This window comes from Neovison vison, chromosome 7, assembly GCF_020171115.1.
Source record: "Neovison vison isolate M4711 chromosome 7, ASM_NN_V1, whole genome shotgun sequence".
Lineage (NCBI taxonomy): Eukaryota > Metazoa > Chordata > Mammalia > Carnivora > Mustelidae > Neogale > Neogale vison.
Genome location: NC_058097.1, coordinates 57,610,098 through 57,680,457, shown reverse-complemented (window position 1 = coordinate 57,680,457; position 70,360 = coordinate 57,610,098). Strand labels below are relative to the sequence as shown.

Here is a 70,360-nt window from a genome sequence, read left to right as displayed (position 1 = left end):
GAAGCAGGCAGAGAGAAAGGAGGAAGCAGGCTCCCCGCTGAGCAGAGAGCCCTACTCAGGGCTTGATCCGAGGACCTTGGGATCATGACCTGAGCCGAAGGCAGAGGCTTTAACCCACTGAGCCACCCAGGTGCCCCCAGGGCTTGGATCTTAAGACCCTGAGATCAAAAACCTGAGCCAAAACCAAGAGTCAGATGCTTAACTAACTCTACCACCCAGGTACCTCAAGAAACATATTTTTAAAAAAAAAGATTTTATTTATTTATTTGACAGAGATCACAAGTAGGTAGAGAGGCAAGCAGAGAGCAGGGGCAGGGAAGCAGTCTCCCTGCTGAGCAGAGAGCCCAATGTGGGGCTCGATCCCAGAATCCTGGGATCATGACCTGAGCTGAAGGCAAAGGCGTTAGCCCACTGAGCCACCCAGGCGCCCCAAGAAACATATTTTTTAGTAGTTTCTTAGAAATGAAATTTCTGTCTATATTGACTATATTTTCTTATTTTCTGTATTTTTAAGGCATTTTATTTTTAAGTAATCTCTGCATCCAACGTGGGGCTCGAACTCACAATCCTGAGACCAAGAGTTGCACACTCCACCGACTGAGCCAGGCTTTCCTATTTTCTGTATTTTTGATGTTTTCACATCTGAGGTTTTGCTCCTGGACAGACCGTCCCTCCCAGGGTTAGCTATTTCCTAAAGTTCATGGAAACCTCCCCTCTGAGCATGCCTTTGATATAAACCAATCAATCCAGAGCCCACAGCTCCAACTGCCTCTCACACAACAAGCCAATGTTTCCCCTACCCTAAATATTCCCAGGGCCAGGTACTGGACAACTAGAAACCACTCCTATAGCCCAGAGCCCACCGAAATCATTCCAATTATCCACTACTCTGTGTCCCTACCTCGCTTCACTCTTTCTTTCCCATGAAAACACCAATAAGGACTCTGAGCCATGCTCCTCCCTCTTGCCCTGCTTCTAGGAATCTGTGAATATAATGTTCTTCCATCATGAACAATCATTTATGTGTCTATATGTCTTATCATACCTGATTAAAATAAATCCCAGGCATATTTCAGTACTCTGGGCCAAAAAGTAAATACATTATTTTTGTATTTATAAGGATTGCCAATTGCCCTCTGTAGAAGTTGCACTCTTTCCTTGCCTACACACAAGATATGAGATTATATACACTTGAAGCTAATAGGATGTTATACATTCATTATACTTCAGTTTTTAAAAATGTTAGATTGGGGTACCTGGGTGGCTCAGTCGTTTAAGAGTCCGACTCTTTTTTTTTTTTTTTTAAGATTTTATTTATTTATTTGACAGACAGAGATCACAAGTAGGCAGAGAGGCAGCCAGAGAGGGAGAGGGGAAAGCAGGCTCCCCGCCTAGCAGAGAGCCCTGTGCGGGGCTCGATCCCAGGAGCCTGGGATCATGACCTGAGCCAAAGGCAGAGGCTTACCCCACTGAGCCACCCAGGTGCCCCAAGAGTCCGACTCTTGATTTCGGCGCAGGTCTCGATCTCAGGGTGTGAACTGAAGCCCTGTGTTGGGCTCCACACTGGGTGTGAAGCCTACTTTAAAAAAAAAGAAGCAAGAGATTATATTTCCCAACTCTTTTGCCAGTTTTCTTAATGAAACATTTGTCCACTCTCAACATGATAGCTGAAAATTGGAATGAGTATTTCCCTTATTATGAGTTAGGCATCTTTTCATATAACCAAGAGCTAAGGGTTACAGAGAAAATTGGGAATCTTCCAATGATCTAAAACAATTCTGTTCTCTATCTCCATATTGGAACCTGCACTTGGGACCCAAAGCTTGGACGCAACAGAGGTCTCAGCAAACCTCTAGTATAAGCTCATAACACCAGTTAGTTTCAAAGTAAAGATTAAAATGCAGGTCTCCTGATACCTTGGCAAGAATTCAGTCTCTGGGCTTTGGCAGTAGGAGGATGAACAGGCAGGTGAGGTATTCATAGCTGAGCTTTAGAAAAGTTCCTGATGTGTTTGGGAGGACTGCTGTATTGTTTTTTGTTTGTTGGTTTGTTTTAAAGATTTTCTTTATTTATTTGACAGAAAGAAATCACAAGTAGGCAGAGAGGCAGGCAGAGAGAGAGGAGGAAGCAGGCTCCCTGCTGAGCAGAGAGCCCGATGTGGGACTTGATCCCAGGACCCTGAGATCATGACCTGAGCCGAAGGCAGAGGCTCAACCCACTGAGCCACCCAGGCGCCCGGACTGCTGTATTGTTTTTAAGATTTTCTGTATTTAGGGCCAGCTGGGTGGCTCAGTCATTAAGCATATGCCTTCAGCTCAGGTCATGATCCCTAGGTCCTGGGATCAAGCCCCAGGTCAGGCTCCCTGCTTGGCGGGAGGCCTACTTCTCCCTCTTCCACTCAGCCTGCTTGTGTTCCCTATCTCGCTGTCTCTCTCTCTCTCTCTCTGTCAATTAAATAAATAAATAAAATGTATTTTTAAAAAGTCTGTATTTCCTGATGCTTGGACATCTGTGCTATTTTCTAATCCGTTCTGAGTGGCATCATAACTAAACCAACCATCCACAGGGCACTCCTTTTTCTGATTTGCAGAAAGGGCTGTTCAGATTAGTGATGACCACTGTGGGGCGCCCTCTGGAGCCATATACCACAGCAGCTCTGGGAATGTTCCTGAATCCCAGGCACCATCCCAGATCCCTTGACTTACCATTACGCCCTGTGAATTGCTTGGGCATAATAGGTCTTGGAGCTAGAAAGCCATTCAAAGGGATCAGAGAGAAGAGACAAGTTTAAGACAGATTTAGGAAAATAAAAAAATAACTTGGTATTAGACAAGGGGACCTAATAGCTAAGAAGGTAAATACTGTTAATAACTTTAATATAATGCCTCAAAGAAATATGTGGCTTAATCTGCAATTTGTTCTGTTTCTATCCAGCATTTCCTTTCATGAATATGGGGGGGTTAAGAACATAATGCATTTGCTTTCTGATCTGTTTTTGCAGTCACATGAGCTGGTTGAGGACCTGACAGATTTGAAGGGATCTGTGTTATCATCGGAAGGTCAGAGAGCCAGGGCCAGGGAGGGCCCCATGGCAATATCCTTTCCTCCTACAGAATTACAAGCTATTATATTGTGCAGATAGCATTTCCCTTGTACAGAATAGAAGTTGTTTATAAGTACCATGTCTCTTCACAAAGAGTTACTGCCTGGTTCACCAATTGTCAGGGTCATTTTCTCTGTTTTGAGATAAATAGAGTTTTAGGACTTAAAATGCAAAGCATAAAAGACAGATATCTAATTATAGGGCGCCTGGGTGGCTCAGTGGGTTAAGCCGCTGCCTTTGGCTCAGGTCATGATCTCAGGGTCCTGGGATCGAGTCCCGCATCAGGCTCCCTGCTCAGCAGGGAGCCTGCTTCCTCCTCTCTCTCTCTCTGCCTGCCTCTCTGCCTATTTGTGATCTCTCTCTGTCAAATAAATAAATAAAAAATATTTTAAAAAAGACAGATAATTATAAAGAACATTTTATGCTTGCTGTATCTGGATTCCTATGGTCTACCACCAGAATGTGCCCCCACATTACAATTAAAGCCATACAGACACATTCAAATGATCCTGAGGCAGGCAAAGTTTCTGTGTGTGATGAGTGAAATGAAAGAGAGGCACAGTAATCCCTGAAAAGAAAGCACAGCTTACCAAGAGAGAATAATACCGGACTAATTTTCAAGCAATGCTTATCTAATTATATTACTGTATGGCGCATGCTCCTAGCAAATACATAAGACAAGACACAGTCATACAGTGAATAGGATGACCCCACACTATGGTTCCTATTTCACCCAATGAGTAATACAATGACTTACCTCTGAGTCTTGAGAAAACACCTTCCTGCTTAGTGACATTTGTGGATGTTTGTGACTGTTTGTAGCCTTGAAAAGAAAACTTGTAGCAGTGAAATGTAATTACCCCTTCTTATTTCCCCTGAAACAAGTAAAAAAATAGTTGAAGTTACCCATTAAGTCTGTTGCTAGATCAACTGGTTGGAACTCACCTCCATAAGGCAAGCATAGAAGAAGTGGGCATTCCATTAAAAACAAAACTAGAAAGGTGAAAGAACTTTGAACCTTGTCCATCACTCCAAAACTGTTAGTCTTTTAGCATACGGATGAAAGGATAGATTTAGCTATAGCATAGTATCTGCCCTGTATTTATGAGGAACTAAGAAACTCTGCTCCCTACAGAATGTTTGGGTTCTGACCTGGAGTCACCAGTGTGAGGTCAGCTCACGTTGCCACATGGACTTCCTCCACGGAACCAGGTCAAACAATGGGGATACTAACAGGATGGGGGATGGGAAGAGGCTCATCTGTGGAGAACAGAATCAGGGCCCGCCCTCGGGGAGTGTACAGACCAGTGAGGAGGCAGCAAAGATCATTGAAAATTCAGTGGGACACACAAGAAGCCAACAGAGAACACAGTAGGGCTGTTGAGTCAAAAGCCTAAATTCTAGTCCGAGTCTCTGGCTTCCTAGACCTTCCTGCTTGATCAGGTAACTTAAGCCTTGGGTTTCAGCTTCCTCATCTGTAAAAATAGGAGAAAGAAATAGCACCTACCTCACAGGACTATAGCAATGTCTGAATAACGTAACCCATGCAAAGCTCAAAAAGTGTTGGCACTGAGTGTTAGTTCTTGCTGGAAAACAGGAGAGCATCTGCAAAAAAGCAATTCAGTACACCTCCACCCTCTGGGTACTCTTCAGAACCATAGACCCCTTTGGCTGCCTCCAGAAATTTCTTTAAAGGAGATTAATTGAATCATCTCAAAATGTGGAAATGGAATTGAAAATAGCATAGAAGATTGTCCCTTGTACATGTCCTTTGTCAGTCCAGTAGTTCTCAAAATACCCAAGGCAATTTTTTTTTTCCCAAGGCAATTTTTGATTCACCTCTACCAATAACAATAGCAGACCAGATCTTCGGATGCTTGTGAAGCCCCCTGGGATTAGAAACTGGTTCCACTTGCACTGTACCCAAAGGCCAGCTATCCTTTCTTTCTTTCTTTTTTAGATGTATTTATTTATTTTAGAGAGGAGGGGAATGGGCAGAGGAAGAGGGAGAAAGTCTTAAGCAGATGCTGCGCTGAGCACACAGCCCAACTTGGGCTCAATCTTATGACCCTGAAATCACAACTTGAGAGGAAACCAAGAGTAGGATGCTTAACTGACTGCACCACCCAGGTGCCCTGCAGCTACCCTTTCTGAATGTTTGTGAGATGACAAACCTAAATAAAACCCTCTAGATAGCTATACCCATATAGTGGACTATCGCCAGCTTCTTGCTTTATTCTTACAACACCCTAATTCCCATTCCTGTCCATAGCCTGATCCATATACAACACCCTCATTCCCATTCCTGTCTTCCTTCCATCCAGCTATACCTGGGGGATGATCCATGTAAGAACGTGGCTCCCATTCTCTTTCTATGTTCTGCAATCTCGGAATTGCCATTCGGATCCACCTGGACAAGTTCATCTGCTATGTCTCTTTGGAGTTTTTGTTGTTGTTGTTGTTGTTGTTGTTGTTAAGGAAGTTCCATGCCCAACACAGAGCCCAAACAGGGTCTGATCTCATGACCCTGAGATCAAGACCTGAGCCAAGAACAACAGTCAGAAGTGAGCCACCAAGGTGCCCCTTTGGGCTTCTTTTTGGACTGTTAATTACCCTATGGGCACTGCTCCTGCTAGACTTGACTTTGAACTGTCAGGATCCCCATGGACACTGCTTTCTCTGGAGCTGGTTTTAGGATATCAACTTCCCAATGGTTACTACTGCTTTGCCCAGTCCTTTCCCTTAGGTCTCTGGACACCTGGCTCTTCAAGACCTGTTCCTGAATTGACTCATGTATTCCATGCACCCTGCCCCACTGGATGAATTGTGGCAATCCATCAGAATACCACTGTGGGTTGGGCTAATGATACTGACAGATGTGCAGATCAGATCAAGCTATGAAGATTAGGCCAAGAGATAAACGTCTTCCATAACATAACCAAAACCTTCTAACAGATTCCCTTAAATCCAGCAAGCCCAACCTGTTCTCTTGGCTTTCTCCCACAAAGTGGGGTGCCTGGTTTAGAACTGGGTCTCAGACCCTTGGCATATGCCTAATAGGAGTCTTCCTAGTTTTTCCCTTTATCAAAGTTTGCCAATCCCAATCACCTTTAACCTGGGTGGCAAGCGTTATCCATTCCAATTAGTATTTTTAATGATGTTGAGACACCGCAAAGTAGATTATAATTTTTTTTTAATTTTTTTTTTTTAAGATTTTTATTTATTTATTTGAGAGCGACACAGTGAGAGAGAACATGATCGAGGAGAAGGTTAGAGAGAAGCAGACTCCCCATGGAGTGGGAGCCCGATGCGGGACTCGATCCCCGGACTCCAGGATCACGCCCTGAGCCAAAGGCAGTCGTCCAACCAACCGAGCCACCCAGGCGTCCCGATTAAGGATTTTATTTATTTATTTGACAGAGACAGATCACAAGTAGGCAGAGAGGCAGGCAGAGAGAGAGAGGAGGAAGCAGGCTCCCTGCTGAGCAGAGAGCCCGATGCGGGACTCAATCCCAGGACCCTGAGATCATGACCTGAGCCGAAGGCAGCGGCTTAACCCACTGAGCCACCCAGGCGCCCAGATTATAATTTTTAAAGTTCTTTTTTTTTTTTTAAAGATTTTATTTATTTATTTGACAGAGAGAGATTACAAGTAGGCAGAGAGGCAGGCAGAGAGAGAGGAGGAAGCAGGCTCCCCGCTGAGCAGAGAGCCTGATGCGGGACTCGATCCCAGGACCCTGAGATCACGACCTGAGCCGAAGGGAGCGGCTTAACCCACTGAGCCACCCAGGCGCCCCTAATTTTTAAAGTTCTAATTGACATAATATTGTATTAGTTTCAGGTGTACAATGATTTGATATTTGTAGTACTGCAAAATGATCACCACAATAAGTCTAGTTAACATCTATTACCATACAGTTAAAAAAATTTTTTCTGGGACGCCTGGGTGGCTCAGTTGGTTAAGCAGCTGCCTTCGGCTCAGGTCATGATCCCAGGGTCCTGGGATCGAGTCCCACATCGGGCTCCTTGCTCGGCAGGGAGCCTGCTTCTCCCTCTGCCTCTGCCTGCCTCTCTGTCTGCCTGTGCTCGCTCTCTCTCCCTCTCTCTCTCTGACAAATAAATAAATAAAATCTTTAAAAAAAATTTTTTTTTCTTGTGATGAGAACTTTTAAGATCCACTTTCTTAGCAACTGTAGCATTAAATATGCAATATAATATTAACTTCAGTCACTATGCTGTACATTACATCCCAATGATGTATTCATTTTATAACTGGAAGTTTGTACCTTTTTACCCCCTTCACCCATTTTGCCATATTGTAAATTTTTAAACTTTATATTTTTCTGCTCCCTAAACACCCATGCAAATAGGCCGTGAGCACCCCACTCAGATGACCAGGTTCCCTAAATGTTAAGACTGGTTCCTGCCTCAAGTGTTCCCCTTTGCCCTCCCCGAATATGTCTTATCAACATTCAAATGTATCAACAACATCCTCTCCCACCTATTCTTGTGTTCTCCATTCTGACCCCAAATAAAAGTACTTTCCCATGGATACTCACCTTCTGTGCCTACCTTCTTGGCTGAGCTCGCTCACTAGGTGCCCGCACTGAGCAGCCCCTCATGGGGTACAGTTGACTCCTGGTATTATAATCCTGTGGGTTTTGACAAATGTATCATGACATGTATCCAATCTTATAGTAGTACACAGCATAATTTTTGAGACACGCTGCTCCAAAACTCCTTTGTACTGCACCTCTTCATCTCTCCCTCCACCCTCTCCCAGGCAATCACCAATCTTCTTACTGTTTCTGTAATTTTGCCTTTTACAAAATCTCAAATAGTTGGACTCATATAATTTGAAGCCTTTTCAGATTGGCTTCTTTCACTTAGTAATATGTATTTGAAGTCCTCCCGTGTCTTTCTCATAGCTCATTTCTTTTTAAAAGCTATTATTTTGTGTTTTTTAAAAAAAGATTTTATTTACTTATTTGACAGAGAGATAGAGTGCACAGGTAGGCAGAGTGGCAGCCAGAGGGAGAGGGAGAAGCAGGCTCTCCACTGAGCAGGCAGCCGGATTCAGGGCTCTATCCCAGGACCCTGAGACCATGACCTGAGCCGAAAGCAGAGGCTTAACCCACTGAGCCACCCAGGTGCCCCTAAAAGCTATTATTCTGGATAATTAGTTTGGATGTTCTTAAATTTGCAGTTTAATTTAATGAAAACTCACATTTCTACCTTATTGGGTCTACTCATGCAAGAAGCACTTGTATCTCTTAATCATTCACATTTTCATTTATAGCTTGTGAAATGTATGTAAATATATTGCCATAGGATTTTCTTTCTTTTTCCCCTCAACATTAAAACGTTTGTGTGGGGGCGCCTGGGTGGCTCAGTGGGTTAAAGCCTCTGCCTTCGGCTCAGGTCACGATCCCAGGGTCCTGGGACCAAGGCCCGCATCAGGCTCTCTGCTCAGCAGGGAGCCTGCTTCCTACTCTCTCTCTGCCTGCCTCTCTACTTGTGATCTCTGTCTGTCAAATAAATAAATAAATAAATAAATAAAATCTTAAAAAAAAAAAAAAAAAAACATTTGTGTGTTTGCAAAACGGAATTTCCCCTTCATATAGCCCACCTGCGGCTGGCAGATAAGCAGACCTGTTCCAGTATTTGCAAACCACCCCCGTGGCTAGTCCTCGCAGGGACATAGAAGGGTCTACCACCCCTCGAACTTTCACACCCGCACCTGAGATCTGAGCACGGCCCACCAGGCCAGCCCGCGATCACTCCCGCAGCCCTGGAGAGACCACCTGCGGACTAAAGGGAGAAGAGGACCCTCCCCGCGCACTTCCAACGGGGGAAGCAGGGCACTGGGCCTTCCTCGCGTCGGCGCCCGAGCCTCGGGATCCGGAGCCGGTGGACTACAAGCCCCAGAAGGCCACGCGGCCTGACCGCGTCTCCTAGGTAACCGAGCTGTGCCTGCTGCGAACCGCGCCCACCCCACTGTGAGGCAGGTGGACCGACCGCGGCCCCAGCGCGCCCCCGCTGCCGGGCGGCCTGTGGGCATCTGTCCCCGCGCCCTGGCGCGAGGTGAACGGGGGTCGGGGCCGGCGCCCGAATCCGTCCCGCGGCAGAGCGGGGCGGCTGGACGAGCGGGCGCGACGTCGAGGCGGGAAGGGCGGGCGGGTCCGGGAGGCGCGAGGAGACAGCGCGCAGGGTCTGCTGGAGTGACGCCGGTGGTGCGGCAGGTCAGGCCGGAGGCTCCGCTCCAGGGTGAGGCTGCGCGCGCGGACTGTCGGGTTGTCTGGTCTGGGGCTCCCTGGGGGCTCTCCCCGCCGTCCGCGTCCCCGGAGGCCGAACTAGCCGGGAGAAGCCCCAGCATGCGCGAAGCTCCCCGGGCCCTTTTGGCAAGGACAGGGGCCCCGCGGCTTCCGCTGGCCATTGTCCTCCGGTTGCCTTGGTTGTTTCCTCAGTGGAAGGGTCCGGCTGTTAGGCCGGTCACGTAAACTGGGTCCAAGCTTCTCGGCCAGGGCCAGGGATCTTCTGCAGCTTTTGCGCTTCTCTTGGCCTTGGGGGCCTTGTCTGCAGGCGCAGGTGGAAGTGTTTCGTGGCTTCTCTCCACAGCCTAGGCCCTCGCGTGCCTTCCTGTCCCAGTTGTCTACATCAGCTCTTCCCCCAGGCGGTAGCCACAGGGGACTTTGTAAACGCAGAATCATTCTGTCCTTCCTGATCAGAGCTGCTTGGGGGTTCCCAGAGCCCCGAAAGTATCATTCCAATGATATGCTGCAAGGGAAACACAGTTTTCTCACGTGGGTTTGGAAATGAAGATGTCCAGAATTAGGGTGTTTGTAACTGGGCTATTTATAGCATGACCTTACAAGACTTGCTTACATGGACTTACACACAGTGCATGTGAAAGAGCTCCTCGCTGCCCTGGGTTTGGGTCTTTGCACCTTAACACGGCACTGGAAGATCCACTGAGCCATATGGCAGTCCCTGCCCAGTTCATCCCAAATTCCAAAGGACTAAACTCACAGCCTCCCAGTTCAGCTGGTTTACTCACTGGGCAATTATAACATCCAGTAAATAAACCAGGGCAAGTTCAGCATGAGGAAGTTCTTGAGCTTTGAGGTTTACTTTTCCAATTATTCAAAATCCAGATCAATCTCACCCATTATTCCCTCTACATGCTCTAATAAATCCACACTCCCAAGTTCTTCCCTTTGGCTTGGTTTGTCTTCTCTGGACTCTGTTAGGACTCTTCTATTGTCCTAATAACATGGGAGGGTGTTTAGAGACTGAGTCTGGTGATAACCCTAATGCTGGTTCGGCCTTTCATTCAACAGGCATTTGTTGAGACCTTGCTGTATGCCAGACACTGCTCCAGGTCCTGGTGCTAGAACACTGAACAAGTGAAAAGCCTTGCCCTATCAAGCTTGTATCTTGTAAGAGTGATGCAGGCAATAAAAAAAAACATAAGTAGGTTATATAGCATGCTTGAAGTTGATAGATGTTAAGAGTATTTAGACTAGAAGAGTAGAACTGGTAAAGCAATAAAAAATGGGCCATTTTATTTTGTTTATTTTATTTTATTTATTTATTTGACAGAGATCACAAGTAGGCAGAGAGAGAGGAGGAAGCAGGCTCCCTGCTGAGCAGAGAGCCCAATGCAGGGATTGATCCCAGGAATGGGATCATGACCCAAGCTAAAGGCAGAGGCTTTAACCCACTGAGCCACCCAGGCACCCTGGCTCTGCCATTTTAAATAGAACCTCTTGGACTTGGACTTGCCTGTGCTGTGCTGTGTGCTGCTCCTGTGCAGAAGTTGAGAGAATGAGGGAAGGTATAACGTGATGTGGTCTCCAGTATCGTTCCACAGACCTCATGTTGAGACAATCGTGGACAACTGAGATTGCAGTTCTCGTTCCTATATGCCCAATGGGCACCTAACTGAGATAAACCCAGGTATAACTTGAGGCAAAAGATCAGAAATACCAGAAACTGCTAGAAAGACCTGGATTGATACCTGATTTGAACTAGTATGCTGCACTGGGTGGCTAGAGCAGAAGAGAGAGCTGAGTTGCGATAATAACACAACGAACTTCTGGAGTTTGCTCTTGCTTCTTCCCTGCCTTTGCCTTGTAACAGTGTCTGTGCCCCCAGCTGCAGTAACCCAATCTCTGTTCCAGGCTTCCTGAAGAGTGGGATCAAAGCAAGGTTGTGCTTAAGAGTAGTGGAGAAACAAAGACCACATTACCTCAGGCAAGTGCTTGTCTGCACCGCCTCCTCAAAGCTTGGGGATGGCAAATCACATTCCAAGGACTCTTACCTCATCAGCTTTCTGATGCCTTGACCTCCCCTTCCAAGATCCATTCTCCCCACCCCTGAACTATTTATAGGGACCAGAATCTGATCCCATCACATGTATGCATAACAACTGATGGAGTAACCGATGGCCCCAGAGGAAATACACTTAGCTGGCCGAAGTAATAAGCGGTTTTCTGAGCATTAACAATTTCAGGAAAAAACACACACTGCATTACAGATTCCATCAGAAGCAGATATATTAGAACAGATGGACCAAAATTTTAAATTAGTCTATTAAATACATTTAAAGAAATAAGGCATGGTATTAGCAACAGGAAATGAGAATACTAACACATACATATATATAAAGACATACCAAATATAAATATTAGGTATGTAAAACAATTATTGAAATGAAGACACAGTAGAGGAAATAAATAGCAAAATGGACAGCTGATAAAGACATTAGCAAATTGGAAGAGCAACCTGAGGAAATGTCCAAAAAAAAAGGAAAAGGAATTAGAGAACATAAAGAAAGGCCAAGAAATATAGACAATAGACATAAAATGTGCTAACATTTGAATAACAGGAGTCCTAAAAGAGAAACATTTTAAATCAAAAGGATGAAATATTAAAAAATAAAGACATAAATTTCCATAAAGTGTTTAACACATGTCCCAGAATGTCACTCAAAATTCTTTTATTATACTATTACATTTATAAAAATGTATAATATTTGTATATTGGTCTATGCTAATAATAACTATTACAATTACTATTGTGGTTTACCTTGTTTTTACTACAGACATAACACCATTTATACACAAGGTTACTCAAGATAAAGTCAGAAACATAGGAATTTGACTTTGGAAAGAAGTAAAACATTTGCCAAATTTAACTCTCTGTGGGATGATTTATTGCCTCCTAGTTCTTTCTTCTTCTTTTAATCATAAATGAGAAGGGAGGCAGTTACTCCCTGGTAAACAAGGAAAATTAAAAAGAGGGAAATAAATGTTAAAACCTTAGAAAGGAAATACCGAGGCATAGAATCAGAAGATGGGCTTGTCTGGAAATACTTGATTGCTTCCCAAGGAAGCGGGCTAGAGCTGGTGAGCAGAGCACGCTGGTGGATTAGCGCCATGAGTGGGCATAAGTGGCTGTGCCTGCACATAACTGTCAAGGACGTAGAAAAGACGTAGAAAAATAACAGTGGAAGTTCAGAAAAACAAAGCCCACTATGTGCTATAAGAGTCTTTTTTAATAAGATTTTAAAAAAAAAAGATTATTTATTTATTTGAGAGAGGTAACAGGAGTGGGATGAGAGGCAGAGGAGAAGCAGATTCCCCACTGAAAAGGGAGTCAGACACAGGGCTTGATCCCAGCACTCCTGGATCATGACCTGAGCTGAAGGCAGATGCTTAACCCAACTGAGCCACCCAGGCGCCCCATAAGATTTTTTAAAAGTTTTGTTTATTTGAGAGAGAGAACAAGAAAGCAAGCACAAGTGGGGAGAGGAAGAAGCAGACTCTCTGCTGAGTGGGGAGCCCGACATGGTACTCAACCCCAGGACCCTGAGATCATGACCTGAGGCAAACACAGATGCTTAACTAATTGAGCCATCTAGGTAAGATGGCTTAAGACCCCCAGAAGGGTCTTAATCAAGGAGGTTTAACAGAAATCAGGCAGAAAGAGCCTGATGCTGTAGACAGGCCTGGTTCATTCCGTTTTCTATATATACCAATCCTTGTGCAAGCCTCCCTATCATCATTCTGCTTCTTTCATTTCTGTTACCATTTGTCACTCAAACAAAAGTAAGGCTTTATTCATTGGCCTCAAATTTAAGCATATCACAGGCTTTTTTTTTTTTTAAGATTTTATTTATTTATTTGACAGAGAGAAATCACAAGTAGATGGAGAGGCAGACAGAGAGAGAGAGGGAAGCAGCATATCACAGGCTTTTAAAAAATGACCTCTCATCTCTTGTGATGGTCTTTGAAATCCTTATTTTCTTCTCCCTATGCTTATATCCTCATGCAAAAATGTTTTGTTGTTCCTGTTCTTAAAAAAAAAAAAAAAAGAGGGGCACCTGGGTGGCTCAGTGGGTTAAGCCGCTGCCTTCGGCTCAGGTCATGATCTCAGGGTCCTGGGATCAAGTCCCGCATCGGGCTCTCTGCTCAGCAGGGAGCCTGCTTCCCTCTCTCTCTCTCTGCCTGCCTCTCCATCTACTTGTGATTTCTGTCAAATAATTTTTTTTTTTAAAAAAGAGAGTATCATAAAAAGACAAATTTCCCAGAATGTAAAACATTAAAGACATGAGATTAAAAGTCCTACAGACGGGGCGCCTGGGTGGCTTGGTGGGTTAAGCCGCTGCCTTCGGCTCAGGTCATGATTTCAGGGTCCTGGGATCGAGTCCCATATCGGGCTCTCTGCTCAGCAGGGAGCCTGCTTCCCTTCCTCTCTCTCTCTGCCTGCCTCGCTGCCTACTTGTGATATCTTTCTCTCTCCCTCTGTCAAATAAATAAATCTTAAAAAAAAAAAAGTCCTACAGACAGTGTCTTATTAACTTAAAAATATATTAACACAAAACTCAGCTATTCCACTCCTAGGTGTTTACCCAAGATAAATGAAAACTTGCATATACAAAAGCCTTGTAGAAGAATGTCTATAGCAGCTAGATTTATAATAGCCAATAACTGGAAATGACCTGATGTTCATCAACAGGTGAATAGGTTAAGTAATGGTACCACAATCACGTAATGGAATGCTATCAGCAAAAAAAAACCCCAAAAAAGTAAACCACAGGTACATGCTACATTATGGATGAGAGTCCAAAAACCCCCATGATATTGAGCAAAAAATCTGGACAAAAAGGTAAATGTATGACTAGAATACGTGATTCCATTTATATGAAAGTCTAAAAGACCATTCTAATATGTAGTGACAGAGCAGACCGGTGGTTGCCCAGGGCTTGGGGGAGTGAGGTCGGGTAGAGATGAACTGTAGAGACATAAAGTAACTTTCTGGACAACTGAAAATACTATTTTGATTGTAGTAGTGGTTACAAGAGAGTATATGTGTGTATATATATACATATATATGTATATATATACTATTTTATTTATGTGTTTGACAGATCACAAGGAGGCATAGAGGCAGGCAGAGAGAGAAGGGGAAGCAGGCTCCCTGCTGAGCAGAGAGCCCGACACAGGGCTCGATTCCAGGACCCCGAGACCATGACCCAAGCTGAAGGAGGCTCAACCCACTGAGCCACACAGGTACCCCAATAATGTATATATTTTCAACACTCATCAAACTGTAGCCCCCAAAGTAAAGTCCTTAGCATACCAGTGGTGTTTGAAGCCTGGAGACCAAATGAGACTATCAGAGGTATAAACAGGTAGAAATCAGGGTGCCCTGACAATAACGGGTAAGAGAAGTGGGAAGTAAACATCCAAGAGGGCCCAAAATGAAGGCTAGAATTAGGAGGGAAGTCCGGAAAGCCAACTGAAAAACCTGTTTTAAGGAGGAAATGATCCATTATCTATAATGCTATTTCAAGAAAAAAACAGAATTGACCACTAGGTTTGGCAATGTGGAGGACATCTGGCAGTGAGGTAGCTTTGGAGAGAGTTCAAGAAAGAATGGAAAATAAGTAGGGACAGTAAGAAAACACAACTCTTAAAAAATTTGCTTTCTACAACAAAGCAGATTATGCAGGAGCTACAAGGGAAAGTGGTACTGGGAGGTCTTCCTTTTTTTTTTTTCTAAAGCATGTTTGCATGTTGGTGGGAATAATCCAGTACACAGGGAAGACCTGATGATATATGAGACAGGGGAAGCTGCTGGAACAATGCCCTTAAGTAGTAGGGAGGAGAGACAAGCTCTGGAACCAGCTCAGTGAGTTCATATACAGGTGTCTCTGGGAAAGCATGGACACTGTGGAAGGTAGGTAGATGTCACGGCAGGCTTCTGCAGATTGCTTCTGTTCGCTCAGCAAAATAGGAAGCAAAGTCGTCTGCTGGCAGTGAGCATGAGGGAAGGTTAAGTCAAGGGACTATTGGAAGCTTGATACCAAATAGCCAACCAGCTTAGGTAACAGAAGGTGGAGGTATTCCAGGCACTAGTAATGGAATAGTCCTACTGATTGACAAAACCATGTGCAGAGGGGCCAAAGACCTGAGGTCAGGACATGGGAAGATCATCTAGATGGATGATGGAACCAGGGTGTTATGGTGGAGCTGGCTCTGGACGCAGTGAGACAGGTGCTGAAATCTTTGATATGTGGATGAGTGACCCATTAGATGACTGCAATGAAGGAAAGTAGGAGTGATGGTCTCTTGTTCCAAGAAAACATTAAGTTTTAGAGAGAAGGGGGGAACAATCTAGAAGGAACAAATGAGAAAAGTGGGAGGGAAAGGAGCCACCGTTAAGAGATACTGCATAGGTGAGATCCCAGCTTCAATCACAGCAGGAAGGTGAGAGGGGAGAACTCATGGCTGAGTAAGAGTTCCACGTGGGCCCAACACGGCCCAACACAAGATTCCAGAGCTGATGAGGAGTTGAAGATAAGGTCAAGAGGGCAATGAACTGAGCTATACACGGGTTAGAATAAGGGAGGTGAGGGGGCCTGGGAGTCCTGACATCCAAACCACACTGTGCACATACGGCTGTATAAGTGGTAGAAATGTGGAGATCCTTCCAGGAGGAAGCAAAAGTCTGAGACTTTCTCTTGATTTGTGATATGGGCTGGGCCACAAGAGGTACTTTTAGAAAAAAAAAATTTAAAGAATATTAAGCTGGGGAATAGACAATAATTTTTCAAGATGTTTGCATAATATTGGATATGAATTATGAGATCCTTTGGGGTCCCTAAATCAGAGAAACTGGATTTGCTCCAAGTGTATTACATCGGGTATTAAAATACTATACCCATGTAGTGACAATATGACTTGATACATACTGCTTTCTCCAACAGAGATGCTGCTAATTGTATTCTAAAGGTCTTTGCACAAATCATGTGAGAAATCCATTCAGTTAATTTGCTCCTGTAACATTTATTGGGTGACCACTCTGCATTAAGCCCTGAGAGGTAGGGAAACAGGTGTGACATACCTATGTGAGTTCCAGCTACAGGTGTCAGATGGTGAATACAGCCTCCCCACACCAGTAGGCCACTTTCTCAACCAACGGGAGGGTCATGGGCCCTGCAAGAACTAGATGAACCTTTTGCATCCTAGATTTCCAACCCATAACCTTGACACCTATCCAAGAATTGTTGGCCTCTAATTATAGCCCTACTTTAGGAAAATACAGGAAATATTTGTAAACGGGAGAGAAGGGACCTAAATCCTCTTAACCATCTTGCCTTCTTTCCACTAGGAGCCACTCTTCATGCTAATGAATTGGTGAGCTTCCTTCCCTTTGAAGCCCCCCTAATATCAAGCAGTCTTCTCAGCTGGAGAAGAAAGCATGAACACTTTGAGGGAGTGCATTTGAACAATTTGAGGGAGACCTTGAGAAATAGTGCTCCCATGTGCAGTAGTGTCTCTTGCTGTGTGTGCTGTGAGTGCCACTTTAAACCCATCAAGGGACATTCCTCAGCATTGCCCATACCTCCGGTGAGTCTCTCAGCCATTGCTGTGCTGTAATCCTCAGGGTTGTGGGTAGTGAAATCCTAGGGAACCCAGGTCCCAGAAAATGCACTGATTCTGAATGTCTAATCCAGATTTCATATTCCAAAGGAAGTTTAGCTCTCATGTTACCAGAAATCATTCAGGAAAGAGAGCAAGGTAACTTTCTCATTGTTCCATGATTTCTGGGTTTTTATTATTAAATATCTATCATAGAAAACTGAACAAAAGAAAAAAAAATAGAAAAAGATCACTGGAGAGACAGCATAACATAGTAGTTAAAAACATGACTCTGAAGCCAAAAATCTCAATTCCATTTCTTAATAGCTGTGTGTCCTTAAGTGGGTTTCTCAACATCTCTGCCCAATTTCTCCATTTATAAAATTGGGATAATAAAGGTACCTATCTCATAGAATTAAGGAGACTGAACAAGTTAGTATTTGAAAAGCATTTAAAACAAAGTCTAGCACATGATAAGTGCTGTATGTGTTTGTAAAACTTTTTAAAAAATCTTAAATTAACAAGGTTAATTTCTCCATGGGTCCTTCCAGTCTCTATCCAGATGGTACACATTTTTTAAGATGTTATAATAGATATGTATGTACAATTTTGCATTCTTTCATTCCTTAACATTATGTATACTGAAGCAGCATCCACAATTATAACCTTTAGTGATTGCCTAAAACAAATTACAAATGAATTGTCCAACGATGCAATCATAAGTGAACCATGGACACTGACACGCTGGGTCATAAACTGTCACCTCTTGTTCCACCATCAGTCTCACACTTCTAGGTAATAATCTTTCCACCATTAGTAATCTCATTTACTAATCTTTTCTAAGGTTAATCTTGATCAATAGTAAATATCCCGTTCAATACTATTTTTTCTTAAATTCAGATTTAGTATTTCATATTCTGTTCCTTAAAGGGCACCCACATCCTCCCTTTACAACAGCAAAATCTGTTACTTCCACTAAGCTTCCCATCCATTATTCCAGCTTGATGCAAAACAGTGTACTGTCTTTGAAAAACTTTTCCCAGAATAAGGTTTTCCCCTCAACAATGCACTCAGATCCACGAACAGCTGAAATCTCTTGTGAAAAGAAGTCTCATTCCCTACATTCATGTTCCTTAAATAGGATTCCTGGTGGACCATTAGGGGAGTTTGGAGTTTTCTTCACTGTAATTATCTGATGTTAAATAAAGGCTACATAACTGCTGAAAGCTTTTTCCAGTCTCTTCTTTCATAGGTTTCTTCTAAGAAGATATGTTCTATTGAATAGTAAGTCTTCCTGGATTCTTACTAAAAAATTTCCCCTCTTAGTTTATAGGGTTTTTTTTCTTTTTCAATGTGTTACCAAATGTACAATAAAAGAAAGATCTATCAATTCAATTCACAGTTTCTCTTCACTATGATTTCTCTGATGTTGAAGTAGGGCCGAGTGACCACTAAAGGCTTTTCCACAGTCACTGCATATAAAGCGTTTCTCTCCACTATGCATTCTCTGATGAATAATAAGAGAAGAATTCTTACAGAAAGCTTTCTCACAATGATTACATTTGTAGGGTTTTTCTCCAGTATGGTTCCTAAGATGTACAATCAGGGAAGAACTCTCATTAAATGCCTTCCCACATTCATTACATCTGTATGGTTTCTCTCCAGTATGAGTTCTCCGATGTGCAATAAGGTGAGAGCTACAGTTAAAGGATCTTTCACATTGATTACATTTATAGGGTTTCTCACCAGTGTGAATTCTCCGATGAGCAACAAGGTGACAGCTCTGGCTGAAGGATTTCCCACATTTATTACACTCATAGGGCTTTTCTCCAGTATGAGTCCTTTGATGTCTAACAAGGTGAGCCATCTGGCTGCAGGATTTTCCACATTTATTACATTCATAAGGCTTGATTCCAGAATGAATTATTTCATGTTTAGTGAGGGCTGAGCGTTCTCTGAATGCTTTGCCACATTCCTGACAGTTATAGGGCTTCTCTCCTGTGTGAGTTCTCTGATGTGCAATAAGATGGGAGCTCCAGCTGAAGGATTTTCCACATTCCGTACATTTGTATGGTTTTGCTCCAGAGTGAGTTCTTTCATGTTTACTAAGCGCAGAGTAATCCCTGAAAGCTTTTTCACATTCATCACATTTAAAGGGCTTCTCTCCAGTATGCATTCTCATATGGGCAATAAGATGGGAGCTCCAGCTGAAAGACTTCCCACATTCGGTACATTCAAAAGGTTTTTCTCCAGTATGAGTTCTCTGATGTCCAATAAGATGGGAGTTCCAGTTGAAAGATTTCCCACATTCGTTACATACATAAGGTTTCTCTCCTGTATGAATTCTTTTATGTACAATTAGATGAGAATTCCAGCTGAAGGCTTTTCCACATTTATTACATTCATAGGGCTTTATTCCAGTGTGAGTCCGCTCATGTTTAGTAAGGGCTGAACGATTCCTAAACACTTTTCCACATTTATCACATTCATAGGGTTTCTCTCCAGTATGTGTTTTCTTATGCTGGATAAGGTAAGAGCTCCAGATAAAAGATGTCCCACATTCATTATATTCATAGGGTTTCTCTGAGGTGTAAGTGCTTGTATGTTGAGTAAGGAATGAGTCATACCCGAAGACTTTCTCCCATTCATTGTATTTACAGGCTTTCTCTACAGTACCAATTTTCTGATGTTCCATAAATGATGAAAAATAAAAGATATTCTCATATTCTTTGTAACCATACTGGTTTTCTCCAATATGAAGTTGCGGATGTTCATTATATGATGGGCTCTGGTTAAAGATTTGATGGCATTCCTTATATTCATAGAGTTTTTCTCCTGTATGCATTCCCTTATGATCACCAAAATGTAGTATATGATTGAAAGATTTAACAGCATCAGTACATTTGAGAAGATTATCTCCAGTTTGTATCTTTTCAGGCTGAATAGGCTGTATGGACTGGTGGCAGGCTTTGTCATAATCAAGATTTCCACAGGTAATCTTATCTGCATACATTATGGCTGAGTTGCACCGCCAGCTTTCAGCATTTGTACCAGGCTTATAGAAATGTTCTATTTGAGAAACTCTCTGAGATGGAACAAAGTTTAAGTTCTGGCTATACTCTGCTCCAAGTTCACAGAATTCAGAACCTCTTTGAGACAGTACTTGCTTTTGCATGAAGACCATTTGCCTCATAGCTGTACTCTGATTCATGTGATACATTTCTAATTGGTCTTTACATCCTAAGACTTCTAACCGGGAGAACAAAGGATCATCCCATATATATCTTTCCAACTTCATGCTATGGGATTGTTCTTCCTCGAAAACACTTTGTGTTGGGATCAATGCTTTGCTTTCAAGATCTCTCATCCACTCTGAAAAAATGGGGAAAAAAAAAAAGCAATGAGAGCACAAAGAAAAAACTTCTAAGAACACAACAGAAAAAGTGAGATTTACTGTCCACATTATTGAAAAGGCAAATGCGGACTTATTTTCAAACAGATGTATAACACAAAGAAAGACTGTAATAGGGAAGAGGAGGATAATGAAAAGTGAACAACAAAGAGAATGTTAACCAGAGTTAAGTGTGTACTGGATACTAGTAAAAACCATTTAAGGAGTATTTTCCGATGAAAAGGAAGACCAGAATAAGGGTGTGTGGTAAAGAGTTAACTTCATGGGGCGCCTGGGTGGCTCAGTGGGTTAAAGCCTCTGCCTTTGGCTCCGGTCATGATCCCAGTGTCCTGGGACTGAGCCCCGCATAGGGTTCTCTGCTCAGCGGGGAGCCTGCTTCCTCCTCTCTGCCTACCTGTAATTTCTGTCTGTCAAATAAATAAATAAAATCTTAAAAAAAAATAAAAAAAAAGAGTTAACCTCATGGGGCACCTGGGTGACTAGGTCGGTTAAGCGTCTGCCCTCAGCACAGGTTATGATCTCAGAGTTCTGGGACCAAGCCCCACGTTGGGCACTCTGGTCAGTGGGGAGCCTACTTCTCCCTCTCATTCCCACTCCTGCTCTCTATTTCTGTCTCTCTCTCAAATAAATAAATATTAAAAAAAAAAAAAAAGTTAACTGCATACACGAGTTGGTCAATCTTTGCACATTTCCACAAAGGCCTGTTTCATGACTAGCCTTTGGCCAGCTACAGAAACTGAGGTCTTAGAATGGTCTAGGTATGTTCTACATGCTTGAGGTCTTGAAGCACGCTATCTCAGTATCACTAAATAGTTCGTACAAATGTCATTTGCTTTCTTTCTGAGAAACACCTGCTTTCTTTCTGGGGATGTGGAGTTTCAGTGACTGCAATCAGTCCTGCAGGCGCTGTGTACCCAAATGTCCAATCCCCAGTAAACACCCTGGACTCCTAAGCTCAGGCAAGTTTCCCAAGTAGATGACACTTCATACATGTTGTCGCAACTCACTGCTGAAGGAAGTAAATGTGTCCTTTGCAACTCCACTGGAAAAGGACTATTACGAGCTTGCACTTGGTCTCCTCCAGAATTGGTTCTTGTGTTTTTTCCCTTTGCTAACATTGCTTTTGTATCCTTTCACCATAATAAACCATTACTCTGAATATTATGACTTTGAGTTGAGTCCTTCTAGGGAATGACTGAACCTAAAGGGGATCTGGGGGATCCCTGACAAAGGGCAAAGTGAGTACTAGTAAGGTGAAAAAATAAGAAATAACTTGCTTAAAAAATACGTAAGTAACCACACCTTCAACTAATGTCTATTTTTATTTTTTTAAAGGTTTTATTAATTTATTTTATTTATTTCACAGAGAGATAGATAGATCACAAGTAGGCAGAGAGGCAGGCAGAGAGAGAGGGGAAGCAGACTCCCTGCTGAGCAGAGAGCCCGATGTGGGGCTCGATCCCAGGACTCTGAGACCATGACCTGAGCCGAAGGCAGAGGCTTAACCCACTGAGCCACCCAGCCGCCCCTTAACTAATGTTTAAATGATTCAAGTGTCCTAATTCATTTCTGTGTTATAATATCCTGACTCCCCCGACACATTATGACACCTGCCTCCCCAGAAGGAGGGGTTGGGGTTAAGAGAAAGTATCACCAATAAAAGTGAGTGGTCTGTAGTAGTTTCCTGTTGCTGCTGTAACAAATTATCACACATGTGGCAGCCTAAAATAACACAACCTTATTACTTTATAGCTTTGGCAGTCAGAAGTCCAAAATGGCTTTCAATGGGCTAAAATCAGGGTAGCTTCCCTCTAGAAGTTCTAGGGGAGAATCCACATCCTTGCCTTTTCCTGCTTTTAAATTTTTATTATTTATTTTTTGCCTTTTCCTGCTTTTAGAAGCTTCCTCCATTCTTTGGCTTACAGCTCCTTCCTCCATCTTCAAAGCCTATCATTCAATCCTGTTTCTGTAATCACATCTTCTTTCTGTGTCTCTGACACTCCTACCCCACTCTCATAAGGATCTAATGATTACCATGGGCCCACTCAGATAACACAAGATAATCCCTCCATCTACAAAGGTTTCTCACATCTGGGAAGCCCCTTTGCCATGTGAAGTACCATATTCATACATTTAAGATGTGGACATCTTAGGGCACCTAGATGGCTCAGTGGGTTAAAGCCTCTGCCTTCGGCTCAGGTCATGATCCCAGGATCCCGGGATTGAGCCCTGCATTCGGCTCTCTGCTCAGCAGGGAGCCTGCTTCCCTTCCTCTCTCTGCCTACTTGTGATCTCTGTCTGTCAAATAAATAAATAAAATCTTAAAAAAAAAAAAAAAAGGGATGTGGACATCTTTTGCGGGTAAGGATGGGGGGGCTTGTCATTATTCACCCTACCACAGGGTCTAAAGCTACAGACACCTGACAGGCCCTACATCCTTGTCCTCTTTCTCTTGGTTTTTCTTCGCTCTTCCTTACAAACCGTTTCCTTTGTTTTACCATCCAAGTCTGTTACAAAATGAGCTCTACTCTGCTTGAAAACTTGCATTTATTAGCAATTTCAAGCTTAACTCCTAGAAGTTAGGGAATGATCACCATACAGCTTTTGAATCCTTCCAAAAGGAACTTTAAGAACTAGTAGCTGACCAAATGAACAATTCTTGTCCAACTTTATATTCGATACTTGTGGCCTGAGAATCCAGAACCAGAGACAAGACAACAAAGTAAAGTCTAAACTGCAAGTCAGAATCTATGTGAGGAGAGGACTTCTGAACAGTTATGGACAAAACACAGAGTGTATCACTGAGACAATGTAGAGATGTACATGGTGGGTGGGTGTGAGGCTGGAAAAGGAGATCAGCACTGACAGAAGCAACCCAGGAAGATTTCACGCAAGAGAAATGACATAAGCTTGGCCTTCAAGCCTCACCTGACTACAGATAAACTGCTCTTAAATGGCATGAACTAGTCAGAAAATGAGAAAAATAAGAGAAAAAACTGAAGGTCTTGAAATCTAGTCAGAGTTATTGAAAAGGCTACTGTAATCACTACAGATTTACCGACAGAGACTTCATAATGAAAGATACCACCTAAGGTAACTGATAATAAGAATTTACTCATTAACTTGAGCTGGAATTTTGTAAGGAACCTGAGAATTGGTGGGAGCTGAATGATAAAGCTGACATTTCAGAGGAAGAAACTTTCAAGAGGTAGAAAAGAGATTACTTCTTGGAGAGGAAAGAGTGGGAAGTCAGGATGACTTCTCAATTCTAGCTTAGGGGACTCACAGAAGGCTGGTGCCAGGGATATGCATCAAGAAGAAGGGAAAACCATCTAGAAGGAAGAGATGAGGTTCCTGATTTCTCGAGACTAAGAAGATATTTGAGACGGTTTGCAAGAAGGTAGAGGCGTGAGGTTGGAGGCTTAGCATGGTGGCCCCGGAAGGTAACCCAGAATGGTCAGCAGCAAAAGTGGCAGAGTGAAAGCTTCCAGAATTCATGAGCCCTTGATGGAAGGTTTCAGATCTCAAGGGAAGCAACTGATGAGACTCCAAACCAGCCTAGTTCATTAGAATGGATGGAAGGACACCCACCTTCAGGGCTAAGAGCAGGCTATGACACACCGTTAAACTGAAAATAGCAAGATAACAGAACAGAGTCTATCACCATCTACTTTCAGAAAGGTGAAAACAATCATACCCCTATATGCTTGCAGCTGTATAAAGAAACTGGAAAAATACAGCAAATTAAGACTGATTATCTGGGGTAAGAGGTCAGTAAAAAATGGCAAAATAAGGGCCTTTGAAATTTCACCATTCCCTAAGAGCAACCACAACATGTAACTGTCAGAATCAATTTCCTCAGAATTCTATAAATTAACCAAAGTCTTGAAGCAGCTGAGGGAGGAGTTTATTCAAGAAAAACAGCTGTATTTTCATAACGTGAACTTTGTGGCACTGTAAGTTTCCCTTGTCCCATCTCTGGCTCCCCAGGTCTGCAGCAGCCTTGGAAAATTATAATCCGTATTTCTGGTACCAGAGGAAACAGAATGAAGCTGGAGGTTTCCCAATGCCTCATTTCCAAAGAACAGTCATTATTTGACCTTTTTGGTGGTTCCCTCGGAGACCTCCCTTGAAAGGCTGTCACGGGCTAGGACACTCTAGAAAGCTGGTATTTGTTAAACATTTACAGGCAATGTATTTAAAAAGTCACTACTGCCTGAGATGATGGTTAATAGCTGAAGCAAACAATACACAATACCAAGAAGATTTGTAAAAAGCTGCAGGTTAAGATGTTCACAGTGCTTTGAAAAGTTCTAATATATTCCTGGGAATCTCAAAGACCCATAATCATTAAACTATTACAGGTCAAAGACAGAATCCTGAAAGCAGCTAGAGAGAAGAAAATCATCACATACAAGGGATCTTCATATGATCAACAGTTCATTCCTCTTCAGAAACCAGAGAGGCTAGAAAGGAAAATACTATCAACCAAGAATTCTGTATCTGGCAAAACCTTCCATCCAAAATGAAGAGGAAAGGAAAGCACTCCCGATAAGCATCACCTGAGAGAGTCTGCTGCTAGCAAACATGGTCTGAAAGAAATGGGAGTCCTTGACATAGAAATGAAAGGACACTAGATAGTTAATTCAAAATACAGGGCACCACAGGGTGCCGGGGTGGCTCAGTCGTTAAGCCTCTGTCTTCGGCTCAGGTCATGATCCCAGGTTCCTGGGATCAAGCCCCGCACAGGGTTCCCTGCTTAGCGGGAAGCCTACTTCTCCCTTTCCCTCTGCAGCTACCTGCTCTGTTCCCTCTCTTGCTGGGTCTCTCTCTGTCAAATAAATAAATAAATTCTTTTTTTTTTTTTTAATTTTTAAAGATTTTATTTATTTATTTGACAGAGAGAGAGATCACAAGTAGTCAGAGTCAGGCAGAGAGAGAGGAGGAAGCAGGCTCCCTGCTGAGTAGAGAGCCCGACGTGGGACTCAATCCCAGGACCCTGAGATCATGACCTGAGCCGAAGGCAGCGGCTTAACCCACTGAGCCACCCAGGCACCCTAAATAAATAAATTCTTAAAAAAAAACCCAAAAAACAAAAAACAGGGCACCAATAAAGGTAACTACATAGGTAAATGTAACATGACATTACAAATGCATTTTTTGTTTTTAACTTTTTCCCCTATCTTATCTAAAAGACAAAAAAGCAAAGCAATAATTTTAAGTCTATGTTGGACAAATGATGCATGTAACTTGTGACAATAACAGCATAAAAGGGGGAGAATAGAGATATACGGAAGGAATTTTTAGATACTATAAAATTAATGTTATCAATCCAAACTAGACAGTTATAAATTCAGATGTTAATTATAATTGCCAGCGCAACCACTAAGAAAATAGCTCAAAAATTTATAGGAAAAAAGTGGTTACCTTTGTGTGTGCCCTGTGTGTGTAGGGAGTGTGGGAAGAATAATGCAGATAACAGCAGCAAAAGTAAATGAAACTTTTCAGCTTATTCCTTTGATATAGCTCTGGGTTTTCTGAGCCACGTGAATACATTACCTATATAAAACCTTAAAAAAAAAAAAGAGTAAGAGTCTGTGACTCCTTGCTACAAGTTTGGCAATAAAGGAAATAAAAAATTAAAAGGCAGGTAAGTGAATGAGGAATCATCGAGAAAGGGGCAGCAAAGAATATGAGAGGTACCAGGAGAGTGGATGGCAAGGAAAGAAAATGCAGCTCATTAAAACTGTTACCTTGTTAATAAGGTGGCCATCTTTGCTCTGTATCAACAGCTGCAAAAAAGTCAATAGATGGGATAAAGCTCCCTGGAGAATCATGACTGTCTGAGGAAGGTAACTCCTCGGCCTCAGCCCATTTCTCAAACAAGGAAGGCTCAGAGGAAAGTTCCTTGCTCCCAGCCGGGGCCTGCCCTCACCTGGACAAGTGCTTTGAGGATATGCCTGTTCCACGGACCATGGATCCTCTCCTTGCTCCAACAGAGAGATAACCTCCGGCTTGGCAATGTGATTCCCTATGCATGGAGGAAAACACAGCTTTGTAAACTGCCCTTGCCTAGAATTCCGAGTTCTCACTCGGGCACAATAAGCAAGCAGTCTCTCTCGTTTTATGCTTTATATGCAGAAGGAATTAGTCCCTGAACATCAGGGCTCAAGATCATCTTAGTACTTCTGAGATGCCCATGAGGCCTTTCCTTTTTTTTTTTTTTTTTAAGATTTACCAAAGAGCGTTATTGGTTGGTGGTGGTGTTAACATTGCTATTTTTTTTTAATGGAGATAGAAATGACATATCATGTAATCTCAGTTTCAGGTATACATGATTTAATATTTGTATACTTTGTGAAATGATAGTAATAAATCTGGTTAATATTCATTAGCATAGTTGCATCCTGTGAGCTTTTAAAGACCAAGTAGTAGAAAGTACTATGATGGAAATTGCTTCATTTACTCAGGCAGCTCTCCCTTACCCACAGACAGCAGATGCCCATAGGTCTCCAGCATCACATCGCGGTACAGGGTCCTCTGAACAGGGTCCAGCTGCCCCCACTCCTCTTGGGTGAAATCCACAGCCACATCCTTGAAGGTCACTGGTTCCTAAAAGAGCACATATGTTCCTGCTCAGCCCGCTGCCACACCCTCCCACATTCTCTGTGGATGGAGTGAAGCTGACTGTACTGGGGAAGAGACAGGACAAAGAGGAAGTGTCCTGGATGTGTTCAGTATTGTAACTGATGTGGGCCAGGTCCCACTGGGAGCCACACAAGGGCCCTGTATTTGGGATGTACTCTCAAGGGAATTAGCTATGCAGGCCCCTACTAACTACAGTGAAGATGAGCACGTCTCTCCTAAGGCTCTTATCCCATTCCAGTAATACTGGCTAGTGAGGATGGGATTAGCACCAGGGCAGTGCCCACCTTCCTCTCTGGAGATGAAGATACTTAAGCGCAGGACCAGGACGAAAGCAGACCACAAGCACTGGGCTGGAGTCTGCCCAACATGTGGATTTCGGATCCAGATGACTGATCTAAATGTTTACAGGCTATCCTCCTGGCCACTCTATCAGGAGGTTTCCATTTCCAGATCTTTCCTATCCCAAGGACTGGAGCTGGGAGTGAGCAAAAAAGTTTGAGCAAAGCAGCCCAGGCCAAAGAGAATCAGCTGCAGTTGCTGTCAAAGCACTTGAGTTCTGGGGGGCCTGGGTGGCTCAGTGGGTTAAACCTCTGCCTTGGACTCCAGTCATGATCCCAGGGGTCTAGGATAGAGGCCCACATCGGTCTCCCCACTCAGCGGGGAGTCTGCTTCTCTCCCTTCCTTTGCCACTCCCCCTGGTTGTGCTCTCTGTCAAATACATAAAATCTTTAAAAAAAAAAAAAAAAAGCACTTGAATTTTAAAATGTTCCAACTGAGCTCTTTGGGAAAAAAAGCAGGAATTCTTACTAGAAAACTAGAAAGGAAGATGAATTATAACCTAAGTCTGACTTTTGCAATGAACACATCTCTCACAGTGCTCTAAGATTTGATTTATTTGAGAGAGAGAGCGCAAGCACACCTCCAAGTGAGGGAGCACGAGAAGGTTGAAGGGAGAAGGGGGACAGGGAGAAGCAGACTCCCCACTGAGTGGGAAGCCCAATGCAGGGCTCGATCCCAGGACCTGGGGATTACGGCCAGAGCTGAAGGCAGGTGCTTACAGACTGAGCCACCCGGGCACCCCTCTCACAGTGCTCTTAAGCACTCTGTTATCTCGGGGAGCCCCAGGCAGAGTGCAGTATGCTCTCACTTGTGGTGGTGGAACTGAGCCATGCATCATGGGTGGCAGGTTAGAATCCCCCATAGGCCCTGACAGCTTCTAGGTCCTCCCCTCCATCCGCAAACTGGCTTTCTGGTCTCCCTCTGGGTCAGTGAATTTGAGTGTCCTCTGTGAGCCGCTACCCATGCCTGCTATGTCACTGTCTTTCCCACTACTTTCCTTTCTGTGCCCCAACCCCACCCCCAGCCAAGGCTCCCAAACTCGGCTCATCTCTGATCAGGGTCAGCTGTTGTAACTGGGTCCTCAGTGCAACAACTTGTACTGTCAGGCTGAACTGCTTTACACAACGCTTGGCTTAAAACACAGAATGGATTCTGCTGCAGTGATTCCCTGACAGCAAAATGCACTTAAAACTGCTGGGCATAACCTCTCTTAGGGAAACTATGCCTCACCTTGGACTCATCAAGGCCAATACCTTGGTTTTCTTCTACAGACCTGCCTAGGCCTCAGTTTCCTTGATGGGTGATATGTCTATGTTTTACATAACACAAATAACTTAAATGTAACATTTGCACAGAGAATTGCACAAAGCCTAAAGGAGCTGAAACCACAAGCTGTGTCCTTTCACAGAGCAGTCACACCTGGGCAGCGGCTGGGAGCCATGCTGTCCAACCGGATGCGCCTGCTGTGCTCACGCAGACTGCCTCATCTCCCCAGGGAGCAGCATCTACTTGATAGCTTCCACTTCACCCATGCTTAACAAGGTTCAAGGCCACAGCCTGGCAGCCATGGAGCTGGTGAACTGGGCCTCAGGTCAACCACCAGGAGAACCACCCCTCCCAAGATCCCAGTGGAATCCCCGTGCACAAATTTAAAAAGGAACAGATGAACTACATCTAAGAGACACTGAAGGACTGAAATCATGAGGGAGTGATTCCGCAACCTTTAACCAAACAGTGGACACGGGCAGTGATCATCAATGACTGCTAAATCACACATGGAAGGCAGACCAGAAACACGCCTGAATAACACGAAGACTAGTGGGGAGGCAGCTACTGTTAGCCTGATACGTCACATCACCAGAAAATGGGATCCCAGACATCCTGTGCCCCCGGTGCCACAAGTTAGGAAGGACTCAGCACCACCACTGATGTACTCGTGCCCAAAATATGGGACCTGAATGTACTCAGCCCTCCAGTCCAGTGATCAGTTACAGGAGACAAAGGGAAGAGGAATTCACCCAATGGCATCAAGATAGCAAAATCAGGCAAACCAACAAGACAAGGGACCTAATTTCTTCAGTATGTGACGCACACATAGCGTGTGTGGTCCCCTTTTTTGGATCCTCATTTGAATCAACCAACCATAAAAGGTATTTAGGGGACAGGTGGGAAAACTGAACACTGCCTGAGTGTTAGCTAATAGTAAGGAATCACTGTTAATTTTATTGGGTGTGTAAAGGTAGTGAGAAAGGTATTATTTTCTTAAAAATTATGTACCTTTTAGAAAGACACGTTAAGTGTTTATAAGCAAAATAACAGAATAGCCGAAATTTAAGATATTCCAGTTTCCGAAAAGTGTCAGGAGAGATGAAAAGAAAGGCAGAAAGCTGAAAGCTGATGGTTGTCGTTACCGAACAGGGTGTCTGTAATAATGCCGCCGACGAAGAAATGTTCACATCCTAAATCCTAGAACCTATGAGTGTTACCTTACTACAACAAAGGGACTTTGCAGAGATGTGATTATGTTAAGGATGATGATTTGGGGAACTTACCTTGGATCAATCAGGTGGGCTCAGTGTAATCACAAAGGTCCCTGCAAGTGAAGGAGGGAGGAGGGTCAAGCCAAAGCAGGAGATGAGACACTGGAAGCAGAGGTGGGAGTGATGTACAGGGAAGATGGAGGTGGGTACCAGGAGCCAAGAAATGCAGGTAACCTCCAGAAGCTGGAAAAAGCAAGGAAACAGATTCTCCTGGAGCTTCCAAAGGGAACACAGCTCTACAGAGCTCCCCTGCCACTGCTTTCGTCTGTGAAAAACGTTATCATTTATTGACATCTGAAGGGGAAAAGACATAATAATATATGCCAAAGAGCTATCAGCGGGAAGACAGAGCTGGCCAACTGCCAAAAGCCTACAGACCCATTTTAGACTTTTTAGCTCTAGAACGAGAGAGTAATCTACTTTTTTAAACCACTAAGTTTACAGTGATTTGTTACAATGGTAACAGGAATAACATAAGGTTCAGATTCCACTTACAGTTGGAAAATCTCCCAAAGTTTTGTTAAGAATGGGAACTACTCCGAAGAGGCCACTGGCACGCAGTGCTCCACACACTGCTGCACGACGGGGAACAGAGGAAAGTGTGGCAGACTAAGGAAAGAGCAGAGCAGATCTCAGCCTCACAGGTCAGAAGGGGCTATGCTGGAAGAGGTTCCCAGGTGAGGCTTCGGGCCCTGAGCTGAAATGATAATGGTGAAGGCAGGATGGGGGAAAGGGAGGCTGGAAACGGGGGTCTGTATCCAGGAGAGCTCTGCCTGGTGTCCCACCTCCCGACCGGCCACTCCACCTTGTGGACAACATGCCCATCTGCCGCCCTGCACTTGCACTTGGGCAACACGGCCAACACGACCCTTCTCACACACAAGAATGTGGGAGGTTCTAAGGCTGCTCAGGTGACCAGCAACCCCAGAGCTGAAATCTCTTCCACAGGACATGGGGTAGGGAGGTTTGTGGCCTGAGAGCCAATGCACACCCGGGAAACCCGAAGCACAACCAGCTTGATAATCCAAGCCCAACCAGGTCCATGGAGCTTAGAGTGAGACCTGTCAGGAGGCAGATAGACAGACACACACACGAAGGGAGGCTAATCGGGAACCAGAATAGTTCAGCCACAACAAAGCAGGGTGCTCCTCACCGCGCTTTCCTTCCAGACACAGAGACCGGAGCCCTGGATATGTGAGGAACAAGTGCAGACAGCTGGAAAGACCAAACTCGGACCAAAACAAAAACAGAACAGAGGCAGCGGCTACATCCAACTTTCAATGACCTGCAATTCCATTTCCCCGACTGGAGATGTCAGTTATAAAACAGGCCAGGATGATACGAGAGAGGCTCTGAAGGAACAAGAATTCCCTGAACACAAAGACGCAGCCCTTGCTTCAGGAGGCCCACCACCTAATAGAAGGCCTCAGAAACGGAACAAGTACAAAGGAACAGGACAGATTTTTTTTAAATACAAGAGTTCTTGGGACGCCTGGGTGGCTCAGTTGGTTAAGCGGCAGCCTTTGGCTCAGGTCATGATCCCAGTGTCCTGGGATCGAGTCCCACATCGGGCTCCTTGCTCGGCAGGGAGCCTGCTTCTCCCTCTGCCTCTAGTCTGCCACTCTGTCTGCCTGTGCTTGTGCTCTGTATCTCTCTCTCTAACAAATAAATAAAATCTTAAAAAAAAGAGTTCTTAAGACACACACAAAAAATACTAGCCACAAGCAAAGACATACATGTTTAATAAAAATATCCTGGAAAACATTTGATAAGACACCACAGAGTTAAGACAAGCTATAGACTGGGAAAAGAAAATTCACATAAGGCAAAGATTCAGGATCCAGAATGCATGTAAAATGCCCGCATATCATCAGGTCAGAGACCACACACATCTAGGAACGAAAGCAGATAGACCGACGGTCAGTGACGACATGGAAAGATAATCTCACCAGCAGTCAAGCAAGCATGAAGGAACACACTATACCTTTTCAGTCTTGAGATAAGCAAAAATTAAAAGACCCGACACTGCAAAGTGGCAGCAGAGATGCAGGGAAAACGGGCACTCTTTCGCAATGGCGACAAGAGGCTTTGTACCTTCCAAGAGCCACGTGGCAGCACTGGTCGTATTGAAAACACATACACCCTGACACTAAGCGTCATTCTGCTTCTAGGGGTATGTCTACATTAACAAGTATGTGTGTGCGTCCAGTGAAATGACAAGAATTTTCACACTGCTTCTCCTGGAATAGCAAAACTGGTGGGGGGTAGGGAACTTCTGAGCCCATCCGTCAAAGGATGAACAGAGGGCGAAAGGAATGAACTTAATCTCTCACACGGATGGACCTTCAAAGTAGCCCTGAATAAGCAAATAAAGATGTAGAAAAGCAGGTAGGAAAAGCATTGCCTTAAAAAAAAAGAATGGGGTGCCTGGCTGATTTAGTCAATAGTGCATGAGACTCCTGGTCTCAGGGCTCTGAGTTTGAGCCCCATATTGGATAGAGAGGACTTAAAAAAATATTTCAAAATAGGGGCGCCTGGGTGGCTCAGTGGGTTGGGACTCTGCCTTCAGCTCAGGTCATGATCCCAGGGTCCTGGATCGAGCCCTGCATCAGGCTCTCTACTCAGTGGGGGGCCTGCTCGCCCCGTCAATTAAATAGGTGAAATCTTTTTTTTTTTTAATTTTATTTATTTATTTGACAGATGGAGATCACAGAGAAGCAGGCAGAGAGGAGGAAGCAGGCTCCCTGCTGAGCAGAGAGCCCGATGCGGGGCTCGATCCCAGGACCCTGGGATCATGATCTGAGCCAAAGGCAGAGGCTTTAACCCACTGAGCCCCCCAGGCGCCCCTAAATAGGTGAAATGTTTAAAAAAACAAAAAAACCCCTAGAATATTAGGGGCACCTGGGTGGTTCAGTCGTTAAGCATCTGCCTTCAGCTCAGGTCACGATCCCAGAGTCCTGGGACCAAGCCCCAAGTCAGTCTCCCTGCTTGGCAGGAAGCCTGTGTCTTCCTCTCCCACTCCCCCAGCTTGTATTCCTTCTTTCACTATCTCTTTCACTCTGCCAAATAAATAAGTATCTTAAGGAAAAGAAAAAGAATATTACTATCTATGTGATATTTGTAGGAACAGATTATCTACCTACAAGCATGAAAATTATGTGTGAACACACCAAAAGCAGTCACCCTGCGTAAGTGCGGCAAGAGAATCTAGCTGGAAGGAAAATGAAGCGAATATAACATTAACTGTTTATTCAGAGTAATGGAGATCATGTTGGATTACTTTTCATACTTCTCTGTAATTATGGATTTGTCCAAACAAAAGTTTCGACCAAGTATTCCCAGATTTGTAGATGTTATCAAAGTGTAAGTGATCATGGACTGCCAAACAGGAAGGAAAAAAACACCCCCAGCTGAATGTTGGGGCCCAGAGCTCATGAAGGCCTTGAAGATACAGAAAATGCAAAATCAAGACTGGACATGGAACAGAAAGAAGGGGAAAGGGGGAAGTCAAGGACCCAGTCTCAGCAGCTGTGGGGACAAGAGGGACCCTAGCAGCTAGGAGTGAGCTGTTCCACTCCCAGGTAACCCTTACCTGAACTTGCACTTTACAGTAACCATCTGCAAGGATGACTCAAAAACGTCTCACCCAAATTTCCTGTAATCATGTTTGCACACTGCATCTGGCACATACGTTTGAGCACGTACCGGGGCTCTCCACAGCACTTTATGGAGTCTGCTAACCAGTCACACATCTAAACCACGGGAGGGCTTGAGGGACACAGGGTCCTAAGATGGGTCTCAGGTCCTGCATTATCTGAAACCATGGACAGGCTGGCCCATTCATGGAATCTGGGGAAATTCAGATGGGTTCTTTGGCATCTTCAGAATTTCATTAATACTTAGTGCAGCTCTTTGCAGGGAAGGCAAACAACTCTGAGGAGTACTAGATTACTGTCATGGGCATGTTTACCACGCAGAAAGCACTGGTGGACTGTTACACAGGGGTTTGGGAGTTTCCATATTTGAGGAAGCTGGCTGGAGTTTTTTTAAATGGGATATTGTTATTTTCCCTCTTCTTCAAATAATGGGATCTGAGCTCCCACTAGTTGAAAATTTCACTAACCAACATTTTCCTCAAAAGGGACTATTCAGATAACGAGGGATGACAGCATTTGACGTTTTCACCAGGTGAGTGCTTTATTTCAGCATTTAATTTGGAGGAACAATAGAGGGATATGGAGCTCTTGTTAGTGTTCCTGAAGACCTCGCTTAATACAAAACTCACATGATTCAAGTCTTGAGTTTCCCACAGGGAAAAATCTGAAGTGTGGGGAGGGTCCAGGAGCATGTTCTCAGAAATCACAACTCTTCAGACATTGGAGGGTGTTGTCATTTCACTTCTCCATTTTATTTTCTCAGCATTAACTCTAATGATTATTCTCAGAAACCCTTGCATAAATTAACAGCAGAGTGCAGCCCAGTGGTTATTAAGGCTTCTTCACAATATTTCATTACAGCTAACTCTGTTCCCAAGGGACTGATTCAGGACCCACCTTTCAGCCTAGCCCCACTGCTGATTCTGTTACAGAATCTAAACAGGACCATATTATCATAGCGGCAGTGAACATGACGGTCACCCAAGTTCTAATGCCAGACAACCACCACTCCGCATCACGTGCTTCAGGCCCAGCTGCCTCCCCATGGGAGCAGCGTGCTTGTGATGCGCTCTGCCAATCAGCTTTGAAACTGTGGGAGACTCCATTACATTTTTTTTTTTTAATTTGGGGGGAGGCATAAAGTTGAAATTTTATTAATATGTTTATATCTCAGTATCTTATATTTGCTTGATTCATTATTTTAACTTAGAAAAGAAAAACCTAAATATAGTAATGAAATTATTTTTCTTCATCTTTCATAATAGGGAGTCAAAAAGGTAAATGTGAATTTCATGAATCAGGATGAAAATCTCTCTTTTAGAAATATGGAGATAACCCTAAGAAACCAAAAAACGTAAGTTAAAAATGGCTGCCTCTGAATCATAAAAAGAAATAAAGTGTTGATATGTACAACATAAATGATCCTTAAAAATAGAAACCAGACATGAAAGGCCATATATTGTATGATTCCCTTTACATGAAATGTCCAGAAAACAAAAATGAAGAAAGTAAATTAGCAGGTCCCAGGGGTTGAGGGCAGTGGGAACAGGGATTGACTACTAATGGGTACAGGATTTCTTTTTGGGTTGATGAAAATGATCTATTGGTTGGTAATAGTTATCCAATCCTGTGAATATATGAAAAGTCATAGAACTAAGGGTATGACTATGGTATTTGAATAGTATTTTTAAAAGGTTGTTATAAAAAAAGTTTTGTTGGGTGCCTGGTGGCTCAGTGGGTTAAGCCTCTGCCTTCAGCTCAGATCGTAATCTCAGGGTCCTGGGATTGAGCCCCATATCGGGCTCTTGCTCAGCAGGGAGCCTGCTTCCTCCTCTCTCTGCCTGCCTCTCTGCCTCCTTGTGATCTCTGTCAAATGAATAAATAAAATCTTAAAAAAAAAAAAAAGTTTTGTTTAGGGCATCTGGGTGGCTTAGCTGGTTAAGCAACTGCCTTCAGCTCCGGTCTTGAACCAGAGTCCTGGGATAAAGTCACTCACGTATCAGGCTCCCAGCTCCATGGGGAGTCTTCTTCTCCCTCTGACCTTCTCCACTCTCCTGCTCTCTCTCTGTTTCTCTCTCAAATAAATAAATTAAAAAATTTTGTTTGTTACATGCTGCCTCTAATGAAGAAGCTGGGCAAGAGAAAAGGGAGATGTCACCTTTCCAATACTATCTACTCTGCTATCCTATTTCCTGCCACCTTTCCCATATCAACTCTGCTGTCCTGTTTCTCTCAGGAGCCATCCTTTTTTTTTTTTTTTTTTAAAGATTTTATTTATTTATTTGAACAGACAGGCAGGCAGAGAGAGAGAGAGAGAGGTAAGCAGGCTCCCTGCTGAGCAGAGAGCCCGATGCGGGACTCGATCCCAGGACCCTGAGATCATGACCTGAGCCGAAGACAGCAGCTTAACCCACTGAGCCACCCAGGCGCCCCTCAGGAGCCATCCTTATGCCCTTACAGTCACAAAGTTCCCCTGCTGTCACTCCCTTACACCTCTAAAGTCTTCTCCTAGGCCCTGGTCACAATGACACCTAAAATGCAAGCCTGCTTCCCACAGCCCCCTTCTCCCCACACTCCGGCCAGGGACACCCTTCCAGCCATATTTTAGACACTCGCACCTCCTGCTCCCAACACTTATGAGGCTTTTTATTACCACCAGGATGGCCCTGGCTCTGAAGTAGGCATTCAGGGCACGGCAGGGTTCATCCTAGCCTCTCCATCCTAAATTCTGATTGGGGTCAGCTTTCACCCAGACGCTGGTCATGCAATACCCCCGCCCCTGCCACACACCAGTGGTGCTATACAAGGCCAGACCCCTGCTTACCAGGCTGATGAAGCCCTTTTACCTCTTGGTGCAAGTGTGTCATGTCTCCCGGGCAGCCTCTCTCCCCACAATGGAAGGATTCCAGCTGCTCTGAACTCGAGACTCTATGCAAACCCACCCACTCACCAAGGCATTAGTTGGGTTCAGCTTTGCCAAGGCTTGGGGCCTCTCTAAACATCTCAGGCTCATGTCCTGAACCCCATGTACAGTACCAGCAGGCCATGAGTCTCAGTAGCCAAGTGAACCATCTTGGAAAAGGAACTGAGAATTCCTCAGGACCAGGGCTTCTCCATGTTCCCGTCCCAGCAAGCACAGAGCTCACAGGACAGCATCAAACTGAATGAGGCACTGAACACATGAGGTAAGGTGGGAGGAGGAAGGGGGGCTGCCGGCCAAAGGGGTAGCCCCTCCACCCCCAGAACAACACACAGCAGAGCTGGGGCTCAGGAATGGGAATAGGCTGGTTGATAATGTGGCTCCAAGTCACAGAAAACTGTTTAAATTCTTCCTGAATGCTCAGAAAGCCATAAACTTCTGGCCGATTCCTTCTCTACCCAAACTCTAGCTGTTATAAAGTGATGAACACAGACTAGGATGGCAGGGGACAACCCGGACACCTTAGGGAAGAGCACAGCCCTTCAGGAAAAAGCAGAAGCCCCACTTCACCTGGATTTGGGCTGTCGGGAACCCAGTGGCCCTCCTCTCCTCCTCAGCATTCTCTTCCACATGGCAGTCCTGAGGACACAGAGCTGGGGAGGAAAACAAAGTCACAGAGGCAACTCTCTCTGCAAGAACTATGCCCACACAAGGCCTTCCTCCTGGGGGGCGGGGAGGTTGCTCAGGGAGAGCCAGTTTCTGGTCTTCTCTGTCAGGCAAATGAGAAGACTCACCTCCTCATTTTATAGATGAAGGAAAAGGGGCTGAGAGAAGATAAGGAATGTGCCTAAACATGAACCCTGCACTGTCCCTGTTTGCTGAGGCACTGTCTCTGAGAAGCAATGTCATTCACTTCTTCTGGGCCTGAGCCACAAATGGCCACACATTTATTCTCATGCACCCTGTCCTGGAGGTGTCACCATCACTTTATCTCCCAGTGGCATGTTCTGATCCTTTCCTGTTCCAGCTCTGCACAGAGACAGATCTGGACCAGAGTCCCTCGCGTCCCACCCCGGCTCTAAACCCCCAACTCTGATTCCTGGCCGAGGAAGGAGAGTGCTGGGAGAAGCCAAGACATAGAAGCCAACATGGCCAATGGGGACACAGGGTCTTGACTCACCCCAGGAGGCCCATGGATCAACAGCCGAGATTCCCCAGGACTGGTCCGTAAGGACACCTGCACCAGATCAGGTTAGGACAAGTAAAGACAAGGCACTCTGACAACAATCCTAGTGACTAAAGGCAACAAAATGGAAAAGGAGGTCCGTCTCACTAATGGGTGTAACAAACTTCCATAAACACAGCCCACGGGAATGTGACAAAACCCAACATAATAAGCTAGATTTAAACCAGAAATTCATAGGTAAGTCATTATCAGAAAATCTGCTGTGATGTAGCCACAGAACAGTTAAGAACAGAACCCCTTAAACGGCCAAAGAGGTATCTAATAAAATGTTTAACATTACCCAATTTTTAAAATAGTCTTAGTAAGGCACTCCCTAGACGTCTTTATGGATAGATAAGTGAAACCTCACTTAAAGATAGTATACCGCTGACATCACACTTAAAAAAAACTTAACAGTTTTTTTAAAAGATTTTATTTATTTTATTTGACAGACAGAGATCACAAGTAGGCAGAGAGAAAGAGGAGGAAGCAGGCTCCCACTAAGCAGAGAGCCCGATGCCTGGGCTCGATCCTGGATCACGACCTGAGCCGAAAGCAGAGGCTTTAACCTACTGAGCAACCCAGGCGCCCCTTAACACTTTTCTTAAATTACATGCCAATGCTGTAAAACCAGAAACAAAAATAAAGCTAAAATATGTCAGTGGTAGAGAAATTCTGATTGAATGTATGACTGTCTAAGAAATCCCACAAATCACTAGAAAATCTCTTGGAACAAAATGAGACATCTTAGGACTATAAAATATACAAAAATTACACGGTGTTTTACAACAAGTTTCCCTTTTCACCAACAACCAAACTGTTTTTCTTTAAACGTCACTCAGTTCTAATTCTATACCAAGACCCCCTGCAATCCCCCCAAACACTTGGCCCCTGCCCAGCTTTGACCCCTGGCTGCAGCAGGTTGCTGCTGGGAAGGCCCAGAAGAAACAGAATTTGGACTCACCCCAGGAGGCCCACGGGTTTATGGCTGCCATCTCACAGGATCAATGGACCAGGTGCCTGCCCAGATGCACAGGGCTAGGGACTCCGGTAACTGACGGAATACAACTGCCGTACCAACCTAATGACAAAATGGAAACCACAAAAGCGGTCCTTTCTCTGGAAAAGATCCAGAGGGAACAAAGACAGCTTATAGGCAGAAGAGCAGACTTCTATAAGCATTGTAAGAAAACAGAATTTACATGTGAAAACAACAGAATGAAGAGTGAGATGATTAAGCTGAAAAAAGAGCACAATCCGGGATGAGAGGGTGGAAATTTGTCAATGGCTCCCAAAAGACAGCCAATGACAACTTCGAGGTAACTTTTTGGTGATTCACAAAAATTACTGTAGTATCTACCTGCACCGCCCCGAAAACTGGCTGCCTAGAGCTGGGGGTAGGGAGAAATGCGGACGGACCGCTTAACGGGTGCAGGGGTTTCTTTTGGGAAGTGATGAAAATGTTCCGGGATTAGATGGTAGTTTTTTTACTTCAATTCTCTAAATGCACAACAAAACCAGTGAATCGTAGTCTAGAATGGTTAATTTTATGTTATGCGAATTTTATCTAAAAGGAAAGGAGGAAGAGAAGCATTTAAGAAATCAACCTGGAAAACCTACCAGGCCCAAGGTTGTCGTTTTTCCTGGAGCCCAGACCACAAACTCCGGAGGTTCCAAGTCTTTGTGCAAGCCCCAAGACCTCTCTGAGGCCTCCAGGGCCAACTGGCAGAGCTCTGCGGATTCCTGGGAGCGCGCTTAAAGCACCAGGACGCCTACTGGGCCCCAGGAACACCGGGACCTGCTCCAAAACTCAAAGTAGGCAAACTATTGGGCACCGCTGTTTGCAACTTAACGAAGTCCGCCGTCACTGCAAGCGTCAAGGAAGCGAGGCCTGTTCCCCTCCCGCGTTCGTCGCTGTCCTTCAGCGCCTCTGGCGAACCCGCGAGGACAAGAAAACACCCGCTGGGGAAAGAAAGGTGTTCGTTCCCACTAACGGCCTCAGAGGCATCCTCATCACCTGCTGCACCGCCTCCCGCCCGATCTTCCTCTGCAAGACCCGGGACGGACGGGATGCTCAGGAGCCCGTACAGGGAGCGGCAGGCCTTACCTGGTTCGCGGCTCCCGGTCTCCCCGCCCCGCGAGCCGGTCCCCGCCGCTCTGGACAAGCGACTTAGCAAGCTCGGGGGCGCTCGGCTGGGGGCGTCCGGCTTTTGTTCCGCTCCAGGGTTCGGCCCGGCGGTGCACCTGGGACCCTCGCGCGCGGCCGCGGAGACAAAGACGTGCCCGGCCGACCACTGAGCCCCGGCGCCAGGCCCGACGTGCAGGGCTCCCCCGGGCGCGGCCAGTTGGCCGAGCGCGGCCGCGAGCCCGGAGGCGGGAGAACCAAAAGAAACGGGGGCGAGAAGCCAGCGCCGAAAGGGCAGACGTGGAACCCGCCCTCGCGCCGCGCCGGCCCCGCTGGCAGGCGCCGCGCCTTTCCGCTCGTTCTCCCGACCCTCCTAGCCCTCGGTGACTACAGCGCCTACAGACCCACCGCCTCGGCGACCGCCTCACCTCGGCGGCGGACAATGGCGGCCGCTCCCCCGGCGTCTAACAGGGTACACCGCGCGGGCTCCTGGGAGTTGTAGTTCCGGGCGGTACGCTTCCGGTTAATCCGGAAGCGTCGCCACCACAGGTACCAGGAGCATTTCCGCCTCGCGTTCCGCCTCCGCGGCTTCGCGGGCCTACCTGGTCGTCTAGTATCCCAGCTCCTGGCCAGCGGGACGGTGCTGTCCCGGGCGCAGACCACCCTCCCCGCCGCCGCTGCCCAACTCCGGAAGGCCTGGGTAGGTCGCGAGCCCACGAGCCTCAGTTTGCCGTCTGTGAAATGGGAGTTCCCGGCAGCTGCCCTTAACAATGCGAAACTAAGTCTGATCGTTCTGTGTTTTGTGCGCACTTCTGGAAGCTTCCAAGGGGTCCTTCCATTTAACATTTACAGTACCGTGAGGAAGTGGCTGCTCTGATCTCCCTTTCCAGATGAAGATGCTGGTCTGAAGCTTCTCTCTGCGAATGAAGCCCCAGTGTTTAGAACCTAAGGGATTGTGCCGAGATGTCTTTCTAGATGGCGAAGCTTTATGGGAACCTAAATTACCATCGACCTATGTTGCGATGTGTCCTGGAGTGAGCGTTCATGCGAGGCGCTGAAGACGAGAGCGGGGAACATGGTTAACGAAATCTGTGCGGCAGTTACTCAAACCGCTACTGAAGAGCGTGGGCCAGAACCGCGAAAGGGCTCCTCACACAGCACGGGGACGATTCCTGGGCCACCACCCCCAGCCTCCAGCACTAGCTGAACCAAGAATCCCCAAGCCCACTGACAGCCCTTTGGGACCCTGTTGTTACCTCTTTCCCACCAGGGTTTGAGATGACCGAGCTTCCCTGGCTCCCCACCTTTTCCTCCTTGTTCCAGATTCATCTTGCCTGTGCATTTGTCCACCCTAGTTTAGACTACTCAGTTGGGGGAACAGCACGATTGTTAGAGAGGGTCAATGAGGGGGCCTGGTTGCAGACAGCCTTAGGGGCATGGTGACGGCTCTGACTCAGGCTTTGAGTGAAATGGGAAGCCATCGCATGGTTCCCAGCAGAGCACTGATGAACTCTGACCACACCAAAAGGTCCCTTTGGTTTCTCTGTGGAGAACAGACTAAGAGGGTAAGGAAAGGAGCAGGATGACCCCCAAACCAATGCAGTAATCTAGGTGGGAAGTGATGGCAGCTGAGATAAGAGTGATCAGCGTCCAGTTGTGGAGGGTAGTATTTTAAAGGTAGAGACAATGGTAGTAGGTTCATGAGCTGCAGCCAGCCTCTACTACCCAGAGCATGGCAGGCTCCTTAAGGAACAGCTATTCAGGGCGCCTGGGTGGCTCAGTGGGTTAAGCCGCTGCCTTCGGCTCAGGTCATGATCTCAGGGTCCTGGGATCGAGTCCCGCATCGGGCTCTCTGCTCAGCAGGGAGCCTGCTTCCTCCTCTCTCTCTCTCTGCCTGCCTCTCTGCCTACTTGTGATCTCTCTCTGTCAAATAAATAAATAAAATCTTTAAAAAAAAAAAAAAGGAACAGCTATTCACCAAGGGCCTTTTTGGGTCGAGAATAGGTTACAGGGGTGTGAGGATGCCGCTTCCTCTGACCCACTCCATTTACCCCAGTGTGCTGCGTGGCACTCCATTCTCTCCATGCTATGAGGTGCCAAAAGCTGGGCTGCACAGCCATCTTGGATACCCCTATTCTGGGAGTCTGAACGATTTCTGAGCTGCCACAGGTTTCTGAATGGAAAGAGATCAGAGCAGTAGGAGAATCCATGTACTCCTGGGGCATGCCTTTCCTCAGAGATGCCTAAAGAGCGGTCACTCCATGCCACCTGAAGGGCTCTGGCTAGTTCCATTTCCTCACTGCCAGATGAGGAGAATGAAAGGTAAAGGAAGGGGGAATCTAGGGCACACTCCTTGGGACAAATAAGACCTTTTATGAGAGTACAACCGTGGGGTCACCAGTAGTAAAATAACGAGTACAAAGAAGTTAGACTTGAAGTTTTGTATGCTCTCAAATCCTAGGATTAACTCATCCTCACCAGCTAGGAGCCCAGGAGTCCTTAAGTTCAGCATACTACAGGATCGTGAGTCCTCCAAAGGGAAGTCAGCATGCCTCTGCTGTCAGTGGCCACGCAGCGCCCACAGCTCTCCTCGCTGCCTCTGCTGCCAGCTCAGCATTCAGCCTGCAATTTTCTCATCCCAGGGATTTAATGGTAGAGGTCTGCTCATTTTCCTTTTAAGAAAAACATGTAAAATATAATAAAGTTGTAAGGAATTCAGGGAAACTCTGTAAAGGCACTCTTAAACTTGGAAAAAATGAGCCAAAAACAAACAACATTATCCATGTGGCTGAAACTCCACGTTCCCCTCTTCAATAGAAACCAACATTCAGAGATAGCTACTATCCTGAATGAGATATGGATGGCTCTGTGGTATTCAAACTTTACATGTATCCCAGAGCAATACAAAACATTTACTTTGCATATTTTGCATTCATATAAATGTATCAATATGATATTTTATCTGTGGGGCACCTGGGTGGCTTGGTGGGTTAAGCCTCTGCCTTCGGCTCAGGTCCTGATCTCAGGGCTTTGGGATCAAACCTGAATCAAGCTCTCCACTCTGCTGAGAGCCTGCTTCCCTCTCTTTCTCTGCCTGTCTCTCTGCCTACTTGTGATCTGTCAAAAAAATAAATAAATAAAATCTTTAAGAAAAAAAAGATCTGTAACTTGCATTTTTTGCTTCATGTAATTTACCATTGTAGTATTTATCCTTTTTGATATGTGAAGGTCTATTTATTTTCATGGCTATCTAGTTTTCAGTAAATGAGTATAACAGAACATGGCTCTCCTGTCTACTTTTGGTGGCCACTTAGGTTCCTTCGTAAATATTAAAGGACCTACCATGCAGGGTGCCTGGGTGGCTCAGTAGGTTAAGCATCCAACTCTTGATTTCAGTTCAGGTCATGATGTCAGGGTCCTGAGACTGAGCCCCGCCCCCCCCTCAGGCTCTGGGCTCAGCAGGGAGTCTGCTGGAGATTCTGTCTGTCCCTCCCCCCACCTCTCTCACACGCTCTGTCACTCTCTCAAATGAGTAAATCAATCTTTAAAAAAATAAGAACCTATTATGCAAGGATCTGGGAATCAAGTTGTGAATAAAAATGACAAAAGCGGGGCGCCTGGGTGGCTCAGTGGGTTAAAGCCTCTGCCTTCAGCTCAGGTCATGATCCCAAGGTCCTAGGATCGAGCCCAGTATTGGGCTCCCCGCTCAGCGGGGAACCTGCTTCCCACCCCCCCCACCCCCCCCCGCCTCTCTGCCTACTTGTGAGCTCTGTCAAATAAATAAATAAAGTCTTTAAAAAAAAATGTTTAAATTTTTGAAAAAATGACAAAAGCACTGTCCTCAAGGAGCTCACATTCTGGAGGAGAGTGCACCATAGAAAAATAAGTAAAGGGACACCTGGGTCGCTCAATGGGTTAAGCCTCTGCCTTCAGCTCAGGTTGTGATCTCAGGGTCCTGGGATCAAGTAGCACATGGGGCTCCTTGCTCAGCAGAGCCTGCTTCTTTCTCTGCCTGCTCCCCGTTTGCCGCTTCCAGTCGGTGATGGGAGAAGAATTAGGCACCAACAAGTGAGCTGCAAGAGACTGGGAGCAGGGGACAACAGTCAAAAAGGACTGCTGCCTCGAGGAACTCCACAGTCTCACTTTTATTAGATGGAAAACAATAGCCAACAGAAGGATGGATGAAGGTCAAACGTTAGTCACGTCTTGCAGGCAAGCAAGGAGGAGGATAAAGTTTATAGTTAACCAAGCACATTCAAAGGACTCCTCTAACAACCGGCACTTCTGGGAAGAGAAAGGAGCGACAACGAAAAAGGGAAGCAGGCGGATTTCGCTCCACACTGAGCTGACCCGGCGTTCCCCGGTGCTCGGCTTCCCTGAAGCAGGTGGCGTTCCGCTGGGCGGGCCAGGCATTCCCGGCTGCCAGGCTTCGGTGAAGGGGCGGCCTTCCGCCCTGAGCGAGCCAGGTATCCCCAGATGCCCAGCTTCTGTGAAGGGGCGGCGTTCCGTCCTGAGCGAGCCGGGCATCCCCAGCTGCCCAGCTTCACAAGGTCGTATATCGTCCTTCTCCCCAAAGACCTGTTGCCAGTATATGTATTTCTTTTTTTTTAAAAGAATTTATTTATTTATTTGACAGAGAAAGCACAAGTAGATGGAGGCAGGCAGAGAGAGAGAAGCAGGCTCCCTGCTGAGCAGAGAACCCGATGTGGGACTCGATTCCAGGACCCTGAGATCATGACCTGAGCCGAAGGCAGCAGCTTAACCCCACTGAGCCACCCAGGCGCCGCTGTATTTCTTAAGGCCATATCTAAATGTGCTTGGCAACTAGTAAAATCCTCCAGGGGTTACAGTTTAAGTAACAAATTGTTCTGAGGGGCAGCAGCACCTGTTGGTGCGTGCGCTCTGACAAATAAATAAATAAAACCTTAAAAAAAAAAATATATATATATATATATATATTAAAAAACCACATCAGGTGGGGTTAAAGACCGAGTAAGGAGAGGGGGTGCTGGAGGAGGTGGTTGTGATTTTAAGTTGGTGGCTAGGGAAGGCCCCACCCAGAAGGTAATATGCAAGCAAAGACCTAAAGGCAGGGAGAAAGCCAGCCACACGGGCGTCGGAGCACTGCAAGCAGGCGGCTTCCAGCAATGCTGCTGCTGTGAAAATTCATATGCAGGTCTCCGTATGGACAGACGCAGGGTCTCTTGGGCGTAGGCCCTCAGAGTGGTACTGATGGGCCATAGAAAATGAACATTTATGTCCAGCACTGATACATGTTTCTAGAAAGATAGCACCTTTTCATATGCCCCAGCCACGGTCAGGAGTTCCACTTGCTTCATATCCTCACCAGTGCTTGGTAGTGTAAGCTTTTTCAATTTTTGCCAAATTCATGGATAGAAAACAGTATTTCATTGTGAGATGCTTCTCTCCTCTCTCTGGTGAGATTCAGCATCTTTTCACGGTTAGCCATTTGTGTGTTCTCTCCTTGAATTAACTTCTCACCTCATGCGTTTTTCTCCAAGGTTGTCTTTTTCTTACTGGTTTGTAGAAGTTCACATTAATCATTTATTAGGAATGTATCCTTTCCAAGCTGTGACTTACCTTTTCCTTTGTTTATGAAGTAACAATCCTCCTTTTGAAGCAAAGAAGGATTTTTTAAAGATGCCTTTTCTGAACACCTGGATGGCTCAGTCAGTTGAGTGTCTGGCTCCAGTTCTACTCAGGTCGTGATCTCGGGGTGCTGGGATGGACACCCCCGGGACAGGCTCCATGCTCAGCAGGGGGCTGGCTTGAGATTCTCCCTTCCCTTCTCCCCCAAATCATTCTTTCTTGCTCTCAAATGAATAATTCTTAAAAAATAAAAGTAAAATGTCTCTCCCAATCTAGATTCCTTTTATTCCATTTTCTTGCCAATTGCCTTAGCCAGAACCTCCATTACAGTGCTGAACAGAAGTGGTGAGATCAGACATCCCTGTCTTGTTCTAATCTTAGGGGTAAAGCATTCAGTGCTTTTTTGGTTTTGTTTTGCCTTTTTTAAGATTATTTATTTACTTATTTGACAGAAAGATCACAAATAGGCAGAGAGGCAGGGAGAGAGGAGGAAGCAGGCTCCCTGCTGAGCAGAGCCCAATGCGGGACTGGATCCCAGGACCCTGGGATTGTGACTCAAACCGAAGGCAGAGGCTTTAACCCACTGAGCCATCCAGGCGCCCCAAGCACCATTTTTTACCAGTAAGTATGATACTACCTGTGGATATAGATGTCCTTTGTCAGGTTGAGGACATTGCCTTCTATTCCAACTTTGGTGAGAGTTGTTTGTTTTTTAAATCAGGAATGACTGTTGAATTTTTGTCAATTTTTTCCTGCATGTATTGAGATAATCATATACTTTTTTTAGCTTATTAATACAGAGATGTACATTCACTGATTTTGGTTAAACCAACACTCCATTTTTTAGATAATCCCACTTCGTCATGACTTTTAAAAATTTCTGTTATTTTTTTTTTAACTCAGTTCAAGTTTAATAGAAAAAGACAAAAGATCAAAAGTGATGCCCTACTGCTGTACATAACGTTTGGCCTGCCCCATAACACAGCTCAGGACGTTTCTATTATTTTCTTATATTATTGGATTCAATTTGCTAAAATTTTGTTTATAAAATATTAACAATGGACTTGTATCCAGAATATATACACAACTCCTACAACTCGATAATAAAGACAAACAACCTAACAGAACATGGATGAGAAGCTTGAATAAGGAAGCCAAGAAGCCACGAAGCACCTGGAAAGGTACTGATTGCCATCAGTCATCACACCAGAATGAAATGTCACTCACCACTCACCAGAAGGGTACCTGGGTGGCTCAGTCAGTTGAGTGACTCTTGGTTTCGGCTCAGGTCATGATCTCGGGCTTGTGAGATTGCGCTCTGCGAACACCTCTCCACTCTGGGGAATCTGCTTCGGTCTCACTCTGCCCCGCACCCTGCTGGTGTGCTCTCTCTAAAATAAGTAAATCTTGGGGTGCCTGGGTGGCTCAGTGGGTTAAAGCCTCTGCCTTCGGCTCAGGTCATGATCCCAGGGTCCTGGGATCAAGCCCCACGTCTGGCTCTCTGCTCAGCAGGGAGCCTGCTTCCCCCTCTCTCTGACTGCCTCTCTGCCTACTTGTGATCTTTGTGTGTCAAATAAATAAAATCTTTAAAAAAAAAAAAAAAAAAGTAAATCTTTTATGTCGGGGACCGCCTCTGGCCGGGAAAATCCCCGCCATTACAAGATGGCGTTTGGCTCACTGCCAGCAAAATACGCTGCAAGTAAACAACGAACTTTCTGGTGAAGCCCGCCTAAAGGAGGACATAGTCATTGGCTGTTTCAAATTTAATCAGCATAGTAACAGGACTCTCATTGTTTGGCCCCTTATTGGTCACCCTGCTCACTGATTGGTCATGTAAACATATATAAGTGTGTGGACTTGGGGAAATAGAAGATACATCTGAACCGGGGCTTGTCGTCCTTGCGGGTCGAGGGCGACACTTTACACAATGCTCACTCATTAGAATGGCCAAAATGAAAAGGACAAGTGCCAAAATTTGGTAAGGACGTGGAGCATCAGGAATTCTAAAATTCTAATACATTGCTGGTACTTGCATAAAATATTACCGCCATTTTTATTTTTTTTAATTTATTATTATTTTTTTAATTTATTCGACAGACAGAGATCACAGGTAGGCAGAGAGGCAGGCAGAGAGAGAGGAAGGAAAGCAGGCTCCCTGCTGAGCAGAGAGCCCGATGCGGGGCTTGATCCCAGGACCCTGGGATCATGACCTGTGCCGAAAGCAGAGGCTTTAATGCACTGAGCCACCCAGGCGCCCCTACCGCCATTTTTAGAACTGACAGTTTCTTTTTCTTTTTTTTTTTTTTTTTTAAAGATTTTATTTATTTGAGAGACAGAGATCAGAAGTAGGCAGAGGGAGAGGAGGAAGCAGGCTCCCCGCTGAGCAGAGAGCCCGATGCGGGGCTCGATCCCAGAACCCTGGGATCATGACCTGAGCCGAAGGCAGAGGCTTTAACCCACTGAGCCACCCAGGCGCCCCTAGAACTGACAGTTTCTTAAAAAGCTGAGCATACATCTCCTCTGTAACCCAGCCATGTCATCTCCAGGAATTTCTCTAAGAGAAATGAAAGCATAAGCCCATAAAAACAAAACCACCCTGCTAAGTATATTCATAGAACCTTTACTCATAGTAACCAAAGACTGGGAACATCCCAGATTTCTGTTAATCCGAGAACGGATAAATTGTGCTATATTCATGCAATGGAATAAATACTACCCAGCAACAAAAAAGAATTACTGATCTGTGTGATGACATAGACAAGTCTCAAAAATCTTTTGCTGAAAGCAGCAGACACAAAAATGTGCAAAATACATGCCTATAATCTCACCATGGTAAATTCTAGAATTAGCAAAAATAACCCATGCCAAAAGAAATCGCTGTGTGCTTTGGAGTATATAGGAAAGAAATGTCTGGGGACAAGAAGGGACAAGAAAGAACTTTCTGGATGGATGGTAATGTTCTGTGTCTTGGTATGTGTTTGCCAAAAATGGAAATTCAATGGTGTACCTAGGAGAAGAGCGTTTCACTGTTCTGGGTACTTAGCAAAATTCTAGGCTAAGGGGATTTCTTTTCTTACAGATTTTATTTATTTTAGAGACAGAGAGCATGAGTGGGGGTTTGGGGCAGAGGGAGAAGGAGAGAATCTCAAGTAGACTCCGCACTGAGCACGAAGCCCAACACGGGACTTCACCCCACGATCCCGAGATCATGACCTGAGCCAAAACCAGGAGTCTGATGCTCAACTGACTGAGCCACACAGGTGCCTCTAGACTAAGGGGACTCTCAAGAAGAGTAATTCTCAGGAAATTATTCTTGCACTGCTCTGCCCCAGCAACACACTGTCATCAAAGGCTTTGATGCTCTCTTCCTTTTGCAGTCGCTCCATCAGCAGCCAGCCACAGTGATGTCCCCCTGCACCCAGGCCAGTGGTGCTGGGCTCACCTGTGAAACGGTTACCTCTCTTTGGAATTCATCCAGTTTTCCTTGCTTCCACCTCCCCTCAGTGGCATACCGTAGAAGAATCTCCCAGAAGATGCTTATGACGTCACATGCCAGTATCGAGGATCAGTATCTCACTGGAATGGAGACTTTACTCAGAGTTGGTGAAATTCCGTTGTAGATCTGGGGGGTTCTTTAAAGGCTGTACTTTTTCCCTGCTTGTTTTGTTTTGAATTTACATTAGCTGCATCCTGGGGTCCTGGGATCAAGCCCCACATTGGGCTCCCTGCCCGGCGGGAAGCCTGCTTCTCCCTCTCCTCCCCACTCCTGCTCTTTCTATCTCTTCTCTCTCAAATAAATAAAACCTTTTAAGTTTTTTTATAAAGACTATGTTGGGTATGGGCAAAAATAGTATGAGGGGTGCCTGGGTGGCTCAGTTGGTTAAGGGTCTTGGACTCTTGATTTTTGGCTCAGGTCATGATCTCAGGGTTGTGAGATTGAATGCCACATGGGGCTCCATGCTCAGTGCACAGTCAGCTTGAGATTCTCTCTCTCCCTCTCCCATTGTCCCTACCCCTGCTCATGGTTTATCTAATAAATTAATAAAATATTTTTTAAAATATTGTGAAATGGGGGTGCCTGCCTGGCTCAGTTAGTAGAGCATGGAACTCTTCATCCTGAGGTCATTAGTTCAAGCCCCATCCATGTTGGGGGCAGAGTTTACTTAAGAAAAAAAAAAAAAAAGAAAAAAGCTAAAAAAGTAGTAGGAAATGGATTCTATCACGGATGTTTTTATCATATGATAATCAGACGTAAATGATGACATTAGCACTGAGGTTGGCAAATTATGGTTCACAGGCCAAATCTGGCCGTGTTTTCGTAAACAGTCTTGTATTTACTAGTCTATGTAACTGCAGGTGGTTACACAGGTGTACCTCTTTCTAGAGAGGTTAGTGTCCAAATGAAAAGATGTTTGTGCGTGGATTCAGCAATCTTTGCAGTTTATCCTTGGCTGCAACTGCCCCGCTCTGAAAATGTGGGCAGGACCTTTTGTCTTAGCACGGTTTGTAACAGCAAAATAGTAAATCACCCTGATAGGAGAAAGTTTACGTCATGAGGTGCAAAAATTAAATGGCATACTACTGGGAGACAAAATTGGGTTCCTAACAACAACACGGATGACCCCAATGCGGGGCTCGATCCCAGGAACCCCAGGATCACCACCTGAGCCAAAGGGAGACACTTTACCAACTAACCCACCCAGGTGCCCCTCCAACATAGCCTCTTTAAATCATTGTCAATCTTTACCTGCCAATTAGCCTCTCTAGGCTGTATTTTCTGCATCTACACAACGGAAAATAATAGAAGAACCTGCTTCACCAGGATCCCTGTGCTGCATGAGGTAATGGAGACTGCTTGCTGGGGTACAGCCTACCTCGCAGCAGCTGCTCAAAATACTTATTATCATCTCTCTGATGACTGACGAACTCATGCATTTTTTATCGTACTGGTTGTCCATCTGTATTCCTTTTGTAAATCTCCTGTTCATACAAAAGACTAGTGACAACCTTTGCCTTGGTCCTCCCTAAATGGAATGGAGATGGCTCTACATCTGGGATTGGCAAGGTCTTTCTAGTAAATATTTTACCTTTTCAGGCTATGCAAGCTCACAACTGCTCAATTCCACCTTAGTGTGTTAAAGAAGCCGCAGACAGTATGGAAATGAGTGGGTGTAGCTATGTTCTAACAAGATTATTTACAAAACACATGGGCTAGGTTTGGCCTGTGGGTCATAATTTGCCAACCTCAGTGCTAATGTCATCATTTAAGCCTGATTATCATATGATAAAAACAATTTCTTTCTTTAAACCGTCTTTACGTTATCAACTTCTTTCTCATTAATCATTGAGATGACTGGCTTTCTCCACTGACTGATTAAAATGGGTATTATGGTTATGTATTTCCTAATACTCGGTATGCTGATCCTGGAATGAATGTTTCTGAATTCAAATGTACTAGCTACTCTGGCTTTACTGGCAGAATCTGATCTGGAAATTTTGCATTAATAGTCCTGAAAGATATCAGCCTTTAATTGTTCTTTGAGTTTTACAAAGTGGCATCACAAGAGAGGTAAACATTCAGCTTTCTACATGTTCTGGAACAGTGCATATCAGCACAGAGCCCATCCCGGGACTTGACCTCACAACCCTGAGATCATGACCCGAGCCAAAACCAAGAGTCAGACGTTTTAAGTGACTGTACCATCCAGATGCCCCTTCCCCCCTTTGTCTTTTCATTTACTGTAAAATTATAGCAGTTTTTTTAAAAACTAAAAAGATTTATTTGAGAAAGAGAAAGAACGTGTGAGCAGAGGAGTTGCAGATGGAGAGAATCTCATGGGGCCCGACACAGGGCTCGATCTCTTGATCCTGAGATCATGACCTGAGCCAAAACCAAGAGTCAGACACTCAACTGAACCATCCAGGTGCCACATAAAACTGCAGCAGTTTTTAACATGAAAAGGAAAACCACACGATCCCCAAAGACTTCTACTGATTAGCTACGTTCATTTCTGTTTTCTTCTACGCTCTTCTCCAAATGCACATGGAGGGCGACACAGTCACAACAGGTCACATTTCACTGTAGTTGACCCTGGAACAACTTGGGGGTTGTTGAGCGCTGATGCCCTGCACATCTGAAAATCCGCACAGAACTTTGACTCTCCAAAAACCTGACTAATAGCCTCCTACCAAATGGCAATCTTACCGATAATACAAGCAGTCAGTTGATTAACACATAGTTTATAGGTCATTTATATTACATACTGTATTCTTATACTAAAATAAGCTAGAGGAAAGAAAATAAAAAGGAAGAAAAGTAAATTTACAATACCGTACTGTATTTATTGAAAAAAATCCACATGTAAGTGGAACTGCACAGTTCAAAACTGTGTTGTTCAAGGGTCAACTGTATTCTAGGCATTTTCCATGTTTCTACACAGTGTTTATAATTACAGTTTATAATGAATTCCTGAAACAAATTAGAAGCAGCCCAATTTTCTAGCATTGGGGGAACAAGAGAGCAACTAATGGCACTCTGGCTCTTTGGGACAGTATATCAGTCATTCAGCCAAATATCCTCAACCTGTTTTGACTTCTGAGCAATAGTCCTTCCCACACTGGGTAATCACATTAGTCAGTATTACTAAAGAGACTTTTGATCTCACTAATTAAAAATTTTTTCCTAGGTATCAAATGCCACGTAGGTTCAGCTCTTCTCTGGGAATGCACCAAAAAACCCACAAAATTTAAATGTATGTGTACATTTTTTATATATTAAAATGAAGTATGTATTTTTTTTTCTCCCTCGAGTTTTTTAGTGCCCAATAAAATCAGAACCTTGATTAAAAGCCTTCCTGCATTGATGACATTTGTATGGTTTCTCTCCAGTGTGCATTCTCTTATGTTGAGTGAAGGATAAATGAAAACTGAAAGTTTTCCCACATCCGTTACATTTATATGGCTTCTCACCAGTATGGATTCTCTTGTAAACTGTAAGGTGAGAGCTGCGACCAAAGGCTTTTCCGCATTCATCACATTCGTACAGTTTCTCTCCAGTGTGCGTCCTTTCACGTTGTGTATCGAAGGAGCAGTCGCTAAGGGCTTTCCCACATTCATTACATTCATACGGTTTTTCTCCAGTATGTGTTCTCTTATGCACATTGACATTAGACCGTCCACTGAAGGATTTTCCACAGTCATCACATTTATAGGGTTTCTCTCCAGTATGAATTTTCCGGTGTACATTAAGGTGAGAATTTTGGCTAAAAGACTTTCCACATTTATCACACTCCTAAGGTTTCTCACCAGTGTGAGTTCTCCAGTGTAAAATGAGGTGTAGGCTCTGCCAGAAAGAATTCCCACATTCATTACATTCATAGGCTTTCTCTCTACCACGATTTCTCAGATGGTAAGAAAGAGATGAAAGTTTCTTAAAGGTTTTCCCACATTCATTACATTCATAGGATTTCTCCTTAGTAGGAGTTCTCATGACCTGAGAAAGGGGTGAGCTATAGATAAAAAAAAATCTCTACTTTCTTTACATCCATAGACTTTCTCTCCTATGTTAATTATCTCATGTGTAGAGAAGTATACACTCTGGCTGGTATCTTTACCATGCTCATTCAACTTCGAAAGGTTTCCCAAGGGTTTTCCACATGGACTGCCCTTACAAGGTTTCTTCCCCACTAAGATTTCCTGATGATTTTTTAAAATAAAATTATGCTGTACACTTTGAGTTGAGTCAATTTGATAGAAATACTCTTTAACAAGAAATCTCCGTGAAGAAAAAGTCCGAATTGAAGCTGCATTTTCCCACAACTGCAGCATTTCCCCAGTCCCCAACCCAGGTCACTACTTGCCCTTGTTTATGTCCTGTCAGCCCGGAAATGGCACTGTGTGTCTTCTGCTTCTCCAACTCGTCCCCAAGTTCCCAGCCATCTGCTGTGGTAGAACGCCAGCAACCATCCACTGCGGGCCTCGTCAGGTTCATGCTGCTGGGTAACTCCTTCCTAGCAAAGGCCTCTGTTGGTGACAACTCTTGGCTTTTAGGTCTCTTCTTCCTTTCTAGAAGGAAATTTAAAATAATTTGGGTGCTTAGAAGAAAACTCCTAGAGTGAGAATACTGAGATAAAAGCCACAAGATGTATACAGGGGGAGTAGATGTTTTACAGTACCAACCAAAAAGAAGGTGGAACTCTGAGAAGAGAAGCCACGGAAGGTACACACAGAACACAAAGAACCCACAGGAAGACTGACCAACCTAACAGTCAGCACAAAAGGCAGAGAGGATACCGTTACAAGACAGGTCACAGAATAGGCAGACACCCCCAGACGTGAGATGCTCAGGACCACCGCCCTTCGCTAATGCTTGGACATCTCAGAACCTGACCCATTTCTCCACCTAATGTCTCTTCTGCCTATAGTCGATAACCAAGTTAATCTTCCAAACAAACCAGTTTCATGATGGTAAGAACATGTCTTTAGATTCAGTCTTCAAAAGCACCCAGAAGCAGGGTCAGACTACCTCAGGTCTCCTCAATCCTTCTCCTTCTGGGTTTCTTTTGTTCTCCCTAAACACGACCATTTCCACCACTAGCACAGAGTTCCTTTGCCTGAGGACTTTCCTTGGGTCTCCAAAGTCTTCAGTATCAGCAACCTGCACCTTTCATCATTCAGCTCTCAAGTCCCAGGTCACCTCTTCTGAGAGACCCTGTCCAACCTCCCGGCCTGCCTGAGTTCCTTGTCACTTTCCACCACATTGTCCTATTTTACTTCCCGCATACACTGCTCAGCATTAGTCAACATCCCTTTGTTCTTTTCGTTCTTTATTGTCTGCCCCTCCCCAGACACCATATACTAGTGGCTTTCGGCTCCACGGTGGGGGGAACCTTGTCCATCCTGTTCCCACTTTGTCTCCAGTACCCAAAAACACACAGGGAAAAAGAGGGCTCCACAGGCATATGGATAAACACAGAGTGGTCCGCACACCAGGCAGAGGCAACTCACCTAGAGCACCGGGGACGCTTGGGACATGTCTGCAAGGTGGCCTGACAGGGCACCTGCTTGTGCTCAGCAACCTGACTCCCAGTGGTGGGGAGGCCTTGTGTTTCTCACGTGGGAGGAGGCTGTGGAGCTGAATGTGAGGAGGGCTTTGCAAGGTCACGCAGAGCAAAGAGGGGGCTGGAAACCTGCAGAGGGTTTCTCCTGGAGTCCTTAACTGGACTTCAACTGCAAGTGCACAGAAGGCTAAGACCTGACAACAGCTGCTACAGGGCTGAGCAGAGGTTTCAGAAGTTACCAAGTGTTGGGGGACACTGGCTCTGACCCAATGAGCACCCAAGGCATTCCGGTCAGACTCTAGAAAGTTGTACCTTAGAAGGAAACAGCCTCAAGAATAAGAACTACTGGGGCGCCTGGGTGGCTCAGTGGGTTAAGCCGCTGCCTTCGGCTCAGGTCATGATCTCAGGGTCCTGGGATTGAGTCCCATATCGGGCTCTCTGCTCAGCAGGGAGCCTGCTTCCTCCCCTCTCTCTGCTTGCCTCTCTGCCTACTTGTGATTTCTCGCTGTCAAATAAATAAATAAATAAATAAAATCTTAAAAAAAAAAAAATAGCACAGCTGGTAATTAATACTGCTAGGATTAAAAAAAAAAAAAAAAAAAGAATAAGAACTACATCCAAGAGGGTGGGAGGTTGGGGGAACCAGGTGGTGGGTATTAGAGAGGGCACAGATTGCATGGAGCACTGGGTGTGGTGCAAAAATAATGAATACTGTTATGCTGAAAATAAAACGAAAAAAAAAAAAACAAAAAAAAAAAAACAAAAAAAAAACTACATCCAAGAACTAAAGCAAAACCAAAGTTACGTTACTTTAATAAATCCTAAACCTGAGCCTCATCAGGATTAGGATGATTTCAGTAATTTAACTGCCTCCAGAAAAAAAGAACAACAGACAATTCTGGTAGAAGACAAGACTCCATCATCTCTCCAATGCATCGAGTGCAGCATTGACTAGACATGTAAAGAATCAGGAAAATGTTACTCATCACTAAGAAAAAAAAAAGTCAATAGAGGCAGATATACCAAACATTAGAAGTAGCAGGAAAAAAATGAAAAATAACTATTATAGCTCTTTCTCTTCAACTTGGTGGCTGAGCAGCAAACACAGAGAAGATCCTCATGGAGACCCTGACAAGCAAGAACATTACCCTCACGGGAGCCCAGTGACACCACTGAGAATGTCAAAGCCAAGACAATGAGGGCTCCCACTTGAAGCCACTTGAAGATCAGTGTCTGTGCTGGGAGAGGACGGCTGCATTCTCTCAGACTACAATATCCATAAGAGCCCCTGCATTTGGTCCTTGGCCTGGAGGTGCGTCCCCTAGCCTTCCCTCTGCCAGCTCGCCTGCAAATTCAACTGCAACGAGTGTTGTGCTCCCAAATGTGTGGCTGCACCAACCATCCATACCCCCAGAAGAAGGTCAATAAAGCCCCTCCATCAGCTCTTCCTTTCCCCACAGGGTGGCCTCCTGCCCAAGCCCCATGGCCCTGGGGCCTCAATAAAGTTTCACTTACACTGACTAGGGAAAAAACCCAACCTATTATAAACATAACAGAATTTCATGGGAAATTTTCAAATGAAAATTCCATTCTGGAATTAAGTAAAAATGTAGTATCTGAAGTAAACCTGAGAAGACTTCATAGCAGACTAGACACAACAGAAGAAAGAATCTGTGAATTCAAAGGCAAGTAAGTGGAAATTTTATGATGAAACAAAAGGAGAGAAAATAATATAAAAACAGAACACTTGACAAAAGGATTAAGGTGTAGGTGGAGTTACAAGAGAGACTGAAGCAGCAGAGGAAACATTTGAAGAGATAAGAACAAAGAGTTGATCTAGACTGATCAAAGGTACCATCCTAGGTGTTTAGTGTTCAAGGGCAACAACCTGCAGAGAAAATTGTATGATTCTGACATCTGATCTCAAACCTTTCAGCACTTGATTACGTACCTCAATGTTACAAATGAAGCTAGTAAAACCATTCTAAATGACAGTCTCCAGGGGAAGAGAGACATGAGACTAAAATTCCCACTTCTAAAATGCAACTTTCTACTGGGTACATAGTGAAGACTCACCCGAAAAAAGGTGGAAAGTTCACAAGCAGTGTGGGCTTAAAACACCGTACCCAGAAATGTAGAACTAAACCATCAGTTCTCTCTGATTTCATTCATCTGTTCCCTGTAAACCCTTTCCTCTCTCTGAAGAACAGTTGGTAAACTGTGCCTACCTTTCCAAAGAACTGAGACTGACACAAAGGGGAGCCTTATCCAGGCCAAAATGACAGAATTCCAAAAGAAGCCAAGACTTTAAAGGGATGACAGGTCTTTATGAAACACCACATCCAACAGTAACAGAATACATACATACCCACCTACCCACCCCAACAGACCATATGCTGTATCGTAAAAACATTCCTCAATAAATTTAAAAGGACTGAATTCATACAGAGTATGTTCTTCAACCACAATGGAAATAATCTAGCCCTCAATAACAGAAATCCCCTCACACTTGGAAACTGAACAATGTACTTCACGAATCAAAGAAGAAATCACTTTCGTATGTTGTATTTTCATTACCATTCAGTTCAAGACATTTGGAAAACAAAAAATAATGAACTGAATAATGAAAATGCAGCATGTGAAAACATGCAGGATGCAGTTGAAATTAAGATTTAAAGGAACAGGGGCGCCTGGGTGGCTCAGTGGGTTAAAGCCTCTGCCTTCGGCTCAGGTCATGATCCCAGGGTCCTGGGATGGAGCCCCGTGTGGGGCTCTCTGCTCAGCAGGGAGCCTGCTTCCTCCTCTCTCTCTGCCTGCCTCTCTGCCTACTTGTGATCTCTCTCTGTCAAATAAATAAATAAAATCTTAAAAAAAAAAAAAGATTTAAAGGAACATGTATAACTTTAAATGCAAACATCAGAAAGAGAAAGCATTAAAATTAATGAACTAAGCTTCTGCCCCAAAAAAGCCAGAAAAAAGGAAACCAAATTAAACCAAAAATTAAACCAAAACAACTAAAGGGAATAATAGAAAGCAGAAATCAATGGAACAGAGAAAAAAAATTCAATCATGTCTATAGATGCATATATAGCATTTGATAACACCCATTCATGATTAAAAAAAAAAAAGTCCTCAGGAAATCAGGAATAGTACTTTCTCAATTTGATAAAGGGTTTCAGATAATACTTAATGGTAAAATATTTAATGCTATTCCATAATATCAGGAGCAAGGCAAGGATGTTCATTCTTACCACTTTTGTTTAACATTGTACTTGATATCTATGGTGACAGGTATCAGAAGAATGGTTGCCACACTGGGGGAGTCCTAAGTGGAAAAGGACATTAGGAAATGTATGGGAATGGAAATATGCTATGTGTGGACTGGAGTATAGGTCACACAAATATACATTTGCAAAACCTTACTGGACTGTAGTTTTAGGAACAGCATACCTCACTGTATGTTAATTACACATCAATTTTTTAAAAAAATACTAGAGGTCCTGGCTGGTATAATAATACGGTAAACGAAAAAGCATAAAGTCTCAAAAGGAAGAAGCAAAGCAATCCTTATTTGAAAACATGACTGGGTAAAAATCTAAAGACATTGAAAATAAATTACTAGAACAATTAAGTGATTTTAGCAAGTTCACACAGGATAGAATGTCAGTTAAGAAGAAATTATATTTATATACACTAGCAACAAACAGTAAGAAAATGAAATTACAAATAATATTTACAATAGCATAAAAAATGCGCAATTTCTAGGAATAAAATTAGTAGATGTGCATGACCCATATGCTTAAAAACTGAAAAATACTGCTGCAAGAATTACCTAAATATACCATAATCAAAATTAGAAGGCCAGACATGTTAAGATATAAAGTCTTCCTAAACTGATTCCTTTTTTTTTTTTTTTTTTTAAAGATTTTATTTCTTTGACAGAGAAGGGGGGAGAGAGAGAGACCACACAAGCAGGGGGAATAAGGGAGGGAGAAGCAGGCTCCCCGCTGAGCAGGGAGCCCAATGTGGGGCTTGATGGGATCATGACCTAAGCCAAAGGCCGAAGACAAACGCTTAACTGACTGAGCCACCCAGGCACCCCCACAGACCGATTCTAAGGCACTACCAATCAGAACTGTTAATCTATCACCCAACAACTCCACTCCTAGACATTTACTCAAGAGAATAAAAACACAAGTCCACTGGAAACATTGCACAAGAATGTTAGCAGCATTACTCATAACAGCCCAAAACTAGAGACAATCCAAATGTTCATTATCAAGAGAATGGACAAATTGTAAGTGATTAAAAAATAAAATGTCCCTAAATACTAAAAAGTAAAAAGAAATAAAAATGCATATAAAGGGGCGCCTGGGTGGCTCAGTGGGTTAAGCTTCTGCCTTCGGCTCAGGTCATGATCTCAGGGTCCTGGGATCGGGCCCCAGATCGGGCTCTCTGCTCAGCAGGGAGCCTGCTCCCCGCCCCTCCTTTCTCTGTCTGACTCTCTGCCTATTTGTGAACTCTCTCTCTGTCAAATAAATAAATAAAATCTTAAAAAAAAAAGCATATAAAATCACAGACGAATCTCAAAAATCATAGGGTAATAAGCCATAAGCAAAAGAAATAATATATAATTCGCTTTATATGAAGTTCTAGAAAAGGTAAAAATAACCTATGGTGGAAAAAAAATCTCAATAGTGGTTGCCTTTTGGAAATGGAAAGAGGTAACAAAGGAACTTTGTGAAATAATGAAAATATCGAGCTCCATTTAGGTGAGAATTACATATGTGCGTACATTTATCAAAATGTTTCAATTGTACATGTAAACTTTGTGCATTTTGGAAGTACAGTGGGCAAAAGTAACAAAAATAAGAAGGCGGCTGACTTCTCATCAGAAACCATGGAGTCCAGAAGACAACTGCATGGTGTCTTCAAAGTGCCAAGAGAAAAGAAGAAAAAAAAAAAACAAAACCCAAAACCCGACAACCTAAAATTCTGTTTACAGTATCTTTCCAAAATGAAGATGAAATAAAGGCATTTTCAGGCAAACACAAAATGAAGGCGTTTTGTCACTCTAAAAGAAATGATAAAGGGAACTCTAAGCAAAAGGAAAATGATCCCAGATGGAATTATGGAAATGAAAAGGTAATGAAAAGCAGCAGAGAAGGAAGATATGAAGGAACATATAAACAAACACTGACTGTAAAGATCCTTTCCCATCTCACCTAGGCGGGAATCTTGGGAGAGCCCTCTGTCCATCATGCACTGCTCTATTCCAAGTTCTAGGTGGGCAACAGAATCTGGCTTGAGGTTCCAAGGTCCTGGGCAAATGAATGATCAAGCTGTGAGGTTCTGGTTCTTTTCATATACATTCTGGGACAACATTTTGTTTTATTTGTTTTTAAGTAAGCTCAATGTCCAACATGGAGCATGAACTCACAACCCCAAGATCAAGAGTCACATGCTCTACAAAATGAACCAGGCAGCCGCTTCAGGCTGAGGTTTGATGAGGACAAATCCCCTAGTGACTCCACACTCCCAGCTAAATCAAACCCGCTCTGCCAAGACCCCAGGCAAATAGAAGTGGACGTGGGGAACAGCCTCACCCACAGTGACCAAGTGTCTTAAGGCTTTCAGCATCACATTATGGTACAGGGTCGGCTGGGCAGGGCCCAGCAGGCCCCATTCCTCCCGGGAGAAGTCGACCATCACACCACCAAAAGTAACCCTCCCCTGAAATGTTACCCACATGCCTGCTGAGCCAGGACCCTTAACCCCGCAAAAGCTCCCAGAAAAAAAGGGACGGCTACGTGTGAATGCGAATGCACAGGTGTACAGGGAGATGTCCTAAAAGCTGTCTGGCTCCTGAGGGATACACCTGAGCCTTCGCGGTGGGGGGCAGGGCTCCGCATCAGCCATTTCAGAGGTGAGATGCCATTACACTAAAATGTTCACCCCTACACAGCTCCCCCATTTCTTGATCAACTTGGGATCTTCCACAAAACCAAAAGAACGCTTCCCTTGACGACCCCTTTTTATACCACCAGGTGCATGAAAACGACAAAGTTAGTATTTGCCGACAACAACGTTAACCTTTGCCAGGGATCCTCTTCCCACGCCGGGCGCGGTACTTCAGGGAGCACTTCACCTAACGGAAATTTTCTTACGCCTCACAACGGTCTCGGAAGGCAGTTCCCACTTCTGGCGGGGGGGTTGTTTTTTCAAAAGAGGAGCGCGGGAATTACGGTTATGGCGGCTTCACAAACACGAACTGAGCGACGCTTCGTCTTTCCGACCGTCATTCCAGACGATGGGAAGACAGAATTGCTCGTCCCTTACGCGCGCGGTAGCTGAAGCCACCGGGAACCCGGGTGTGCAACTTTCTCGCCGGGGGGGTTCGTCTCGGCCTCTACTGGTTAGGGGACATCGCGCTACATGAAAGGGCTGCAGGATTACGAGGTCTTCCGCCGCGCCCGGCCACAACGACGGGCTGGGGCACCGACTCCCATCCGAGACTCGGGAGCAGGGTGCACACCAGGCCCGGGAAGGGAAGGCGCGCGGCCACTCACCCGAGGGCGGCCTGCCAGGGGCCCCGCGGCCATCGTCTCTTCCGACTCCGAGGTCCTCCAGGCGCGCCACCTGCAGCCCCACCCACTCCCTCCAGCGCCCACCGGCTCGCGGCTCCGGACAGACCGCCCGGGACGGCCCCACACCGGAGATCCGAGCCGCGCGACCTGCGCAGCCTCTCCACGCGACGGCGGCGCCGGGGGCAAAGCGTAAATACCAGGACCAGAAAACCCCGCGCTGCGGCCCCTGACCAATGGGAGCGCGCGGCCGGGGACTCCGGCGAGACGGACCCCGCCGCATCGGCATTCCGGGAGTTGTAGTCCGGAGGCCAGAGCCCTCGTCCTAGTCCAGCGGTAGACACACCTGAGCTCCCAGAGGGTCAGACTACGTTTCCCAGAAGGCGCGGCGATAGGCGTGTCCGCCCAATGGACAAGCTCGACCGGGCCTGGGCTGGGGGGAAAGGGGACCTTCCGACCCGGTTTAAGGTCCCCGGCCGGGCATAGGCGGCAATGAAACGGATTTCTCTCACTATAATTCCCCGAAACTACATTGGTCAGGTTCGAACTCCAGAAGCGCGCAATCGGTGGCTACGGAGAGTCCGAGAAGCCTGAGGAGAGGGATTCCAGAAGTTACAGGAAATTGTAGTCACACCAACTTTGTCCACCAGGTGGCGGGCGTGGACCTCGGGCCTCGTACTACCTTTCCCAGAGGCTCCGCGGGGCGGGTCCTCCTCCCGAGGAAATAACGTAGTGGGCGGTGCTGGAAAAATAGGTGTCTCCCAGCAGCTTGGCCTCCTGGGAGTTGCAGTCCACTGTCTGCATGCCCCTTGGTCCCGTGCTCGGGCTCGGACTACAAGTCCCAGAAGGCTCCGTGGCAGCGCGGGGTTGGAGGCGTCTGGGGGCTGCCCGCCCTCAGCTCCAGCTGTCGAAAAGACGCTGTCTTCACAAACACCTACCTGAGGACGAAGTCAGAGTAAGTGTCTTGATGACAAAGGCGCGCGTTCAAGTGTTCTGTGCCTGCCTGGTGTTTCCGTTCATCGGGTGGGTGACGGAGGCAGGCTTCCCTCACGCACCGTCGGGTACGTCTTCCATGAAACGGGCGCTCGGGCTCCGCTAAACGACGAGGTTGTCGTAACCGAGGTTTCCCCCGCGTTTCTGCCTCCTTGACGCGAAGGGGAGGTGAGGGGATCTTGGGGCGGTTTCGTTGCGCGTTCGGAGCGCCGGAACGCGGAGAAGCGCGCCTGCGCGGAGCGAACCTGGGTTTGGGAAGGGAGGTGCCGGCGAGCCTTGGGCCGCTTCTCGCGTACGCCGCGCGCTCGGCCCTCCCGGCCGGCCTGTGTGCGGGCGAGATGGGCATGTGGCCCACGCCGGACGGAGCCCTGACCCCCTGGCGGATGATGTCTTTCACGCACTTTTCTGCACAGGGCGAACCCCCCAGTCCATGTCCTCTGTGCTCTTCTTGGTGGCTCTTTAAGGGATTTTTCAGACCCCCTTTCCTTAAAGATTTATTTATTTGCTTCAGGGAGAGGAAGAGCGAGCGAGGGGAAGGGCAAATGGGGAGGGGGCGAAAGAATCCCAAGTATCTCGCACAGAGCGGGAGCCCGAGGCGGGGGACGGGTCTGTCACAAACCCCTGAGATCAGGACCTGGGCTGAAACCGAGGGCCACCCTTAACCAAATGCACCAGCCAGTAACCCCCAAACCCAGGGCTACTCCCTAACCCATTCCCGGCCGCTGCCATTTTGTGTCATTGGAAAGCAAGCCCCCGTGTTTTGGGTGTCCTGTTTTAATTACAGTATATAATATAATGATAAGAGCCATTTTCCAACATAACCAAAATTCCATTATAAAACTTTAAGAAAAAATAACTTGCACTACTGAATATTCAGTATTCCAACTTAAAATTATCTCTATGGTTTTAAGTAGTTTAAGGGATGAGTGGAGCCTGAAGGGCTCAGTCGGTTAACGCACCAGCTGGCTCTTGATTTGGGGTCAGATCATGATCTCAGGGTCAGAGACTGACTTCCAGGCTCGGAGGGGAGTCTGCTTGAGTTTCTGTCTTTCCCTCTCCCTCTTCCTCTCCCTCTGTGCGCGCTGTCTCTCTCTCTCTCTCTCTCTCATAAATAGGTAAAATCTTTAAAAAGTTTGAGAGAGATAGATAGCGACAGAGCATGCGTGGGCAGGAGAGGGAGAAACAGGCTCCTGGATGAGCAGGGAGCCCAGTGCAGGGGCTCCATTCCAGGACCCTGCGATGATAAGGTGAGCTGGAGGCAGATGCTTAGCTGGCTGAGCCACCCAGGTGCCCCAATAAATAAATCTTTTTAAAAAACAAAAATAAAAAATAGTTTGATTTTTTTCTTAAAGCAGGGTGTAACAAAGGGCTATGCTTTGCAACATATTAATTCCCTTGTTTTTTGGTAACAGCTTTATCCAAGTATCATTCACCTACCATGAAATTCACCCATTTACAGTGTAGAATTCAGTGACTTTTAGCATATTCACATATTTGTGCAGCCATCACGAAAATCAATGTTAGAATATTTCTTTCCCCTCAAAAAGCACTGTACTTCTTATAAGACCTTCGCCTATCAGTCTGTCCTCCCCCAGCCCTAGGCAACCATGAACTGACTGCTGTCTTTATGCATTTACCCATTTTGGACATTTAATATAAATGAAGGCATACAGTATATGGTCTTTTGTGACAGGCTTCTTGCACTCACACAGCATAATATTTTAAGTTTCATCCATGCCGTAGTTTCAGTTCTGTATTGCCAAATCACACTCCATTGCACAGATACGGCATATTCTGTCCACTCATCAGTTTAAGAACACTTGAGTTGTTTCCAGTTTCTGCTTGCTCGTAACGTTCATGCACAAGTGTTTGCATGGACATATATGTTCATTGCCCTTGTGTATCTATCAAAGAGTGGAATTACCAGGTCATATGGTCATTCTGTGCTTAAGAAGGGCCATCAGAAAAAACAAAGCCCTTCAGACACCCTCGTTTTAGCCTGCAAGACCTTAAGCAGAGGAACCAGCTTAAGCTCAGGTCATGATCTCCAGGTCCCTGGATGGAGCCCTGCATCAGGGAGGGAGCCTGCTTCTCCCTCTCCCTTTGCCCCTCCCCCTGCTCATGGCTGTGTTTTGTCTGTCTCTCTCTCTCAAAATAAATAAATAAATAAAATCTTTAAAAAATAATAAATTTTTAAAAAGTAAAAAAGAAAGGGAAAGACCCACAAAAGTCACAGTGCAGCTCTCATGCCAGGAACTGGTGCCCTGCACTCCCTTCCTCAGCCTCCTCATTCCCGCCAGCAGAGTCGAAACCCCCCTGGGCCTCCATAGGGCCGCCTCTCCTGGCTGGAGATCCTGGACTCTGCTTCTCCCACCTGCCTGCCCTAGTCATCGGGGCTGGTCTCACCCATCCCCTCTGAAGAGCCCCACCTCTGTCTAGCCTTCCAGCTTGGCAGAGTGAGCAGCAGCTCCCAGCCCTTCCCTGAATCGTACAATAGACTATGTCACCTAGCGATGCCCCCAGTACTCTCTTCCTAGAAGGGGTGCTCCTGGCCCCTCAGACTCCCGTTTCTGGAGAAGAATCCCACTAGCCAGCCACCCTGCTGCTCCCCCCTGCCCCTGTCTCCTGCAGGGCCACATGTGCCCTAAGGTGGCCGCCCAGACCACTCAATGAACAGATGAACCCGGTACAGATGGGGTGCAGAGGAGCAGAGAACTTGGGACCCTGGAGCCTGGCTGCTGTGCTGTGGGAGGAGGACCCTGCAAGGCCTGCCAGGCTCTGCCCCAGACCACCAGGCCAGAAAGCCCTGCGGGATCTGGGAGCTTCCCGGAGACACTGGGCAGGGCCCAGGCCAGCATGGGGCTGACTTGGACCTGCTCTGCAGCCCATCAGGCCCTGCGAGCCCTGCAGATTCCAGGAGACACCAGGCTGGCTAGGGCCTGTGTGTGGAGGGCATTCGGGTCCTTACCCAGACCAGCCCCGAGCCTCCAGACACAGCCAGTGCCGAAAGTTCCTGGAGATGCCGGAGGACCAGGGTGGGTGTGGTGCTGGGTTTGTGGGACCTGACCCAGACTGACCTCAGTCCATAACTCCAGCAAGCCCTGCAGAGTCTGGGAGTCGCCGGGGGTGGCCAATGATATGGGAAACAAAGGCAGAAGAAAAATAATTAAATTTCCTTGTATTCTATAGCCCACGGACAAGTCCTTGAAACAGGCAGAGTGACATTCCTCTAGGGACTCAACTGCCACGAAGCTAATAACTTTGCTGAGGGCCAAAGGCAATCTTAGCCTGACCCCCAGGACCCTGTAGGTCTACTTTAACATATAAAAATACCTTTGGAAACTTCATCTTTACCCTCCATGCTATGTGTTGGCAATTACCCCCCAAGCGTATAGCCCACCGATACACATCTGGAGGGTCTCACAGCTCAGGTTTTATGAGACTGTAATAAATGATCCTTCCCAACAACAGCTAGCCCCCTCAAGGTCCTGGAGAGCTTGCTTCCAAAATTCCTTAGAGACTGACACTTTGCTTAACCCCCTCCCAACTTGAAAGTATCTAATCAGTCACTCTTCACGACCCCAGTGCAGCTCTTTTTGCCCATGGTTCCGTCCCCGTGCTTTAATAAAACCCGTTTTGGACCAAAGACATCTTGAGAATTCCTTCTTGGCCGCTGGCTTCAAACCCTAACGTCTTTCCTACATCAGCCACGGCCTGAGGCTTGCATGCAGGTGTGTGAGGCTGACCCTGACCTGCCCCAATTTGCTGGACCCAGCAAGCCTTTTGGGGACCCAGAGTAAGCTGCTCCAGAGGGCTCCTAAGTTAGTGGGTGTCTGGCCTCTGTCTCCAAGAGGGTGGCTTTCATCTTCTCTCTAGTGTCTGCTGAGAGTGACAAGCAGAGGGCTCAGCACAGATGCTGGCCTGGCTTAGCCCTAGGTGGCCAGAGGGACACCTGGCTTCCCAAGGTCCTCCTCTTGGGCCAAGATGTTCACTTAGGGCCACCCAAAGTGGACCGCCAGCTAAGCCGCAGGAGCACGTGAGGCCACCGGCCAGGGACTAAAGGAAGGACAGGAACTGGGTTGTGTGACCGAGGCTGGCAGGGAGGCATTGAGTAACTGACCTGCGCAGGGAGGGAAGGAGTGAGAACGAGGGAAGCGTGGAGTGGGGGCTCAGGCACAGGCTGCTTCTTGGGTTCACATGAGCCAGCACAGAGCTCGGGGACTGAGCCACCCAAGTTCCACCATATTCCATGGACACCCTCAGTCCTGGGCCGGCGGCGGGTAGGTGGTCACCCTATGCAGTAGAGTGTCCTGGGTTCACCTGGACGGGGAAGATGGCCTTTGAGACATCTGTTTGCCATGTTCTCAGGTTGCTGGCTTCCCAGATAAAGCAACTTTTTCTTTCCCAGCATCGTACATCTTGAGTACTGATGTGTGAGCGGCACGCGGTGGGACCGGAGTTCGAACCAGCAGTCTGGTAACGAACAATCTATCAAGAAGTGTCAGAGTATAGAGCCCAAGGCACCTCCTGACTTAACAGGGGACCCGGCAGAGGCACAGGTCCTGTTGGGGAGGCCACTGCCAACACCCCCAGGGTCATGAAGATTCTGGGTCCACACTTTGCGTGGCAAGGTCCTTCCGCACTGGGGCCACCGTGGGTCATTGAAAACCTGTGATGCTTGAGCCAGCCTCACTCTCCAGGAAGAAAAGCCCATGCCATGTGTTCCTTCCACCTCTGTGTGAGAGTTAGCTCTCTAACCCTTTTAAATGTTGCTGAGAGCTATGGAGGTCCCCATCCAGGAGGCCCAGGGTCCCCCAACCCTCCAGCCTATGTGCACTTCATAGGCCACTTAAGCTCAGACCCACACTTTTCTTGGCTCCTGGAATGAAACCCAGGGAGCACCTGAACTTCGTTTTCATTCCTCTGTCTCTCTCTTTCTGCTCCCTTCCCTCTGGGTTTTATGTTTCCGGTTCTGGGCCAGCCTGGCCCTGACAGATCATTCCTCACTGGCGGTGGCAACGCTCTAGAACCTGCTCGTGTGCCGTGAGCGAGAGGTGCCTCTCAGAGCTGGGCTGTGCCGTCCACGCGGTCCCTGAACCATGGCCGGGGCACAGCAGGCAGCCGCTCACTCCCGGGGGTCCACGATGGAAGAAAGCCTTTCCCGCTCCTTGTCTTCTCACAGGACATTCTCCTTTCTGCCAGAGGCAGTTAACAAAATAGGTGAGGGGGCGCCTGGGTGGCTCAGTCGGTGAAGCATCTGCCTAGGGCTCGGGTCATGGTCCCGGGGTCTTGGGATCGAGCCCCATGTTGGGCTCCCTGCTCAGCGGGGAGCCTGCTTCTCCCTCTGCCTGCAGCTCCCCTGGTTGTGCACACTGTCTCTCCCTGACAAATAAATAAGTAAAATCTTAAAAAACAAAAAACAGGTGATAACTACGGCATACTGCGTTAACGTAAAGATGCTCTGGTCTCAGGGGCTCGGCTGATATACCGCCTTCTCCACCAACTCCTAAAGGCAAGGGTGGACGGTGACCTGGAAAACCCACCAGGAATTCGGTTTCCCCCTGTGTTCTGGGTCCTCTATACAACCCTTACTTGCCCTTGAGCTGGTCTCCTCCACAAGAGACTTCCTTTGTAGAGTAAAGTCAGTGAAACAAGTCACCACAAAACTAGTCTAAAAACCAAAAGGTGCGGGGAAGAACAAAGCAGAGGGGACTTGAGAGAGCTCATCGGGGTGGGGCCGCTTCAGCTCGGGGTGGGGGAAGCTGCTCTGAGGAGCTGACTTCAGAGCCCAGGCCCCATCCGCCATCTTGGGGAAGGATGTTCTAGACCAGGCAAAGTCTCACCCATGTTGGAATTCAGGCTCCATAAACTACAGTCTGAAGGTAAAACACTGCCTATTTTGATAAATAAGGTTTTCTTGGAGGGATGCCTGGCTGCTGGCTGGCTCAGTCAGTAGAGCATGCAGCTCACAGTGTCAGGGTCATGACTTCAGTCCCACCTAAAGGGAAAAAAAAAGCACCAAGTTTTAGTGGAACACAGCCAACCCTGTCTTTCTGAGTATTGTTTATGACTGCTTTCTGGCCGCAACAGCATAGCCGAGTCTCTGTGACAGACACCATATGGCCAACAAAACCAAAAATATTCACTATTTGGCCCTTTGCAAAAAAAAGCCTTCTGGCCTCTGCTGTAAACGACGTTTTTCTCACTGGTACAGAATATCCCAAAGCGCGAACAGAGCACAGCACAGCCCTCCTCCGCTGGTGCGGGTTTGGCTTTTCTGGCAGCGACGCCAGAGCATTCCTAGGTGGGGACGCTTGGTCCCGGGGCATGCAGATGGTCGACTGAGCTAGAAGATGCCGAATGTGTTCCAAAACTTAAATATCCTCAAATATTTCCCACAAAAAATTTTAAAACTTCGTATCTGGTTTCAAGTCCCAGAGGCACCTGTTCGTGTGATATGGGCGCACCAGATCTTCCTACAATCCAAACACTTCTGCTTCCTTGTACTGATATGTTTTTGATGTATAATTCACACAACATAAAACACAACCATTTAAAGTGTATAGTTCAGTGCTTTGTAAAGTATATTCACGGGGTTTTGCAACTGTCACCGCTAATTCCAGAACATTTTCATCACCCTAAAAAGGAACCCAATGCCTACTGCTGCGCTCTCCATTCTGCCTCCTTCCAGCCCCTGGCAGTCAGGACAGTAAGGCTTCTGGCTAACTTACTCCCCCCCTTTTTTTTTTTGGAAGTTTTTTTTATTTATTTGTCAGAGAGAGAGATCACAAGCAGGCAGGGAGGCAGGCAGAGAGAGGAGGAAGCAGGCTTTCCACAGAGCAGAGAGCCCGATGAGGGGCTCAATCCCAGGACGCTGGGATCGTGACCTGAGCTGAAGGTAGTAACCCATTGAGCCACCCAGGCGCCCCCGCAACTTACTTTTTAAAAGTTTCTGCTGCTTACAAAATGTTTGGAAACCGGGGCACCTGGGTGGCTCAGTGGGTTAAGCCGCTGCCTTCGGCTCAGGTCATGATCTCAGGGTCCTGGGATCGAGTCCCACATCGGGCTCTCTGCTCAGCAGGGAGCCTGCTTCCCTCTCTCTCTCTCTCTGTCTGCCTCTCCGTCTACTTGTGATTTCTCTCTGTCAAATAAATAAATAAAATCTTTAAAAAAAAAAAAAATGTTTGGAAACCTATGCCTGGCACCAGACTGCCTCCCAGTGGACCTAGCATTCAAACTGCCTGATGATGAGACGTCTTTCCCTCTGGCTCTTGAAACAAACTAAGTGAATGTTCTCTACTTCTGAGGTGCGTTGCAGTGTTATGAATGCGTAGGTCAGGCCAATTTCTGCTACCAAGAAAATGAACCAGGGAACTCAATGTCACTGGAGGATAGTAAGCCCTTAGCACTTGCATTTGATTGTCCCGTCTGTGGCTTCTGCACCCAGCAGTGCCTGCTTGAATACAACACACCAGGGACCAGCAGCCAGCAAGGGATGAGACAGAGGAACGGCACCGACCACCCAGCTAAGTGGCCCCTCTTGCCCCTCCCGAGATTGTATATGTCCACACCTAGTTTTATTTTCTCTAAGGCAGTTAAACTTCCAGCAAGCATCTGCTTTATTTGTTTCCCGGGGTGTAAACTGCAGGCCCTTCAAGGCCAAAGCCACATCAGTCCTGCTCACTGATGTGCTCACCCCTCACCCCCGAACAGCACCAAGCAGGCACTGCTGTCCAGTGGATAGATGGCATTCAGTCCTAAATGGCATTCAGTCTGAGGCTCCCAGAGGTGGGGCTCCCATCTCCTTTGTTAGGTTCCCCAACCCCACTCGCATCCTCCTGCTACCACATCTCAGCACTGAGCAGCTATTGCCACCCTGAGCCCAGTCCCAGAGCTGTGAAACCCCTTTGAATCATTACCTTACCCCCAGTCTGAATTTAAACAATAAATAATTCTTTAGTATAAGTACGTTCCAAACATACTGTATTTAATGTATTTAAGTAAAATATAGTATTAGTATTTAGAAGAGTATTTGGTATTAGAACTTGGTTTAAATATGTACCAAATAGGGGCACCTGGGTGGCTCAATAGGTTAAAGCCTCTGCCTTTGGCTCAGGTCATGATCTCGGGGTATTGGGAACGAACCCCGCATTGGGCTCTCTGCTCAGCGGGGAGCCTGCTTCCCCCCTCTCTATCTCTGCCTGTCCCTCTGCCT

At 45.7% G+C, this 70,360-nt stretch overlaps 3 protein-coding genes across 17 annotated transcripts in view; all 3 read right to left on the bottom strand.

Annotated features, from left to right (window-relative positions):
• C7H19orf18 (chromosome 7 C19orf18 homolog) overlaps nt 1–4,130 on the bottom strand; it is a 9,758-nt gene extending 5,628 nt beyond the window's left edge. Inside the window, exons 1-3 of the mRNA XM_044257481.1 lie at nt 4,049–4,130; nt 3,861–3,926; nt 2,706–2,747 (exon numbers count right to left, since the gene is read on the bottom strand). Of these exons, the coding sequence (XP_044113416.1) occupies nt 2,706–2,747; nt 3,861–3,926; nt 4,049–4,130 (190 nt within the window). The remainder of the gene's footprint in view (nt 1–2,705; nt 2,748–3,860; nt 3,927–4,048) is intronic.
• Nucleotides 4,131–17,202: 13,072 nt separating this feature from the next.
• ZNF606 (zinc finger protein 606) lies at nt 17,203–40,334 on the bottom strand. 10 transcript variants are annotated; one of them, XR_006385536.1, is made up of 9 exons: nt 39,395–39,869; nt 38,739–38,855; nt 37,730–37,786; nt 37,120–37,202; nt 26,932–27,058; nt 26,382–26,477; nt 26,200–26,238; nt 25,874–26,016; nt 20,375–20,406 (listed from the first exon to the last, which is right to left on the bottom strand). XR_006385536.1 is itself a non-coding variant. In XM_044257411.1 (8 exons), exons 3-8 carry the CDS (start codon nt 38,767–38,769, stop codon nt 18,431–18,433), a joined length of 2,370 nt encoding a protein of 789 aa, XP_044113346.1. In that variant the 5' UTR covers nt 38,770–38,855; nt 39,395–39,736; nt 39,882–40,334; the 3' UTR covers nt 17,203–18,430. The 10 variants fall into 10 exon arrangements, 9 of the variants coding, with proteins under 9 accessions (XP_044113346.1, XP_044113347.1, XP_044113348.1 ...); XM_044257411.1 differs by lacking the exons at nt 25,874–26,016; nt 26,200–26,238 and adding an exon at nt 39,882–40,334 and having other exon boundaries at nt 17,203–20,406; nt 39,395–39,736; XM_044257420.1 differs by lacking the exon at nt 25,874–26,016 and having other exon boundaries at nt 20,372–20,406.
• Nucleotides 40,335–40,756: 422 nt separating this feature from the next.
• LOC122912112 lies at nt 40,757–62,366 on the bottom strand. 6 transcript variants are annotated; one of them, XR_006385539.1, is made up of 5 exons: nt 61,138–61,454; nt 59,794–59,889; nt 53,369–53,573; nt 42,378–42,571; nt 40,757–40,816 (listed from the first exon to the last, which is right to left on the bottom strand). XR_006385539.1 is itself a non-coding variant. In XM_044257476.1 (4 exons), exons 1-4 carry the CDS (start codon nt 61,439–61,441, stop codon nt 42,517–42,519), a joined length of 660 nt encoding a protein of 219 aa, XP_044113411.1. In that variant the 5' UTR covers nt 61,442–61,454; the 3' UTR covers nt 41,799–42,516. The 6 variants fall into 6 exon arrangements, 3 of the variants coding, with proteins under 3 accessions (XP_044113411.1, XP_044113410.1, XP_044113412.1); XR_006385538.1 differs by lacking the exon at nt 40,757–40,816 and adding an exon at nt 40,916–40,953; XM_044257476.1 differs by lacking the exon at nt 40,757–40,816 and having other exon boundaries at nt 41,799–42,571.
• Between the last annotated feature and the right edge of the window lie 7,994 nt (nt 62,367–70,360).

Excerpts from the sequence above, each read along its gene's own strand:
- LOC122912112 (XM_044257475.1), bottom strand. The coding sequence starts at position 61,441 with ATGCCGATGCGGCGGGGTCCGTCTCGCCGGAGTCCCCGGCCGCGCGCT. Across the intron at positions 59,890-61,137 it reads CCCTGGCAGGCCGCCCTCGG|GACCTTGGAACCTCAAGCCA; the intron begins GTGAGTGGCCGC and ends TCATTTGCCCAG. Across the intron at positions 53,574-59,793 it reads CTCCCAAGATTCCCGCCTAG|AAAGGAAGAAGAGACCTAAA; the intron begins GTGAGATGGGAA and ends ATTTCCTTCTAG.
- ZNF606 (XM_044257411.1), bottom strand. The coding sequence starts at position 38,769 with ATGGCAGCCATAAACCCGTGGGCCTCCTGGG. Across the intron at positions 27,059-37,119 it reads TCCCGACAGCCCAAATCCAG|GAACCAGTGACCTTCAAGGA; the intron begins GTGAAGTGGGGC and ends GTGCTCTTTTAG. Across the intron at positions 26,478-26,931 it reads TGGGCATCTGCTGTCTGTGG|GGAATCACATTGCCAAGCCG; the intron begins GTAAGGGAGAGC and ends CTCCATGCATAG.